The sequence below is a fragment of the Strix aluco genome, chromosome Z (assembly GCF_031877795.1).
Source record: "Strix aluco isolate bStrAlu1 chromosome Z, bStrAlu1.hap1, whole genome shotgun sequence".
Classification (NCBI taxonomy): Eukaryota; Metazoa; Chordata; class Aves; order Strigiformes; family Strigidae; genus Strix; species Strix aluco.
In genome coordinates, this window is record NC_133971.1 from 43098417 (window position 1) to 43170505 (window position 72089).

General features: G+C 45.5%; 1 pseudogene; it reads right to left on the reverse strand.

The window, feature by feature from the left end:
- Positions 1-12210: 12210 nt before the first annotated feature.
- LOC141918792 (kinesin-like protein KIF20B) lies at positions 12211-51472 on the reverse strand (annotated as a pseudogene).
- Between the last annotated feature and the right edge of the window lie 20617 nt (positions 51473-72089).

The window sequence follows — 72089 nt, forward strand, 5'->3', positions numbered from 1 at the left end:
GCTAAATGCAGTTTAACTCAGTTGCCTGCTTAATCCGGAGCACTTTTAAATCCCCATACACTGATCCAAGTTGCCAGAGGTATTTTAACCCTTGAGACCCCAAGATGCTAAACATTGGTTAAGAAAGCAATTTTTAAATTACAAATAGAATTTCCTTCAGTGTTTAAGCAACTGCGAATGAACTGCTCATCCATCCTGGCTACCAGCTCTTGCTACGAGGAGGATTCATTCGGCTCCATCTTGCTTAAAATACTGAGCTGAATCAGCAGATCCTGTCCTGGAGGAACAGGTAACCCTGCCCTGAAGCTCTGTGCATCACGCAGCCCCAATCTGCTGCTGCAGATTAAGGGCCAGAAGCAAAACACAAACAGGACAAAGAATAAACTGACAAACTGCTGGATTTGGAGGCCTGGTAGCCCCCTCCCAAAAGACATGTCCAAAGACACCCGGGCTAAAGGATTGTTCCTTCAAGTACAAGAGGTAATACAGTAAACCCTCTTGTTTTCTCCTGGATTTGGTCACCAGAGAGCTGCCCACCAGCCCCTGGACAGAAGAGCACACATCCTAATTAAAGGCAACATGTAAAAGCCCAAAGCAACAAAAGTAGAGATTCATTGGTGGCATCTGGCGAGTGACAAAGATACAGAAGCTTTTGGTAACAATTCTTTGAAGGGAAAGCCAGAGTTGATAGGCATCACCGCTGGAAGGCTCTTACAGAGGAGAGCATTAAATAGCATCAACTGGCAGGTTTAAGCATTGTCTGGGAAATATCAAACACTGTCAAGATACCACAAAGCTCTCTGCAGCCAAGACCCAGCGAGGGACTCCTGTGGGCTCATCTCTGAGAACACAGACTGATGGGCCACCAGACCTGCCGACAGAAAACACCTTATTAGCAGCTGGTGCAGAGAGTACAGCGCCCTCAAAACAACCAAACCAGCCAGGTCAGCCCACCCAGACACCCAGCATCTCCCCGCAGTACCTGCAGCCACAGCTGCAGCCCAGCCCTGCTGTCAGGAGTCCTCTCGGACTGGTCGGGTCAGCGCTCCCAGCCTTCCAAACCCCGCCCTTCTGGGAGCTGCACTCAGCCCAGTCCAGGGAAAAAAGATGAAGACACCCCTTAACTCGATTTGGAGACTTCCAGGAATTCTCCCACCTCAGGGAAAAGGAAATGGAACGAAAATTTTTGTTCAGTTTTTCCAAAGCAAAATAAAACCCAGCCACTGCAGCAGCGAGACAGCTGTCACAGGAGTACAGATCTTCAAAGCTCTGAAATAAATAGTCTTGCCTCTGGCTTCCAGCTGCATGGGATTGCTTTATAGCACCTTACACAAAACCCACAATAAAATACCTCCTACAGGTTATCAAAGCAACAGCATTAAGGTTGTCCACGGGATTAGGCACTGGCTTCTAAACCCCCCATTCTTTGGTACCTTCAGCAAACGCCAGCTCTGATTCAGCCCTCGGTTGGTTTTCTGAAAGGGTGACAAAAGCAGCTTCAGCAAGATCAGAGTCAGACCACAAAATCTGCTTCCTTTAGAGATCAGGCCCTGCTGTCTCTGAGCAGCTCAGATCCCCCTACAGCCGCTGGGCCTGCAGGAACTGAACAACTCGGGTCTGACCAGGGGACGAGGCAAAGCCTGGGGAAGAAGGCCAGCTGTGAAACAGTTTGACAGAGAAGAGGGGAGAGAAAATATATGGGGCAATAGAGCTCCTAAAGGAGATTACAAGAATCAGGGGTACATGAACCCAATCCATGAACTAGAGGTTTTGTATCTGTACAGATGTTACTGTACTAGGAATGGCAGAACACTAAAATCCATTGCCCAGGGAGAGCAGAGAAGCTTTGGAGATGAGCACAGAGCACAGCGCTGCCAATTCTTTAACAGCCAGCAGAGCACACCTCCTCCCAGGGGTGGCCAGCTCTAACTGCCACACTGCTGCTCAGGGAGGACAGGGGAGCAGAGTCAGGACAGCTGCAAAAAGTTCATGAGACTTCTCAAAGGGGAAAAAAAGGAAAGAGAAAATAACCAAGATCTTTTTACCAGGCTGTCTGTGACAAGAGCCATCAAAGCATGAGAGTCGGTGATAGACAGCTGGGGAGAACAGTCAAGATTTGACAAAACAGTTCAGGCTGCATGAAATCAGAAAGAAAATGAACATTCATAAAAAAAATCTCTTAGTATTTGGCTTTGCCCGAGAGGTACCTCTGTGTCACAAGGTAAATATCCCATTCCGCTGCCCAGATGCAGATTTATTCCAACAGAGAATTATTCCACTAACCAAGGGCTTTTCTACACAATAACCTCTGCAGCCTGGGGCAATGCAGCCATGCATTCGAGTACATGCACACCCAGTGTGTGCAGGCTTGCAGCTGAAACCTTCCCATACTTCTCTCTTCATTGCTGCTGAAACATTTTGACTCTCCAACCCTACGCTCTGCTTCTGCAATAATTCCCCACACAGTCAAACTATAGTTTCAGGCACATCCCATTGCCTGCCCAGGATGGAATCCCCAGAGTGCGACTGTTCCCAATTCCATTTTTCCCGTAGGAAACAATGGGATAGAGAGGAATGTGTGCAGGCGCCTCAGCAATGCACACAGCTGAACCACACAGGAACAGCTGGTGTGATGTGGAAGATGGTGAGACAGAAGCGAGACCTCTGGGGTTGTCAGCTGCCAGTTCAACATCTGGTAATGACAGAAGTCTGAACAGCCTGAACTGTGACAACAAAACTTTTTTTTAAAAAAATCAGAACCATGAAAAAGTTTGGGTTTTTAGACCAAAGCTTCCCCTTCCCCGGCGATCCCACCACCCCCTCCAGGGAAATCGGCCCCAGCCCCTGCACTCACCCACTGCTAGGCCGGAGCCACCACCACTGGTGCTGCTGCTGGTGCTGGTGCTGGTGCTGCTGGTGCTGGTGCTGGTGCCACCTTTGCAGGAGAAAAATTCATTCAGCCATCCAGAACAAAGCGAGTGTTTTAAAAGGAGGAATTCCCACTTGCTGGGTGAACCAAACTCTCTTCCTGGAACATCCCTCAGTGCAGACCACAGAGAGCTGGAGGACCTCCTGCCTAGGCCGCCTCACTGCAGACCATAGGCCCTCGCAGACTGTCAGCAGGAAGTAGGCCCTGTGGGGGCCAGGGGACCCCCGGGGGGGCTCCAGCACTTTGACCCCCCCCAGCACCTGCCCACACTCCTGCCTGTGCCGTGAGTGGGGGATTTGGGAGCTGGGGGGATTCTTGGGGGGGTGTTATTGGGGTTCTGTGGGAGTTGTGGGAGTTATTGGTGTCCTGAGGGGGTTATTTGGGTCCTAGAGGGAGTGTAATGGAGTCGGGAGTGGGGGGTGTCCTGGAGGGGTTTGGGAGGGTTATTGGGGTCCTCGGGGGGGGTCTTGAGGGAGATATTGGTGTCTGAGGTGGGGGGATTGGGGACATCCTGGAGGGGGTTCTGGGGGAGGTACTGGGGTCCTGGGGGTGTTTTGAGGGAGGTATTGGTGGAGTGTCTTGGTGCTTGGGGGGTGTTATTGGGGTCATGGGGGAGTTCAGGGGGTTAATAGTGTCTGGGGGTGGGGAGGGGGGGGGAGTGTCTAATGACCCTCTCCTGGGGGTGGTTTCTGGGGGAGATATTGGGGTCCTGGGGGACAGTAATGGGGTGCAAGAAGGGTCCAGTGGGGGCTGCTGGGGTACTGGGAGGGATCTTGTGGGGGATAACCCCCCCCCATAACATTTCAAAACACCTCTTATATCCCCCATATCCCCCCAAACCACCCCATATCCCACCAAATCACCCCCAAACTCCCCATATTTCCCCAAATCACCCCAAAACACCCCATATCCCCTAAATCAACCCCAAAACCTCCCCATAAGCCCCCAAACCCCCATATCTCTCCAAATCCACCCAGATCACCTCAAAAGTTTCCCATAGCACCCCAAAACCCCACATACCCTTCCAAAATAACCCTTATATCACCCATATCCCCCAAACACCCCCATATCCCCCAGGTCTCCCCCACATATTCCATCCAAACCCCCCATATACCACCAAATCACCCCCAAAATCCCCCATATCCCCCAAATCACCCCCATATACCCCCAACCCCACCATATACCCCCATATCACCACAACCCCTCCATATATCCCCAAATCACCCCTAAAATTCCCCATACACCCCCATATCCCCCATATCCCCCAAAACCCCCATAAACCCCAAATCACCCCCATATCCCCTCAACCACCCCCATAACACCCACAAACTTACTATACCCGCTAAACCTCCTCTATATCCCCAAATCAACCCACAACCCACCCATATCCCCTAAATCATCCCCCAAACCTACCCATATGCCCCCAAACCCCCCCATATCTCACCAAATCCCCCCTAAATGCCCCATATCTCCCCAAATACACCCAAATCACCTCAAAACCTTCCCATATCACCCCAAACCGTCCCATATCCTTCCAAAATACCACTTCTATCCCCCATATACCCCCAAACACCCCCATATCACCCCCAAATCACCACTCAATATCCCCCCAAACCTCCCCATATGCCACCAAATCACCTCCAAAACCACCCATATCCCCCCAAATCACCACCCATATCCCGCCAACCCCTCCCATATCCCCCATATCCCCCCAAACTCCCCATATATCCCAAATCAACCCCAAAACCTCCCCATATGACCCCAAACCCACCCATATCCCCCAAATCACCCCAAAAACTACCCATATCTCCCCAAATCACACCACAATATCCCCCCAACATCCCATATCCCCCCAAATCACCCCAAAACCCCCCATATCCCCCCAACCCCCCCCAAAACTTCCCCATATCCCCCATTTTACCCCCAAACATCCTGTATATCCCCAGATCACGGCAATACCTCCCCACATCCCCTAAATCACCACCAAAACCTCCCCATAAGCCCCCAAACCCCCCATATCCACCCAACCCCCCCAAAACCCCCCATATCTCCCCTATATCCCCACAAATCATCTCAAAACCTGCCATTACACCCCAAAACCCCCATATCCTTCTAATGTCCCCCTTATATCCCCCATATCCCCCCAAATCCCCCCAAATCTCCAAATATCCCAGCAAATCACCCCCAAAATCCCCATATCCCCCCAAACCACCCCCACATCCCCCAAAACCCCCATAACCCCCCAAATAAACCTAAACCACCCCCATATTCCCCCATATCCCCCATATGACCCCAAAACCACCCATATCTCAACAAATCACCCCAAAATTCCCCATATCCCCTAAATCACCCCCAAAACCTCCCCATATCCCCCAACCCCCCCCAAATCCCCCCTAAATCCCCCATATCTCACCATATCCCCACAAATCACCTCAAAACCTGCCCATATCCCCCCAAACCCCCATATATACCCCAAATCACCCCCCATCCCCTCAAACCACCATACCCCCCAAATCACTCCCCATACCCTCATATCCCCTCAAAACACCATATCCCCCCAAACCACCCCAAAAACCCCCATATACCCTAAATCACCCCCAAAACCTCCCCATATGCCCCCAAGCCCCCCATATCATCCCAAATCAGCCCATGTACCCCAAATCACCCCAAAACTTCCCCAAACACCCCCGTGGCCAACCTCCACTCCAGTGACCCCCCACACACACCAGGGTACCCCCCGGACACCTGGGTTCCCTCAGAGTGGGGCTGGGGACTCCCCAGGTGCCTGGTTCCTTCCAAGACACCCCTCTCTGTCACTCTGTGTGCGTGTGTGTGTGTGTGTGTGTGTGTGTGTGTGTGTGTGTACCAGGCACCATTATATTATTATTATAATTATTATAATATTATTGTATTATTATATTGGATGAGAAAAGGGGCTTCTGTGTTCATGGAGGTGCTGGGAATGCCGCAGCACGTCCTGGAAACATGAAGGAACGAAGGTCATTGGAACTAGGCGTCAGCATGGAGTCAGCAGGAGAAACCCTGCTGGCCCAACCTAATAACCTTCTGTGGTGAAATGACTGGCTGGGGAGACGAGAGGAGTGCGGTGGCCACTGTCCACCCAGACGTGAGGAAGGCTTTCCGCAGCGTCTGCCAGAATAGCCCCGTGGAGACGCTGAAGCAGCGTGGGCTGGCTGAGGAGAGGGGGAGGTGGGTAGAAAGTGGCTGACCAGCCAAGGCCAGAGGGTGGTGAGCAGCGGCACCAAGTGCAGCTGGAGCCCGGGAGCCAGCGGGGAAGCCCAAGGCAAGAGGCATTGCCAGCAGGTGGAGGGAGGAGGGGTCCTTCCCTCTGCTCCGTCCTGCGCTGGGCTCCCCAGGGCAAGAGAGGCGGGGCCATGCTAGAGAGGCGGGGCCATGCTGGAGAGAACGCCCAGCCTGTGGCCCCGCCCACTGTCCGTTGGGGTTGGGCTGTCAATCAGTTGGAGCCAACAGCCCCCAGCGCCGGCAGCACGGAGCTGTGCTGGCACAGAGCGGCACTGGGAGGAGGCAGGGTCTGGCCGAGCAGCGCTGACCAGGCTCCGGCAACCCGCTTCCCATCCTCGCTGTCACCGGCTGGGCCGCATCCTTGGTGCACAGCGAGGGTCCTCCTGTCCCGGGCAGGATGGGCCAGGCCAACGGCTGCTGCGGCTCCAGGTGGGCTCCCCCTGTGGCTCGGGGACAGGGGGGCACGGCCAGGCCCCGCAGCAGCGGCCTTTCTGATGCCTGCCGTGCTCTGCTCCGCAGGGACGCTCTCGCCGATGCAGAGCCGGTGCTGAGCGCAGATGTGCAGCTGACCCGGGGCTGCAAGAGGAGCGAGAGGCGCCTTCTCCTCCTCCAGGAGGAACTGGTGGTCACCAAGCTGCGGTAAGACCCTCCGACCGAGCTGCCCTTGCCCCATCCCTGGCCCCGGCTCAAGGGCTGGGACACCCTGGCCCCCGGCCCCAGGACCTGTGTGCTGGATGCACCAATGCCCATCCCAAGGGCAGGAGGGGAGCAGGGCTCTGCCCGGGGGGGCACCCCAAGGAGGCCACCTCCAGCTCACTGCCTGCCTCTGCTCTCTGCAGAGGTGGCACCACCCTGCGCCCACAGCTCCGCCTGGCCCTGGACCAGCTGTGGGTGCTGAGTGACGGGAAGGAGGCGGCGTGGGAGGAAGAGGTGGAGGGTGTCGGCAGCCGCGAGGAGAGGAGCTCCCTCATCTTCCTCTGGCCCAGGGGCTCCTGCACTGCCACTTTCGGGTGAGTCGTGGTGCCACGTCCCACGGCCGGGCAGGAGAGGTTCCTGTGAAGGGCCTCTGCCCTCCGTGCAGAGCCTGGGCAGGGAGCGGGCAGCACGCCGGCAGGGAGGGATGGGGGGCATTTCTGTGTCCTGCATCCCCTGGTCACCTTTTGATCCCCAGAAGGGAAGGGCCAAAGCAGGTGCTGTGGCAGGACAGAGGGAGCCAGGGCTTGGGCAGCAGCTCTGTCCCGCCCCATGGCGCTTCGTCCTGCCCCTGTGTCCTTCCCCAGGGGGCAGGGCTGTGCAGGCATCCACCTCTGCCCACGGGCTGGGGGGCAGCGGGGCCTGACGCTGTTTCTCCTCTTGCTGCAGCTCCCAGGCGCTGAAGGAGCTGTGGGTGCATACATTGCTGGGGTAAGCTGGGGGGTGCTGCAGGCACAGCCAGATGGGGGAACACAGCTCCCCAGCTGGGGAGAGGTGCCCCCGCGGCTGTGGGCAGCTCTCGGGGAGAGCTGCCTGATGAGAGAGAAGAGGTGGCTTGGGGCTCACCCAGCTCTGTCCCTTCCTGGTGCACAGGATACCTGACGCAGCCAAGAAGCCCCAAGTGACCCTTGTCCCGTCACTCAAGCTCCTGGAGAAGCTGAGCCGCCGCCATGCCGTGAGTGTCTGTCTGGCCTGGGCGCTGTCCCCAGCACTGCTCCTCCAGCTGAGCAGCACAGGCATCACTGCTCACCTTCTGCCGCTGCTTTTCTCTTGCCAGTGGAGGCTGTTCAGCACCAGGAGCCTGGAGAGGCTGGTGGAGCACCAGTCAGAGGTGAGAACGGCTGCCTTTCCCCTCTGGCTGTGCTGGGGTGCAGGGATGGGCATGCAGTGGGGTGAGCTTGCGAGGGAGGGAGGGAGGGAGGGAGGGAGGGTCCCCTGGTGCAATTCAGGGAGTGGGGAGGGTTGAGGAGCCACCAGGAATGCTGGCATATCCTTCCTGGTGGCACTGGGAGGAAACCTGCCACACGGGTCAGAGAGCCCAGGAGGGCAGAGGGTCCCCACTCCGCGGTGCTCAGGCTGCTGGTGCCGGGTTCTTGCAGGCTGATCTCAAGCAAGGGCCTCCAACGGTCCCGTCGAGCAGTGAAGGGGGACTTTGCCGCTCACCAGGTGAGTTTGGGAAAGAAAGGACCCTCCTGAAAGCGGCTGGGCTGTGCTCACTTGTCCCTTGAGTGTCCCCATCCAGGTTGGGCAGCCCAAGGGAGGACGTCAGCCAGAGAAGGAAGGACAGCGCTGGGCAGCGGCCGATGGACGTGGCTCTGCAGGGACACGCAGCCTCTGGTGCTGCCCACAGCCTGGAGGAGGACAGGGCCAGGACTGGGCCAGGCTGTCCCAGACTCTCAGGAACCCCCGAGCCGGAGCTGTTGAGCTGGAGCCGTGGTTCCAGCTGCCGGCTCCCTGCCTGTCCTGCCTCACTGCTCAGCACTGTGCTGCAGGCAGGGCAGGGCAGGCTCCGGGAGCGCTGGCCTGGCGGCATCCACTGATGGGCTCTTGCTCTCTTTTCCTTTGCAGCAGGAGGGATCAGCAACAGAAGCAGCAGCAGCAGCAGGAGGTGGAGGGGGCTGCCCTGGCCCTTCGCTCTGCGGCGGAGCCCGGCCTCTGTCCTGGCGCCAGGGCAGGCGGGCTCCGGCTGCAGCAGGGCGCTCTTTGGACAGCCCCTGACAGCCCTCTGCGAGGATGGCACACTGCCCTGGCCCATCCAGGTCAGCCAGCCTGTCCAGGGGGTCCCCAGCCCTCCCTCCACAGGCTCCGGAGGGGCAGCAGGTGTTCCCAGGAGCTCTGAGGATGGGGCACTGGGCTCTTCACCCCCAGCACGGAGCCAGCTCTGGGGCAGTGCTCTGGCCACCGCCGCTGGAAGGCGGCTCCTCAGCCACGCAACTGTCCTCCTGCCTCTCCTGCAGGAGCTGCTGGCTGTGCTGAAGCAGGAAGGACCAGCGACCGAGGGGATATTCCGCAGAGCCACCGGTGGGACAGAGCTTCGGGAGCTGCGGGAGGCCTTGGACTGCGGCGCAGACGTCGACCTGGGAAGCCAGCCCGCGCTGCTGCTGGCCGCCATCCTGAAGGTGAGCGCTTCTGCCCTGTGGCTGGAGGAGCTCCTGGCTGGCCCCGAGTGCTCAAATGCTCACCTGGAGCCCTGGGCCTTGCAGGACTTCCTCCGGAGCATCCCCTGCAAGCTCCTTGTGACTGACCTCTACGAGGACTGGATGGCGGCGATGCAGAAAGCCAGCAGGGAGGAGAAGATCAGGGAGCTGAGAGCGTAAGTGTGGGCAGCAGCCTGCCTGTTGAGCAGGAGCCCTGACCGCTGGCCCAGAGTACCTGGAAAGCTGCGCTGGCTCCCACCAGCCTCGGGTGGGTCTGGGGAACGCTGTGGGCAACATCTGCTTTATTAGCGCCGTGTTCCTGTTCCCCCAGGGTGGCCGAGAAGTTGCCTGCAGCCAACCTCCTCCTCCTGAAGCGGCTGCTGTCCCTCCTCCAGCACATCGGCCACCACGCAGCCACCAGCAGGATGGGCTGCAGCAACCTGGCTGTCTGCGTTGGGCCAAACCTGCTGAGCCCAGCCCACGCAGACCTGCTCCCACTGGAGGCCATGCTGGAGGTGACCCACAAGGTACACGTCCCCACCTGCCGGGGCAGCCTTCCCGGCCCACCAGCGCTTGGCTGCGCAGAGGGCTCTGCAGGCCTCCTCCCACCAGCAAATGCTGTCGGGGTGGCTGCCTGGAGGAGCAGCGCCACAGCCACAGCCTCTGGGCAGGAGCAGGGGGCAGGGGTGGGAAAGGCTGCTTGGTCCCTTGTCAGGCAGGGGGATTGAGACCCACGGTTTGATGTGTGCAGGTGAACGTGCTGGTGGAGTTTCTGGTGGAGAACTGCAGGGATCTCTTTGAGGAGGAAGCGGGCAGCCTTTCCAGCCCAGCAGACAAGGAGCTGCCAGTCCCCCTGGAGAGATTCAGAGGTGAGAGGGGGGACTGAGGGTTGGCACCGGCTGGGCCTTGGGACACCAGAAACCTCCGTGTTGCTTCTGACAGGGCTGGGCATCGAGTGTTGTCCTCTCAGCCCCGCTTGTCCTGGGGCCTCTCTTGCCACTGCTCTCCAAACATGAACGTCTTCCTCTGCAGGATGAGCTGAAGCATGCAGACAGGGCATCGGAGGGCTGACCACAGAAGTGTAGGGCTTCGGGTGGGGGTTGCTTTAGCTCTGTTTGCTTCCAAGAAGTCACCATGTTGCACATGCTTTTGCTTTCTAGACCTGAGTTTGGAAGAGAAAAGTGTCCCTGCAGGCAAAGTGGACACCGAGCACCGAGCAGAAGCTTTGCCGCATGCACCCCCCTCTCTGCTCGGTGTCCTCACGGAAGATGGGGGAGATACGGCGGTGGAGTCTGAAGTGGGAGAGGTACGTCAGCTCCCCAAACACGGTGACAGCGTGTCTGGGGTAGGAGGGGAGTCACTGCTGTGCCTCTGCCTGGCAGTAGAGCTGGTGTGGGTTTGGGTTATTCCTCCACCCCTTGGGATGATACATAGCAAGGGAAATTGGCAAGGTTGTGTCTCAAATGCACTCGGCAGGTGCTTAATCAAACCAAAGGCCCACAAAATGCCTACAAAGAGGCAGAGGGGAGCAGCTGTCAACTTCAGGGGGGTTTTGCTCAGGCCCTACTTCATCAGAGCTTCCTCAGGTCTATTTGGGGGTCAGCAGGGGAACTGTGTGAACTGTGGCTGATGCAAACCAGCCCAAGGCATCTCCTCTGGAGATCTCAGGTACCAATTTAGCAAAGAGTCGCTTACCACTCCAGGTCACCCCTTGCCACATGCCAACCGTGACATTTCTGGTTTAGGCACCGCCAGCTTTGCCTCGAGCCACCCCTGAGAGCATGGCAGACTCCCTGGGGCGCCCAGAACAACTGGCCAGGTTTCCAGAGGAAAGAAGGTAAAATGAGCTCGCTTTGGTTAAAATCAGAACTGACTCCAGTGGGTCGTGGCTTTCCCTATCTAATCCCGCTGTGGGATGGAAAGATTTGCAGGCTCTGCCCACGACGAGGAGAAGAAGAGGAGCCGGAAGAGAAGAGAAGCCTGGGGAGAAGAGAGCGAAAGCTGCGTGGAAAAGAAGAGGAGGAAGAGAGAAGGTGCTTCTGGCGACGGACCAGCGAAAAGACGCAGGAAGGCGCAGCAGGTCGGGCAGCCCAGGTGCGTGCCGGGCTCTCTGCCCAACTTTCACACCTCTCCACACTCCTCTGCGTCAGCCCAATGCACTGGCGAGGGACAGCGAGGGACGGTGCTGCGCGGGGTCTGGAAATAACTCCCTGGCAGGGCCCAGGGGCTCCCGGCCAAGCCCTGCGGCGTGGCACAGGGGCACTGCGCGTCTCTGCGCGCGCTCGGGGCTCGAAGGGCATTGCCCGGGGGACGAGGCGCCAGAGCCACCCCGTAGCCAGCGCCAGCAACAGCTCTCTGCTCTGGGCCGTCAGCAATTCCTCACACACGGTGTTCCCCAGAGAGGGCAGCACAACCCTGCCTCTTCCTGCCGCCAGGGACTCACCAGAGCTTTCTGACTCTCTCCTTGCAGGTGCCGATTCATTGTCACCGCCTGATCCGCTGACTTTGGGGCCCCCAGCGTTGCTGTTTGCAATAAAAAGTTGTTTTCTCTCTTGTGACCGAGTCTGCCACAAGACATTCTGGAGTGGGGTCTGTTGTTCTGTGATGGATCCTGGGGGAGGAGTTTGGGCTGGTCCCTTGTCCCAGCACCCTTCCCAGTGGGCGTCAGGGCTGAGTCGAGGTGCTGTAGGAGGGAAACCCAAGCCCAGAGTCACGCGGGAGGGTGGAGGTTGGACGGAGCCTGTCCAGGTCGTCTGGTCCAAGCTGGGCTCAAGCAGGCTCAGCTCGAGCAGGCTGCCCAGCACCATGTCCTGGGGAGTTTGGGGTTTCTCCCAGGAGCAGCGCCGTGAGCTCAGGGTGAGGGCGAGACGTAGGCAGGGCACAGTGGCCAGGAAGGGCTGAAGGTCCTCATGGGGCCACCGTCCCCGGCAGCTCGCTGTCCCCTGGGGCCCTCATCCCTGCACACGGATTGTCGGGCGGTTTCCTCAGAGCCCCCGAACTCATGGCAATGGTACAAACCAAACGTCCCCTCTGGGCGGTAGAAACCCTCCCCTCAAACGCTGCACCCACTCCTGGGTTGGAATCCTGCAGCAGCGCCAGGCGCAGCTTTGCCAGGGGGTTTCCTCCAACACAATTTTCCTCTGCACAGGTAAATACTAAACGCTCCCAAAGTAAGGAGCCGGTCGGGGGTTTCTGGTGGGTGAAGGGGGCAGCCGTAGCGCTGGGTCTCCCCGCCAGCCCCAGGGGGTACAAATACCTTTTAGATGGCCCGCAGGCACGGTACTGAGCAAGACCTCAGCTTGCCTTTGATTTTTTAAATCAATAAACAAGTAAATAAACAAATAAAAAATGCTGTAAATAGCCTAAAACAAAGCTTCAGATGGAGAAGACAGCCGTGCTGGGGCACGCCGGGGCAGCCTGGTTTGCTGACAAGGCAGCTGGAGGCTCACAGTCCCCCCAGCCCCACTCCCCGATCCCCTGAAGGCTCACAGCCCCCCCCAAATATTTCTGTAGGACCTGCACCCCCCCCCCATTGACACTGACTCCACCCCACACCTTCACTGCAAGGTTCTTTATTCCCTTAGGACACCCCCGCCCCCCCCCCGACAGAAAACCCCCCAAAATACACCAAAAATAAAAGGCAGGTGGGACTTCCACAAGCCACGCCCCCCCACACTCCTCCCCCCCGCCCGGCAGGTTTAAGGCACTTGTGGGGTGGGGGGAGAGCAACCCACCGGGCTTGGGGGGGGACGGGGAAGTGAGGGGCTGGTGGGGGTGACCGGCAGAGATGGGGGGGTCACTGGGGGGGGGGGGTGGTCACTTTGGGGGCCAGGGCGGGAGCGGTAAACCACCACGCACAGATGCTGCCCAAAGTGCGTCAGGGCGGCTGCGGGAGAAGAAGAGGCAGAAAGGGGGGGGGCTGTGACCCCAAAGTGCACTACAGCTTCCCCCAAACCGTGCCCCCACAGTGCTCCCCACAGACCTTAGCACCCCCAAATCACCCCAGACAACCCCCATATCACCACAACCCCCCCATATCCCCTCAAATCACTCCAAAATTTCCCTATAGCCCCCCATATCCCCATATTACCCCAAAACCTCCCATATCCCACCATATCACCCCAAAACATCCCATAACCTCCCAAATCACCCCAAAACACCCCCATATCCCCTCAAACCCCCCATATCACCCCCAAACCAACTATACCCCCAAACCTCCTCTATATCCTCCAAATCATCCCTAAACCCCCCATATCCCCTAAATCACTCCCCAAACCTCCCCATATCCCCCCAAACACCCCATATGCCCCCAAACCCTCCCAAACCCTTACATATCTCCCCAAATCCCCACAAATCACCTCAAAACCTCCCCATATCACCCCCAAAACCCCATATCCTTCCAAAATACCCCTTATATCCTCCATATCCCCCAAACACCCATATCCCACCAAATTACCCCAAACCCGTCATATTCCCCCAAATCTCCCCAAAACTTCCTCATATACGCCCATATCCCCCCAAATCCTCCCAACCCCCCATATCTCCCCAAATCCCCACAAATCACCTCAAAACCTCCCCATATCACCCCCAAACCCCCATATCCTTCCAAAATACCCTTATACCCCCCATATCCCCCCAAAACCCCCCTGATCCCCCCAAATCACCCCCACATTTCCCCCCCAAACACCCCCATATTCCAGCAAATCACATTAAACCCCCCCATAGACCCTCAAATCACACCCCCATATCCCACAAAACCCCCCCATATCAGAGAGACCACAGAGAGCTGGAGCAATACCCAGATAACATGGAATAAGCCTTATTTATCCTGTACAAACCTTTAGAGCGAATAATAACAGGAGAACTTTGGAAAAAATCTCCAGTTTTTCGTAGTGTTCCATCTTTCTTTTTAGCTGACTTCTTACTTGAAGTAGATTCTTCCTTTCTTAAGGGGTATACGTTTCTAAACAACTTTGTAGAAGACATCTGTACAGAAATACAAGATCATTGTTTAAGTTGAAAAACTGACTTATCTTCAAGTTTAATTCCATTTTATTTGTCTTCAATGTTATTTTCAAGCTGACATTTTGAGCTTTGCTACTGATACCTCTGTTCATTATACTAATGATACTGCCACAGCAAGCAATGTAGACAACCTTATTTTATACCCAAAAGAAAAAAAATTATCAGAGTTTCACAGAATACATTTAAGGGCATGAGTAAGATAGGAAACAAATAGTTTCTTTCACAAAAAAGTAGATTCAAAGTTTTAGAGTATTTCATTAGACCAGCTGTTCTAGTTATAAAACAGAAGGAAACTGATGGTGAAAATAAGTCTTCTGTCCACCCTTTGAGCCTGCCCAGGTTACTACTAAGGCCTAAAATCATATTTTTATAATTGTCATGCATATAGATGACACAAACCTTAGTTTTACCTCAAAAGGAATTGCCTATAACATGACATATGCTAAGAGTATGTTCAGACTAGTCTTCGTAACTACTCAGCATGCAACATCCTTCCCTGTGAATCCCTGTACGCTGCAGCTAGTACACGTTCTTGGCAAATACAGACTGACTCTCTTTGGTTAGCTTAGAAAGTTTAGTAGGAAGACAACGTAAGTGTTTAAGAATCCTATCAAAATACATAGATAAGGATAAGATACTGCTGCATAAGAATGTTTGCTCCTTTCACGAGTCCACCTATACAGAAAAGGTGGACTCGTGAAAGGAGAACTAACTTCAAAATTGAACATAACCAAACTATTGTCTTGTTGCTTGTAGAAGGTGAATTAGTCATAGCAGGTTTTGCATTTTTCTTGTTCTCACTTTTCACAAAATCCTAAGAAAATAAATATGACAAATTTTAACTAGGATTCTTCTGGAAAGAACAATTATCTGTATTAGAGAAGCAGCCACTGTTTAAATGCTATGACTAACAGTAGGGAGGCATTGACTAATACTGGATAGAGGTAACTATTCAAATGTGAATGAAACGCTAAACAAACTTGTGGAAGGGAACTAGAAATGCCTGCAGTCAAACCATTCTGACATTTACTATTTTCTTCTCTCCATTATTTCCTATACTTTTGTCTTTAAGAGATTTGACAAGCCAACACACAAATTGAAATTAATAACTCTAAGTGTCAATTCAGATTTATGGTGACAAGTATGAAAGCCAGGTTGGTAGCACAGTGCCTGGTTAAGCTGTCTTGTAATGACATCTTCTATCTCGTGAAGTGGTGCCAAGAGAGTTCAGATAACCGACAGCCATACCAGCTGGTAACAGCATCAGAAAATGGAAAGAGGGTTTTGTTCTTTAATTAGAAGGGAGTCTCTGCAAAAGATTTGGTTTTGTTTGTTTCTAAAAAACCAAGGGGGTTTTGTTTTATTTTTTTTAAAAATTTGACATGAGCAGTATGTGGTTATTTTAGCACTACAGGTTTCCCCTCAGTCCTTAGTTTTAGTTTTAACAGTGTTTTTCAGTTTTAGGAAATTTAAAAACCAAATTGTGTCTTCAGTAGACTTGTAACAGTTAAAGTTACTGAATCACTTTATAATCTATCTCTGTTTGGCATATGTAACATGAAGATAAATATTTAAGAGTAACATTCAGGTGAATAAAACAGCAATAAGATACTTTTAAAATTAGTTCCATGTTATTGAAAAATTACTTAGCTAAATGTTATCCCATCGGGGTATGAACATCTACACTATGAGAGGATTTATAAACGGATCAGTAAAACAGTCTTCTCAAAACATGGGTGACTACGTTAGATGAAATATATCCATCTGTAGATAAGTGCAGTACTTTTTCAGTGCCTTCAGAAGGATGATTATTTTTACACTTACTTTTCCAGCAGCCTAAGAGAATACTACTCTCAAAGAAAATTGGTTCAAGACATAGGAAGTTTAAATCAACTCTGCACATTATTCCAGAATGAAGTGTTCAATTCCAGATGAATTAACTTACACAGCTTTTAACAGTTACTTTTGCAATCCAAATTTAACAAAGTGAGTTTATCGAAGTACTGTTGAACACTAATCACTGAAGTGGCCATTTCCCTTAACTATTTTACTAAGAGATTAAAAAAACATCACTTGAGAACGCTTGAAGGAGAATGCTAGAAAAGCATCAGACACTTCACTCCCCAGCTGAGACAAACTCACTCAAAGCGTCACTTACCACTTATGCAAATGATCCACAGGTCACCTCCCTTATACCCCCCTGTCAGCTGCAGAAGTCCTTACAAGTGCAGAGATTCATAAGCCCCACAAGTAAGATTACAGGTATGTAAGTACCACCACAATGAGGTGTCAGGGTTTCAGAGCCTCTGTAAGTGTTGTAGAGATAGCTGTGTTTGTGCTAGTGCTGATAAAAGGCAGAGGAAAGAAATGTGCAGTTCGAGTAGGAGCGGAGAAGATTTTTACCAGCCTGAACTGCTGTGAAGCCTTAGTCTCGCATGTAGACACCTCAGCACTCTAGGAAGGTTGGTGCATATAACCTAGCACAGCTGAAGGAATTAAAGAGGAATTAAGTTCTACAGAAAACAGGGAGGTTCAGGTGCTCATGCAATTAGTTCTGTATATTCCCTCTAAGTACAAAAAGATCAAAGAAAACCCAGACTGGACAAAAAGTCAAAGGAAGTGGTCTTGAAACTCTGAAATGCATTGATTAAGCCCAGGGGCTTAACTTGTAACTGCCTATTAGAAGAGATTATAATTGATACCAGTGGTTGCTTAAACCAAAAGAAGCAGTTCTATTGAACTGGTCTGTAATCCTGCAGATCACAGCTAGAGACAGAAGCAAACAGTAAGAGCAAGGAGAGAGAAATTAAAAGGTAAAGAGGAAGTACCGATCAGGGACAAGTGTCCAGAGTCTGGATAAATTGAAATCTATGACTTTATTCAACATAGGCCAGAGATCCACCACTTGGCAGGGGGCGGGGCATGGGGGGGAAGAGGTTTAAATATTCTCTCTATGTATCCTTAGGATCTCAGTGAGAATCAAAAGGATAGGATTTTAACAAATGATCGGAGTAATAAATTGAAAAACTGCACAACATATTTTGTCAGTTGGTCTAAGTCATACCTCATCCATCTCTTCACTCTTCCTTTTCTTTCTTGGCTTGAGCATTTTAACTGTAAGTGGTAAGGTGCTGCCCTGGTACTTCACCTCCATCTTACTGGGTTGCAGAGCTGTGAACTGGATTTCCACCTCTGGTTTTGGGAACTGACTAGTATTTCCATTTTCTGTGGACACTTCTGAAGAGTGAAGGACAATTTCTGAATGGTCCTGCAAATACATGGAAATTTTAAGAACACAAGTTTTGAAATAACTGAGTTAAAAAACCCATAATACATATCTTTCCCCAATGGATTGCAAAGTAAGCATTCCATTTTCCAGCTGTTCACTTTCACAACACTTCTAATTGAAGGAATCTACTTCAAGCATAGCAGAGTTTAACCCTTACTTTCTAAATCTTTGTTACATTTAAAAAAGTTAATGTTTCTATCCACAACCACAGAACTTGAACTCAGCCTGATACTTTGTTTCCAAGTCATTTTGCTCAAGGGCAGAGACAGTCACAGTTTTCACAAGTAGCAGGAGTAGAATTGATATGACTTTCATCTTAACTCTGCCGCTCCTTAGGAGCTAGGCAGTAATGGGAGCTTTTGAGAGAAAAGTATAACCTTTCTCTAGCCTATCTTTAAGGAACTCTCCCTTCCCCTTCTACACCAGAGAAGTTGTGCAAGTAACGAGGTCCAACCAGCAAGCTACAAGCCAAATTCAACCTATGAGAGACTTCTACATCACCACCTGTTCTCTGGAGGAAGAGCAGGCATTAAGGCAGCCTGCTGCCCACAAGCTGAAAACCTTGTCTTGTACCTGCTCACAGCCAAACCTCACGGACTGCACAGGGAGGGTGGGACAGAAAAGTCAGTTTGCACAATTTTTCTTCCTCATCAGCACTTACCTTCCACCATCCACCCAACCTGTTTTTCTTAGCAAAACCAGCAAGTTAGAGCTGTGGTTTTCCCAGCTCCTGCATCTCTGTGGCAGCAGTTTAGCTGGGACTCTGAGTGGGAATACGAGCACCACTGCATTCCCAAAAATGCAGTTGGCTAATAAAAACATTTTTCTTTGTAACTGCTACTTCATGAGAGTTAGCAATCAAAAAGTTACGTAGGAATGGCTAGCGTCGTTAGCTAACAAAGTTACACACAAGAATCCTGCAGTGGAAGAAAGCAAATCCAATTTGCCCTGCTATTTCTCATCCATTTAAAAGGGTTTATTTATCTTTTTTTCAAGTGACTTATCTAATAATCAGCCACTTCATAAGCATTGGTGAGAGGCAGGATTTCAAGAGCATGCAGTTGAAGTCAGATATAGCTATTCACATGATTATGTTACACATCTTTCGTTTCTACCAAAAGCCACTAAATCAGGTGATCTGATCACCAAGAAAGGTATTTGCAGAAGAAAACTTTAGAATTGTTCAGACAGCAGGATACATTTTCTTCCCTATTCTGCATTTAGCAAAACCCATACAACTGCATAAAATTTTTAAATCTCAGTTTTGTACCTACCTCACTTAATGAAGAGGCACTGCTAAGACATCGAGATAATGAATAATTCCTTTTAACTTCATCATATCTAACTGGAATACTTTGTCCAAGTAAAGGATTAGTTCTGCTTTGTTTTTCCATGAAGTGTAAATATTTAGAATGAGAAAAGATTATGCTAAACTGTAAACCTCAAAATATTTTGATTTTTCTAAAGCTACAATACAAAAGCTCAAGTGCAGACAGCTAATGAACACCTGGGCTGAAAGACAACACAAGTCGAAGGCAGTAACCTCGACTCACGATGCCATCATAAGACGTGCCCTGGTGGGTCTCACCAACAGTCTGTCTAGTTCAATATTCTGCCCCAAGAGTGGCAAAGGGAGATGCTATTTAAGGATAACGTGTGTGATCCTGGTCACCTTGTCATCTGTTCTCTCCATACTCTCCCAGCATTCTCAGCTGTTGCATTAGAATTGTCAGAGTCTACACCACTGCCTAACCCTCAGAGTATCCATTTAAAAATATATTTATGGATTTCTACTACAAAATTTTTCTAATCCCTGCTGACAGTACCTGTTGCCACCACCTCCAGAAGATTACTAGCTGCTTCATACAGGAATATGTTATCTTAACTGTCTTAAAATTATCTCCTATTAGTTTCATGAAGTGCTGCCCAGTTCTTGCAGGATTTTACCAAGGACAGTTGTGCCTTCTGTCTACCCATCGCAGCCATGATTTTGTAAACCTCAGCCCCACAACCCTCTGGTGGCCTTAACCTCTCCTAATCGGAGTGCCAGCTTCTTAGCCTCTCCTCACAAGGCAGGAGACACACATCGTCCTGATCACCTTAGATTTTCTTCTTTATCTCCACTATATCTTTCCTGAGAATTATTTGACTTCCCCCCAAAACTCTACCCCATTCACTTCACCACCATAACAGTTTCTCACATGATAATCCTGTTAGTAGCCTCTCCTTATTCATAACATCAAGTACTGCTGCTACTGGCTTGAGGTAAATACTTCAGCACCAACTGTTCACAACAATTCTTCTCTAGAACTAATTTTATAGCAAAAATAACTAATTTTATGGTGCTCTCTTAGCTGCCATTACAAAGCTATATAAAGCAATAACCATTCTGACAGCTACTCTCTACTCCCTCATACATCACAAGCTTTATCTATTCGGCACTAGCTGAACTGATGAAGTAGCAAGAAACTGGCCAGTCTTATTTGGCAGTAGACAGGAAAGAGATGAAGAGATGCATTTTATCATTCAGTCCAGTTCTGCCACAAGAGGAGAATCGCATCTTCTAGCAGCCAGGGGAGGGTCTGCTAGGAAATCCATGTTCAGCTCTCTTCATTACTAGTTAGCAATGAAGTCACATAGCATTAATTCAGTTTAACAGGAAAACTACCTCACTGAATACTGCTCATGTAGCACACAGGGATTTGGTCAGAATCAGAAGGCTCAGTACAGGTGCAAGCCTTTTAATTTTTGTTCAGGAAATATGCAAAGTCGATCTTTTCTTTGTGTAAACTTCAAATATTGTTTTGTTTTTAAGTAAGATGAAAGATACTGTTCTGTTCTTGTGAACCCCATATGGACTGGCAGCTCTAATTACAGAACCATCTCTATTACCACACTATAGGTGATACCGGGAAAGTTGTTTGAGCTGAAATCCCCTTACCACTGACATAACCAAACAGAGGTGACATCACAAATATTATGTCTTCAGATCTCTAGAACCTGGATTAGTTAACTAGTTTTTCCCTCAGGTACAGAAGTTTTATAGTGTATAGAGAGGTGATGTTCTATTAACTAAAGTACTTCTTATTTCTGAGAGGGGACTTGAAAGAGGGAGAGGGAAGAATGAACAAGAACTCAGAACTAATGATACAGCTAAAGTACGAAGAACTACAGGAAGTAACTTTTGGGAGATTCCCCACATTGCTGAAATATATAGTGAGCAAACAACAAAACAACGAAGTTATTAACAACATATTATTAGTACATACTTTCTACAAATATAACAAACATACCTCTTTGTTTACAGACTGATCTATTTTATCTTGTCCTTCAGGTAAAGGTACTTCTGCCAAAGACTGAAGACTTTTATGGTTAACGCGTTGTTTCAATTCCTTTATAAAGTCATCTTTCTCAGCCACCTGTTTTCTTAGTTCTTCTGTATCAGTTTCCTTATCCTAATAAACATAGCGAAAATTGCCACAAATTGCAGGATTGGCAAAAGAAATTAACATGTGCATGAGCATCATTACAATTACTCAGCAGCATCAGTTTTAGAATTGCAGGCTCAAACAGCCAGCTGTCCAACAAAAAGCCAACAACTTCATGTATGAGTGGCCTCTATTTAAAGTCAAGAAAGGTCATATAACAGCCTGGGAAGATGTAACGCAAAATTTTTATTTTACTCTACTTATGTAGGGTTATAAAAGTTCACCTCCCATTTGCTCATGAAGTTCTTGGTTCTGTGAAAAAGGCAGCAGATGTGATAGTTGTTTCAGATTTCCAGTCCAATCAAATCGCAATCAAATGATCAAATGGACTTGAGTGTTTATTTGAACTAATAAGTTTTTTGAAACTTCAGTTACTGTTACAAATTCAGTTTCAGAAAAGCATGAAGCTTTTTTTATATTAGCTGCAAACAATTTCAATATGTTTGAAATAGAGCCAAAACTTCTACAAACCATCTGAACTGTTCTGACAGTTTAGTTTGGCATAGTTAGTACTATCTTACGGCCTTAGTAGACTTGAGATGTAGATCTTAAAAAGCTCACACAGAACTAGTTTCACTACAAATATACAAAAGCAAACCATGCTTCAAATTAGAAAAAAATGTGTCTATACTTATACTCTTTGTGAAGAGAATTTTTGTCAAGAACCACCACTCCTGCTTGCCCACTTTTTGATTTTATTACTGGAAAGTCTCAGGCAAGCAAAGTCACAGACAAAGTGAAAGTAGTCCTAAGCTCCTAACATCCTCCTGTACTGATTGCAGGTCCAGAAGGTCATTGCTAACTACTTCTAGATGCAAGTATAGCTTTAGATTGTACAGATTCGTATAATAATTTCATATGCTCAGGAAATTACAACCTTGATACAGTCCAGTGACCAGGCAAGGTATCCGCCTTGTTATTAACTATCAGTCACTCTACTTTGAAAGCGATATGGGAGCAAAACCACTAGCATTTTGACCAAGTATTTTTACTGGAAAGAAGCTTTTTTTGTCAACTACTGCCTGCTTCTTCTCTTCCTGCTAAAGCCTCATAGGTTTTTTCCTCCCCCCCCTCCCCCCCCGCCTCTTTTTTTCAGAAAAGCCAAGCAAGAAATCTTGTTTTTCAAGGTATGTTTTCTCAGCTTCATTAAGTAGCAATTCATTTAAGCATAGGTTACTTATTGGTGTTTTACACACAAGATGAAGTTTGAAGAATTCACAGCAAGGTGGTGGTGGTGATAGGACAGAAAGGAACAGGCACTTGCACTTCCATTAGGTATTATGCTTTTTCATTTTGTGACACTCCTGTTCTTCCCTTTTCACACGGAGAAGATCTCATGTAGGCTTTGCCATGTGATAAAGTGAGGGGACTTTGACAAAGGCCAGCTCCCCTCAAGCGCCCACACTGTTAACACTTGACACGAGATCTGCTCTGTACTAAAGACTTACGCTAGAGGACTCTGCTGAGACCTCCAGTCACTTACAATTTCTGCTTGTTGCTCTACCAACGTTTTCCACAAATTTTCTCATTTCTCTGTTGCAATGGCTCTCAGCTTCTTTCACTTGACTTATGAGTCTCATTTTCTCCTCTGGCCAGTTCTTTCTATCAGTTTGATACTTCGCCTCATTCTCCTATTTTAGTGGAACCAGAAATAAAGCCATAGGCAGAGATTAAGCGACACAAAAAGAAGTCTTAAAATCCAAATTACCGTTAAACACATTAGTTTCAAAAAGATATCAGAAATACTAGCACAGTTTTACTCCAGCATATTCCCAAGTGCAAGTATTACATTCTCGTTTGTTTTTTTCCATTTAAAAGAATTGTTTAGCAGTTTTCAGAATTCATTATTCAGACTGGCATGTCTTCAGGGAACAGACTATTTTTCCTCTAAAAATGCTCTGGGTAAGTCACAAACACTATTAAAGTTACACCAAAGGTAATGGCAAAAAGACCCTTTTTACTTACAAATTCCCAATCTTTTATACTGCCCTGCAGGTCATGTTAGGAAACCTACTTCAAGACTGAAAAGCAAAAAATGCAGCACAATTTGAATGGGAAACAGAGATAGTGTGTAACCAGGAATGTCACTTCAATCCACAGCAACTTTGCCTCCTTCTCCACCACAATCAAACCTCTTGTCAGACATTCTCCCACACAAGAGAGAAGGCACCTGAAAAGCCGCCTGGGAAAAAAGGCTACTTTCTAATCTAAGGAGAATTAAGAGGTAAACCCTCAGCCTAACGGGAAGGGCTTACAGATCACACAGCAAGCACAAGATCTTTAAAGTGTCCAATTTATTTGCCCAAGCAACTGATGGGAAAAAGGTTTGAAACAATCCAGCTCCTGACATCTGTTCAGGACAGCTGTAAGAGGAGCCCAGCTAGAGAAGCACCGTCCATGGCAGCACACCACAGTGAAGGGTGCACTCCACTGTGGGGCATCAGTGATGCTGTGTATTACAAAGACACTGCATCCAGACTTTGCTGCACTGACGCACTGCAGTTTTTAGAGGAGGTTTCCTTCACCACTGTAAGAACTTGCCACATCATGCCCTAGCTCTTGAAGATAGTGACACAAAAAAAATTTAGACTCCTAAATGAAAGTTATGGTTTTAAACCTAAGTATGAATTACATCACCATGTTTTACCTTCAGTTCTTTTTGCAGCTTTATTAATTCCTCATTTTCATCTATGCTTTTTTCCACGGTGTTGCTCATCTTTTGCCGCCAGTCACTATTGCTCTGGTTATTCAGCTCTCTATAATTCTGCTTCCATGCTTCCAGTTCTAGTCAGTACACAAAATGAGGTTATATAACACACAGTTTTAAATGCATATTTGACCACATTCACATCCTTCTACTGAAGTTACTTGGATTTATCAGCTATGACCACAAAGGGACAACAGAAGCCTTTAACTGTTAGAAGTTTGTTATGTACTATATAAAATTAATGCCTAAATAACACTCAACAAATCAAAACAGAGATTTAAAGCAGCTATCACAATACATCCAAAACAATTTTGCCTCCTTGCTGCCGTTTTCAGGTTTTGGGTGAGGTTGGGTGCTGCTGGGGGTGGGGGGCGGTCGCTGCGCTCGGTAAGACACTGCTGCATTTTACCCGCTTTTTGGACTCACTACTGTTACTGTTGTTTTCTTGTTATGTTTAGTAAATTCTTTCTTTTTATTCAACCTACGAATTTTCTTCTTTTTGTCCCTCCCCTATTTCACTGGGGAGGGGAGGGGGGAGGTGAACGGCTGCCACGTGGCGACTGGCTGCCGGCTGAGCTCAAACCTTAACACACACAGATCTGAAAATAAATTTACAGATGAGCCCCCACCCTAGTTCCCACCATTCTCTCCCAAAGTGCCTTCATCACAAGTAATTTCCCCCATTTCCTGAGATCTAAAGCTCTATTAGAAAGAAATAGAGTATCTCTACAGAACTTTCCAAATCCAGAATTCTGAAGTGATTCTCATCCACTTGATTTAGGTGAGCATTCATTTCAGTGTTAACGTCAGGCTAAGGGTTGTATTATATGAAAAACTAACTATTGTTCAACTGCTGAGTGTTTATCAAACCTGCAGAAACTGTTGTTGTGCTAGTTCATGTTTCAGTGTTTGATGTTGTTAACATGGCCAACTAAAGTGGCAAATAAATACCAATATCGAGTAAGTTAACACTGATAGCAAATCCAGTCTTTCTTTGGGGCTTATGTTTCTTATTCTGAGGCTGTTTCTTTGCTTTCAAATATTCCTGCTAATAATGATTCAATAAAAATTAGTTCCTGACTGTAACATTTTAATGCCCAGGTTGGATTTTCTCAGTATTTTGAAATATAAATATGCAAGACTCTCCAAATTAGATAACATCACAACTCATTATGTTGCCATTCCACACCCAAAAAATGGCGCAGTAAGGGCTTTTTCTGACCTTTACACACTTTCTCATACTGTTTGGAGATTTCTTCCAGCTTTTCATTATTCGGCTGCTTCTAAATATCACATTGAAAGCGAATTAAAGAAAACATGTCAAAAACATATTGAAAGAAACAAATATACATGCTACATATTAGTAGCTTTTCATTCTGAGCCTCAGTAAGTATTAAATGAAGTATTTGAAGACAAACAGTCAAGAATAAGTAAGTTTTTCATGTAGTGAAAGGAGCATTCAAGCTGACTAAAAAAGTGTTTAGAAGACATTACTACTAACATATCTAAGCGTCACTAATCAGAATCAGGGTATCTGCAGGTATTAAGTATGTATTTACTAGGCAGATTACTCAATTTAAAACAATTTGCCAAGGTCCTGCAGTGAGAAGTTCTTTAAACATCTTTCATTCATCCATTAAGACTAATTTCATCTGGATACTCTTGTTTTTACCCCTATTTCTGTAAGCTTTCTCCTGTTGGTTGGAAAATTTGCCTCATTACTGGATTACTTAAAAAAATTAAAAGCAAGTAAAATTTAAAAAAATAGAATACCTTTTTAAATTGCAGGATTGTGCGCTGTTTGATCTCTAATTCTTTACTAAACTGGTTTTTAATTTTCTGAAGTTCATTAACTTTGTTCCTCAGGGATTTCTCCTCAGATTGCATTCTACACACCTGTAACAATGCATAAAGACAGCAAGCAAAGCTAACATTTAGCTATAAGCCTTTTACAACCTCTGCAGGTTATCTAAGTAAAAAAATACTTTCATCAAGAATCAAATTTTCGCAAGCATCTTTGCTAAATTTCAGGGGCTAGAAGTGCACTATGCTGTACATCCTGCCTAGGGAACAATTTTCACCATAAAATAGAGTATTAAGTTTGGCAGGAAAAAAACGAAAAACAACAAACCACACCACCAAAACCAAACCACCAGGAAATAGCCTAATCGAACTACAAATTCAGTTGTCCTTTAAAAAAAAAGTGTTTCCTGACATGCGATCCCATCCACTCCTTGCTACTTCCCAAAGGATTATACACTGCATGTTGAGTAGGGAAAAAGTCCTGAAATGTTAAGCTGCTGGGGAAGACATTAATACTCTTTTAAGGCTCCACTTTCAAGCCCAAACTCTTGCAATAGTCTTCTGGATTCTAAGTTCTTGTGATATCCCATGAGGTTCTAAGAAATTCTACTGCTTAATAACTAAATACTAACAATCAACATTAGTAAAAGTTATTCCATTTTTTCATTTATTTTCCCCAAAATAACAGAAAACATCTCAGATTTTAAAAAGTCTCTAGAATTTTGTGCTTTCCTTTTCCAATTAATCCATCTTTTCCTCCCAGAGATGAGCATTTTCCAAAAGTCTGAATTCTGAGGCTTTGAAGTCAGCACAAATAACAACAGAAGGCTACTGTTGTTATGATGATTACAAAGTCCTCCTCCATAACCAGGTTAACCTACTTTTGACAAGCCTTTTTCAAGTGTATTAATAAAATTTACTTCCCCCCTTCAATATCAGTACTAATCCATGTTTTGACACCTTATCTTTAGCTCACAGCTCAATGGCAATGTAACTTTAGATTCACTCTTACTCTAAATGGATGGCTGAACACAGCCTTGTTATGAATCACTTTTAACAGCTGTAGCTTGAGACTTGTGAAAACAGGTTTTACTAACAGAACCCCAAACAAACTTGCAGAAGAAACATTTGCCCTAGGGTTACAAACCTGGTTTTGTACTTGCTGAATTTGTTTCTTGGCATCAGAAAGTTTCTCTTTCAAATCTGCATATTCTTCCTCTTTCCTCTGCAAATCCTTTTTCAAGCTCTGTACAAGGGCAGAGCTCTCAGAAAGATCTTTACGTAGCCTTGTGTTAGAAATTAAGAGACATAAATAACATTAGTGTTACACATCTCAAAGAAACAGCTTTTACACATTAACTCAGGCTCTTCGATGGCTGGTTTTATTCATGGATAGAATCCCAGATCTATCAGCTAAATGACAAGCATTACAATTTTGGATTTCAGCTACATATTATATGATCCTGAAGTAACAAACCGCTCAGATTCACTCTTGAACAGTGCAATTTTTTAAAATTCTTTTTTCTAAGCACAGTAGACTAACCATTTCTACCACTAGGTGTCCTTACACAGTAACAAAAGGGACAAGGTTAATATCAATTAAGTATAAACTTGATATTTACATCCCAGACCTTGTAAGGATCAAAATAAATAAAAATCAAAAGAAAGTAGAAAAAACAACAATATTGTAACAAGTCCTGTTGTTATTAAGTGCTATAAAGTCATTAAGAAGTTTAATGGGTTTATTTTTAAATGGTCATATTTATTTTAAAAAGCTTACAGTAAGTTACCTTGGATTTTTACTTCGCAATTACCTAATAGAAGATTTCTTAAATTCTATAATTAACAATGCAAAATAAGGTCTCACAAAAGGAAAACCTTTCAAAGTTCCCCAGACCTTCATGCTAAATTGTATTTCAGAGTACATGCACGTGCCCACAGATATCAGAACTAAAGAAACCCTAGTCAGAAGGGCTACACAGCATCTTAAAGCTATTTTTACATGATTGCAATTTCCTTGCCACATAGCAAATATAATCTCTCAGATACATTTAATCTCTTATTTCTTAAAGATTTAAAAACTAGAGGGGGCTGGGGAAGTTCTAATCTCCTACACCCATTATTCCTTCAAGTTCTTATAGTATACTGTGTTCACCTAAAATAGCTATTACCAAAACCGGCTGTTTACTGTTTAATTACTAGGCTTTTTTTTCCTTTCTTCTTTTCCTTTTTACCATTCAGTCCTTTCTAAAGAAAACATTGCCTGCTTTTATACGAGTTACAGCATATAACATTAAACTACGTCATTTCCTCCAAAAAGGGTATGTAACATAATACTGTTAGAAATCCCCAAATAATTCATCATTTCCTGTTTCCCCCTACAATAGTTCTGCATGATTTAGAGCTATATTTCTGAAAGAATACAGAAACAGGTGAGGAAAACATAGCTAGCAAAATATGCAAATATAGAAATCAAGTAGTGCATTAAAAGTTCTTAAGCAGTTTGGTTAATAAAGTTGACAAACATGAAGATGTGTTATGTCAAAATAAATTGATGTTCACAGAGAGTAGTTTTAACTTGAGTCCATTCTCAAAGGGCTAGGAATTATCTCATTATTTACTTACAATTCTATAGATTGTATTTGCTCATCCTCGTTTTTCTCTTTTTCTTAAAGAGTGTGTTTCATGTTCTGCAAGCTGTTCATCAACTGCACAACTTCCTCCTTTAGATTTGCTTCCTCATCATTTAATTCTTTCAGTTTTTTGTCTGAATTGGCACATTCCTCTTGCAGAGCTACTGTATTACTTTCCAGATTTAAAATAATAGATTCTTTTTCTTTAAGTACTTCTTCTAACTTTGCTATGCTGTCATCTTTAGCTCTAAAAGCCTCCAAGAAGCATTCAAGCTCTCTTATTTTTCCCTTGGAGCTGGTAACTTCCTCTTCAAACTCTGCAATTACTCTGTGATCTTCTGCAGCCTGTTTTTCAAAATCCTGGGTTTTCTTCTGGATGTGCTCTTGTAACTGATTCATAAGATCTTTTTCCTTTGTGGACTGATGATCTTGATTTGCAGTCTCATTTAACTTTATTTTTAGTTGTTTATTGCAATTCTCAGCATCATCAAGTCCCTTCTTTAAGTCTTCACCTTGTCGAAGTAGTTCTTGAATCTGCTGACTTTTTTGTGAAGAAGCCTTAATAATGTTTTTGCATTCTTCCCAAATGCTTTCAACACTGCAATGAAAGGAGCTCTCCTGTCCCAGAGCTGCTGTAGAAGCAGTTTGGGACTCCATGCACACAGGACTCATTTGAGCTCTCTCCAGTTCATCTTTCTGAGAGTCTAAGGAATCCTTTAGATCAACTGAATCAATATCCCTAGTGTAAGACTCTAAGTGACATTTATACAACTCATCTACTTTGGACTGCATTGTTTTAATTAGTGGCACTTATAATTTATATTTTGTTTAGCACCTTCTACTTCGTTATTTAGCTGAATAATCTTTTCTTCTTGTTCCCTATTGATAGTTTTCTGTTTGTCCAATTCAGAAACAATCTCCTGATGGTCAGCTCGACACTGCTGAAGTTCTTCACCTAAGCCAGAAGCCCTTTCTTCAGAAGCAGAGAGCTTGAGATTCAAGTTTTTTATTTGCCCACTGAACTCTTCTTTTTTGTTTTTTTCTAATCTGCATTGTTCTTCAAGTGCAGCTAGCTGACCTTCCAAGGTTTCAGTTCTTTCCTTCAGTGCTAGTATTTCTGCATAGTTCTCAGTATTATTTGCTTTCACATATTCAGTTCTCTTTTGATCCAGAGAGTCATCTTCCCAACTCTCCTTCATACCTCCTAAAAAAAAAAAAAACAAAAAAAGAAAAACAAAAACAAACCCAAAACAACAGTTCAGGATGATTAAAATCAGTAGTACAAGTCACTAGCACTGCCAAATAGCAATTACTATGTGGAAAATGGTCACCATCTGAAAGCCACACCCTTATATCACATGGCTTTTTGAAGTCTTGAAGTAAAGCCCCTCTGAACAGTTTAAAATGCAGTAGGTGCCTCTTAGGCTTATAGACGTGGTTTGCAGCAAGAGGTGTTCAGGAGCCTTAAAGAACATTTTGCCATGGCTCTGTTCCAGCCTTCTACTCTGCACCACTATAGAAAAATCTAGCTAGTTTTACTAATATGTAGTAATATCTATGAGCCAGATAATGGTCACAGTTATGTCTAGTTTCCACTTCCACTGGTTCAACAATCCTTTTAATACAGCCAATCACCCATTTTACACTTAGAAAAGCAATGGTATTGTATACTTTCCTGAGAATTTTCATTCATACTCAATATGCCCTTACTTTAAAAATTAAGCTAAAAATCCAGCACAAGTTTTTTGCTTAGTGTTTGGGACTTTCTTCTCTTTTTTCAGTTTTTTCAGGAGAACTTATGCCCACACCTAATGTGTTGCATGTAAGGTTCTCCCAGAAAGATCTACAACATTCCATCACGATCCCAAATTTCCATAAACATTTTATTAGCTTAAGACTGTTTTTTCCCTGAAGTAAAATCATATGCATTTCACCACCTTCAAAATTGACTCCAGCTGTATTTTCCACTGTTTTAGAATCCAACTGTGTCCATTTAGTAACATGCATGTATGTTTTAGTATTAAAATCAAGCCTGACTATCACTAAAGGTTTAGGTCATCACAGCTATGTACTCCAAAGTGATACTATAGATTTCTGTGAGTACTGCAACTACAGTAAGGTGGAGTTTGGCAGTCATCTCGCTTTGGGAGCATTAAGCACACGGGTACATGTGTACTGCATGGAAACATCCTCTGAACAGATCCAACAAGTTTTATAGAGTCACTAACAAAAAGTCATACCGAAGCATTAGCAATAGTGGTTTCCACCTCAATTCAGGTTTTGGTTTTTGATTATTTTTAGAGGGATCAAATTCTACAGGACACTTTTTTCCTCCTGCTTTTCTGTACCCTTTCTTTTCTGTTCTAATTAGATGTATCAAGTGTTCCTGCTAGGTCAGAGGAAACAGCAGCTTTACTTTGGCTTGTAAAGCCATGCTTCTAAATACTACAAGATGAAAAAATTGGAATTGGGAGATGGTTTTCTCTGAAAGCCTAGTTGTGTGGTCTCAAGAAAACATATCAGACAAAATACTACAAACTCCTCACACTGGACATGAATTTAACATACTTCACTAAAAGGAGAGGTGCTGAGATGTCTTAAGACATATTTTGCGATCTAAGGTGCCAAGATACAAAAAGTAGCAGAGTTTTGCCCAACAGCTATAGTGAGAAGAGTATGATCATTCATAAGATGATTTAGAGGTGATCGAGATGCTTTGTACTGACAACCACAATCACGTAGCAAAGCAGGATAAATACTAGTGCAAGAAGATGCATGATATTCAGTGCAGAAACTTCTTATGTAGGAAGTACTAAGAAAGGAAGAAATCCCATCCCAAAACATGGGAGGCAAGTCCTAGAGAAGACTACAAAAACCTGAACCTCAAGACAAGATAACCTATCTTCTCACAAAATAAGCTTTGGTCATAGGCCACTAGCATGTCTAAATTCTACAACAAAGCCATCACAATGTACCTGTGCTCATTTTTCTATTGTACCAAGTATGTTTAACAAGAACGGTTAAATGTAAGTATATATAAGTTTCATCATTACAGAGCATCTAGTAACTCAGTTTTTAAATTAGATGCCTTATATTCTCAACAGCCACATATCAAACATATTTAACATGACTGAAGAGCCTGCTCTTCCCAATAAAAAGAAAATCTCAGTGCTGTCATTAATTGGCACTGTTAACTAACTTCTTGTTTGAGAAGAGCTATCACTTCTCTGTTTTTTGCTTGTTTAAACAAGTTTCAGTCATGAGATAAGAAACCTACTACTATATAATATATCAAAGAGTCTACATCAGCTTCAGTTCTCACCCCCTTCCTGTAACATTTATATAGCTGGCACTATCAAATGGTCATGCTAGGATCCAGTATTCATCCCAGCCAAAAAAGGTAGAGACAAATCAGAAATGCATCTGGTACAGACAGAAGCTTTTCTTAAGACAGACTTCAAATGACACGTATTTGAACAAGCTGCACAGACATCAGAAGTGCCCTACTGGATGACACACCATCAGTTGACCTAGCCTAATATTTTGCCTCCTTTTGCTGCTGTTGGCAGGCCCAGCCACTTTCCACAAACCTTTTCTGACATAGGACACCTGGGAATGTTGGAGGAACATGAGACAGTAATTTCCTGCTTAACCCTGTCAGTATCTATGTATGAACCTGTTGGCCGTTAGCTTGTCTAACCACTCCTGGAATCTGAGAATGATCTGTCTCTCTCACCTCCTAGGGCAACAAATACTAGAAGTTCACTACCCATGGCATGAAGTGCTGTGTTCCATAAACTTAAACTGATCTTCTAGATTGAGCATTCCCTTGTTCTTTCACTGCAGTGATGAATGACAGTCCAGCATTCAGTTTATTCACCATCTGTATCCTCAGTTTTCTGTGATCATGTGAACTTGACAAGTCTCCTTGTAACATATTTTATCCCTCTTTATGGAGATAGATATTTTCTGATCCCCATTTTTAACCTTATTCTCTTTTTCTATCCTGTCCTCACCCAAACAATTGCCTGGAAGATCTTCTTACTTGCACCTATTCTGCAGGAAGAAGGCAAGAAAGTGAGGGATACAAAGGGAAGATCTTTCATTCTCCTTTGGCATATGCTTTCCATAGTTCTATGAGAAACTGGAGCCCAGCTCTGTCCTGAAGTCAAGTAAGAGACAGGCAGATCTTACAAATACCATTTTGCACAAGTCAGTCCCATAAAGCTCAATCTCACCAATTAATAGACTTTAATGAAATGGATAACGTAAGTAGTGGTGTCCTTTTAAGTTTCACCTTCATGCTTGAAGGTCTTCAACTGTAGCTGGTTTATTCACCTCATTCTAAAAAGACTGGTAAGCTCACAGATAAAGCAAGGAAAGCAAAACAGATTGGAAGTGCAAACATGAGAGCTGCAAAAAATATATATCTGTGGACTTAAAATAATTTTACTTCCATTCAAGTGAAAAGCTTTTCTCCTTTGCCAGCACTGTCACCTTCAGCAAAGCTGGTGTGTTCACAGCACGCATACAGCATGAAACATCAAGTTTCACAGTCCGTGCTGTATGACTGAACAATCAGTAACTCGCTGACACCGTTGACGCTTGCGTAGGCAATTTTAATAAAACTTGAGCAGGGGATGCTACTCTCCCAGAAGTCCAGCAACAGCAAGTTTAGTCCAAAAACAATTGTTAAGAAATTAAGAACTACAGCTGAGTCTGCAAGTACATTAACAGATGAGAAAAAGCAGCAGAAAGGAGAGTCTAAAAACTAACGTTTATTTTAAGCATTTAGGAGTGAGCAGTATAGGACCTTCTGCAAAAGTGATATTTACATAACAGTTACTTTGATTTACAGTTTAACATAGTAGATTTTCTCCTCACAACATAACGTTTACACTTCACAATTTTTCGCTTCTGTTCTGGAATAGTAATCAAGTTTTTTTGGAAGGCCCCCTGTGAGTGATGGTAGAAATTTTACCTTTCTCTGCAGGTGGCTCTTTTTCCACAATAGGCTTACTTTCAGAGCAACGTTTTCTTCCCACTTCCAATACAGTCTCCTCACAATCCTTGAATTGGCTGCTTTCAATCACTTCCTTAGAGTTTTTTTCTGCGAGTTTTCTTTTTATGGTAGTTACAGTGTTGTCCTGTGTTAAAATAAGATCAATTACTTTGAAGTTTTACCAAGTGAGCACTTAAAAGCCTTAGTAATCCTTTAGATGCAAATATTTTTACAAATCTATCTGGGTAACCTGTATAGGGGTTGTCAGAAGAACAAGTCAGTTACAGATCAGTTACTCAAGCAAAAAGCAGGTACACCTTCAGACAGTAATAAGCACAATGTTTTGCACTGTACAGAAAGTAGAGCAAGAGACTAGGAAACTACAAAATGCAAAACGAGTTTACCACCTGAAGTATCCAGTGTCGAAAGAGCTGAGGAAATTCATGATTTGCTCAAAGGGCCAATGGTCAGCTCTACAAGTTCACCACTTTCTTGTCATGGTTGGTAGAGCTGGGAGTTTTAACCTCCTTCAGCAAAGCCACAGATCATTTTTATCATGACAGATCTGATGCAATTTGAAAGCCTAGTCAGTTCTGTCATATATACTTTAGACTATATATTTGACTAAGAATGAAGTTTCTTTACTCACAAGATGACACAAGTGGCAAGCCATGCTGGTTGCCAAGGACCAATCACTCATCTAAGTAATTCATTAAAAACAAATAATCTGTAGAACAGACTTGAGGTTTGTGGTCACGTTTTAAGTTTCATGCCACAGAATCTCATAGAAACGCTGGACAGAGCTGGAGCCTTTCTCTTGGAAGGAGCAGTGATAGGAAGCAGTCATCACAACTGCCATCACCCTGAGCATTCCTGCTACTGAAAAGCTAAGGTGCTCGGAGGCAGAGAGGGAACAGAAGATTAAGTATGGTCAAAGCCTTAAGTTCACAGTGGAAGAGAAAAAGGGATCAGAGTGCTGCCTAAGTTTAATTTAAAATGTTCTCAGAACTACGTTTCAGGTTACTGGGCATCAGGCTCAAAAAACCACCTAACTGCATGTTTTGATTTTTTTCTAACCTGTATACATGTAGCCAAGCCAGTCTTTTGGCATTCAGCAGCTAGCAGCAGACTAGCCAGCTGCAAGTTTTATTGATCGCATCAAAAGCAGAGATACCCTGGCCATCCACTCTTAGTTCGAACTCTACTCAACACGTTCATATTATTGCTCTGCCTTAAAAAGTTCGTGTGCATGGTGGTAGTAGGTGGAACACACTGATTTTTGTTGGCAATTTACACAATCACTGTCCTTCTCACATTAACTTCTAACTTCAATTAAATCTGACCTTTTGCTGCAGCAAAACCTCCTTTCCTTCCTCTTCCATTCAGGCAAAAATAAAAAGACAGTGACATAATCCCTCTCCTCCCACTGCTAAAGTCCTCCCAGTTTGAGTGTTGGGGTTTTTTTTCTCTTTAGAGTGGCTCTTCATAGTCTCATCGACAGTCCTCCAATAATAACTCCAGATCACTGCTTCCAAAAGTCCTATTTTCCACACACACCTCCACACACATTCTGCTGTAACTTCAGTTTCATTGTCAACTTCACCTGCTGCCATTTCAAGAAAGAAGCCATTACTTACAGAAAATTTCAATTTTCCAAAATAGTCAAGTCCATTATAAGCACAGATTTAGATTTTTTTTGTAAACAGAAAATTAAGATGTCTCAGACTTACATAGTCTTTCACGTTTTTTTCTAAACGGGATATCAAATCTTGCAGTCTCATGGGAACATCATCTTTTTGCTCCACAATACCTATTAGTTCTTGAATCCTTTTATTCTGCGTATTCATTTTCTTAGAAAAGAAAGTAGTTCAGTCAATGTTAAATTCTTGAACTATACGATGCATTTAGAAGCAAGATCAGTTAAGCTAAACTTGATATAAAAAAAGCTAGAAACGTACTACAACAGCATGCTAAGCTACCGAAATTTTGTATTAAAGCAAGTAATTCTGCACAAGTTTTTTTTGAGAAAGTTACCTCAGTTGGTTCTTTAAGCTGCTCAGCAGACTCATCCGATTTAATCATCTGCATTTCAGAGTCTGTAACAGGAAAAGAACCCTGCATCAAATAACCAGCCATTACATATTTTACTCAGTAATCCATTTTTCCAGATCTCCTGGTCCTTTAGTAGCTTTTGAATAGACTCATTTATTTTTGTGTTGGCTTCAACTTGCAGGACACATTTCAAAAGTTTAGGGTTTTTTGAATAGAATTGGGCCCTGCAACCCATATAAAATATAGATCACGTCAAGAGACTTCTGCTGAAATCATACTATGAGGTATTGCTACTTTTATCTATCAGTGTTCCACAGAATACCTGAAAACACTGCATCAGCAAAATGTAAAGTGCTGGGATCATAATATAACCATGAAATCACGAATAAATAATGTTGACGTGTTACCCCACAATTCAGAAGTCTTCAACTGACAGTTTTAAGTTTTGTCTTAAAAATTAAATAATCAAGGCCTGTGCAATTGTTCAACCTGAACATACACAAAACAATTATTATCACCTCTATACATATGATTTGGTTCCAAAATCCTGCTCAACTGGATTTTACAATGCTCAACTACTATTTTACAGTAGTCATTTCTTTTTTCTTTCACATCACACACACACAGAGCTCACCTTTGGTTTTCTGTGTCAACTCCTCTTCAATTTTGATTAGTTCATTGGTTTTCTTTGTCAGCTTTCCTTTGGTCTGAGTTAGTTCAGTGGTAGTTTTGCCCAGCTGTTTTGCAAGCCAACCTATAGCTTCCTGTGGGTCCTCTAGAGACACCACGTGTCTGTGTTTCTTCTGCCTGCTTTTTGATATCAATGACATCATTCTGCAGAGAATCAGTAATGCCCTCAAGATCAATGTAGGTGCCTGGCCCGATGCCATATTCTTCATTCTGAAAGATAATTTATATCCTTTTAGAAATAGAAATAATTACACAATATCCACTACTTCTACTGAAAATTTGGAAGACCATTATGTCCTCAAACATCTAAGTACAGTTAATTCTGACTTCAAAGCCATCTTGTGGGTTCATAGGCAATTGGATTGCCAGTTTCTGTCTACCTTCACACAGAAGTCTCCAGCATCAAGGAACAGATACTTTATTTTTAAAGCATTTAATGGCCCATCATCACATTCCCTTTTATAGCACCACAAAAGCATCCCCTCCAAATTTAATATAAAAGCTAGCATTTTTACCCAATGAGAACACTGAATGAACACAGCAAGCAAACAGTTTTAAAATGAATACATCCGAAATTTTCAAATATCAGTAAAAGTTTGTGAGGTCAAATAAGTTTGTGGTAACTTATCAAATTAAGTTGTACTTAAAACATTGACTTTATATCTTTCCTCCTTGTTTTTTAAAAACAAAGGGTTCCAAACTCACAAGAACCAGCCTCAACTTAAGGGTTTAGTTATGCTTAAGTGTCTATACAATTGTCATTGCTTCAGTTGTAGCTACAATAACCTAAAGAGGAAAAAAGTCTCTGGGACCACTCCAGTACAGTCCATATATGGGGCCTAAGAATTCAGCTTCAAATACCTTAAATATGCACTTAATGCAACAGTTTATAGCACAATTGCAGCTTTTCCCCCAGCTTCTTTGTACACAGTAATTTTCACTTTGTGTTGCAGAAATGCAGAAAACCCCAAAGATTCCTAAATGCATATCCGAGGCACAGCAACTACTCCTATTTAACATGATAAATATATCTTGCTGAGGATACAGTTACACAGCATGCAATTCCTTGAAACCATTCTTCTAATTCTTGAGACGTACCATCACCATAACAGGTAGTTAGTGAAAGGGATGTTATCAGGGGGATAAAAACACCAGAGGTCCAGCTTGTTCACTGCAAGGCTGATCCTTTAGTTTATTTTCTTCATCCATGTCTTCAAGATAACCATCTACAAGTTCCTTGAAGATTTCCAGGCGTGTGTCAGCATCTTCTTCAAGCCGTTCTCATTTGTAAGAAAGGCACTCACTATAGTAGGAAAAATAAGTCAGATAAAAGCTAGCTAGCATGAGCTGCTAAGAAGTTATTAGTACAGCTGCTTATAAACAAAGATGTTTTTTTCTTTATTTTGGCACAATAGAACAATACACAAAATGGTGTTCCTACACCAAAACAGAAGTCTATTTCCTGCACACACACTCCCGAAGAATGAGGGGGAGACATATATACACAGATTATGGCTGACACCTAACTACAAGCATTGTTTCTAAGCTTCTTGAGCCAGAATACCCATTTGAAGTAGCACTAAGACTGCAGTAACCAAAGAATGTGCAAGTGTCACTCTTTCTACAGACATCCTATCAAAGCTCTTCTGTTAGGGAAAGCTCTGCAGGAACACTGCTGACAGATTACACACACCCCCCCTCCATCCCCCCCAGAATCAAAGCCTTTCCTACACAGTATTTTTCCTGAACTCATAGTCCAAACAGAAACTGATCTATTAACAGAGGCAGTAAGTCTAGCAGAAGAGTGTGGTCTCTTATAGCCAAGAGACAGATTTAAGAAATAAGTGAATTTAATTTCATTTTTTTTTAATCATTAACTTTAAAAACCACTTAAAGCTAACTTACTTGAAATATATTTCCTGCTCAGCAAAATATCGGGCAAATTTCTGTGTCACCTCTTCACGAATTTGTAATTACAGCAGTAACTTATTCTTCTTTTCAGCAAAAAGTTTGTTCAACTCTTCTATGAGACTCAGCAGCATCTAGAATTACCATTGTTATTAAGTTTTTCATAAAGAAATGGTTTCCCAGAAGTGAGGTTTTTCTCATTCCTCAAACACTACAACACCACTTTACTCTTGCACCTGAAAAAAGCTCTTCCAGTTCTTTTATTAGCTTATTCATAAACAGGAAGATTTATGAGTAGATCAAAATATCTCTTTGGTACTAACACAGCAATTTTTAAGTTTGCACAGAGCAGACATTTGTAAAGAACATCCATTTTATTACAAGAATTGTTGAAGTTGTCTTAAACAGGCTTAAGCTCCACAGAAACTGGATCTTGTTTTCCAGATGCTCATTTTTGGGGCAATATTAATGAAACCTCCATAAAATAGTTTCTAGTCCTCTGTTCCCTCCTCATCTTCCCTAGAAGTGACTAGATTTGCTTAAGGAACAGTTTTCAGCGTTTTCTTGTGCATAGAATACAGAGGAACAGTCTTGTATTGCTAAAAGCAGGTAATATTTGCTGTGCATTGACAGGAGGAGGAGAGAAAGCCAAATCTGCAATTCTTACTGCTTAGTCTATATTCAGACATATTATACAGTTTTCCCACAACAGGCACCACAGGATGAGTAATCCCACTTTTAGTTCTTAATGCTGGATTTAGATAGAATAAGGGTGATCAGAAAAAAAAAAAAAAAAAAAAAAAAAGTGAGAGATTGGGAAAACCAGAATAATACCTTGCTTCAAGACTCCATGTTACGCTAATTCTTAACATAGCCCTGGCACATACCATACCCTCTGTTTTTCCCAATAAGAACTGTATTTTCTACAGATTTCTGCACTGCTTCTTCTCTTGACATATGCTGTTCCTCCCTGTCATTGTCATCTTTGATCACATCTTCTAAGCTCCTGTCCCATGGGGCAGTAACTCTTTTCCTTGAGATTGGCATTTTAGTGTGACTGAGTAGTGATGATGTCGCTGATTTCTGGCCAAACGACTGATCTTGGACAAGAACAGATGTGTCCACTAAAACCTACTCAGAAAACAAAGAATAAAGTCTTCAGTATTTTTTAATCCTCTACTGGCACTTCCAAAATACACCTGTTGCACTTCCCTATAGGTCTCCTGAGCACAGTACTCCCCCAGCCTATCCTCTGCTCAGAGTCACTGCTCAGACCAGTTTCCAGCTAGAGTACAAAGGAGGCACTTTAGAGTCTAACCCTTCTTTGGATTGCAGGAACACCAAGTTTCACTAGCTTGACAACCTACAAGAGGGCTGCCACCTCACGCACCAACAGATTTCTGTATTTCCTATACTTTGAGTTTCTAGCTGCATTACACGAATGCCATCCCACAAATTCTGTTTCTTGAGCAGTTCTATCACCCTTACAGTCTGCTCCTTTCAGTGTTGTACTTAACCTGCTTAGATGAGCCCACATTCTAAAGGCCTGGATCTCTTGTCCTTTGAACATATCTAACTGTCAACAGAAGTTTTCCATGGCTTCCATTAAGGCTGCAGCACTGATCCCCAATACTTTTGTCTTCCAACTCTGCCAGGGTTATATCACTGCACTTACTCCTACTCATTCTGCTTAACCTCCACCTTTCCACTGAAGCTCCTAAGGACATAAAGATGACTTTCAAATTCTCTTTGGTGCTCAACCTATATACTTCAGGTGAGCAATATTCCAAATTAAGATAGCAGTAGTATATGGGGCAGCTAGACTTGCTCCTAGGTGAGAGCATGTTATGACTACAGAAGAAAAATTCACCCAGATCTCAGGGAATTTCTTACAAATATAACAAGTGTCTTGTCAGGCTGGATATTTTATGGGAATTATGGATTTTTAATAGGACATGTTCCCACTCCCGCAAAAAAAGAAATGTATGTCCCAACAAAGCCTTTTTAAAAGCTTTACAAGGAAATAAAGCCTGACTAGGAGCAATCAGAAAATATGATTGCAACATGAGACAGAAAAGTCCAGTAACTAAATTCATATTCTTAGAAGTGAGGGAACCTGCTCTTTAAAGGCGAATCAGAGGTATCAGAAATCAGATCAAGATAAACTGCAACACACTTACTTTTTGTGCAGTGGCCAAGACCTTTAACACATTGAGTGTGATATCATATGCTGAAGCACACTGGCTTATGTTTACCATCATGTATACCTTCCTCTTTCCACTGAAGAATCCTTGAAGGAAAAGAGTTAACTTCCTTCCCCAAAAGGGTATGTGCTGCTGCAACCTTTAAAGACAAAAGAACAGATGACCAGATGCTTAATAATGTCCAGCCAGTGTAAGAGCTATCCAGCATGAAGACTTAAAAATATTTATTAAAGCAGTAGTCGTTAAATCAATTAAAATTGTTTTGGACTAGATGCAGCTGCTTGTAGAGAGACTGTGTGCTGTTGGGACTGTGGCTTTAGCCATCATCTCAGGCAGGCTACAGCAATACAATCAGGGGGAGCACCTAAACTAAGGGAGTGTTCGACCTTTAGCCTTGGGCAGGTCACACAGCCTCCTGCTACACCAAACCATACCCCAACCTCTCTCTTCCTTTCACCATTAACGAAGAGAACATGTCTAGTTCTAGGCATGCAGTATCCAACATCATCAGAGATCTCTCTCACTCAGTATCCAGCCTCTGAGAACAGACAATAGCAAGTGCCTAGGCAAGAAAATGAGCATACACCAAACACATGGAGATACTTTTCAGAACTTTCTTCCTAATCTCCCAGCAGTTTGGCACTTGAATTTAACAGCTGGGGATGTAGTTTTTGATGCTTATAGGAAATTTTATGAGAATTCCTAAAACATGACTGAACGCACACTTGCCACCGAATAAGTTGGCTGCATTTTGGACACATAACAGCTATTCAGTTATATGAACAGTGCTACAGAACTCAGGAAGACAGTGACACTCCTACCAGAGTACATAGACAGCTCATAAGTAGCTTTGCTGCAGGACTGACAGTCCAAAATAATTTTAAGAAACGTACTGCTTCCTATTCAACTTGCAAGGGGTAGGTATTAACACTTTAAGAGATCATGCTTCAGAACATTTCTTCTACATTGTTAAAATCCCAAGTTATTAGGATCAGAAAAAGACATTCTGAATACATTAACAGCCCTCTAGGCAGCTGCTAGTTTTAATGCATCCTTCCTATCTGGAAAGAACAGGAAAATAAGACAGACTGTAACATCACAAAACATAATCAGGAACACACACTAGCAAAGCTCTTTCAGCTTAAGGTGTTACAGACTTTGAACAGGCTGTCAGGAACAGTGTGACAGGGTAAGTGAATTTGGCAAAGCACATCAATCAGTAGACTGAGTTTATTTAACTTCTGGGACAGAAATAGATCTGCAAATGAGAACATGTGGAGAAAGCAGTTCCTAGACAGTTATATCCAGCTGTGACTAGATATCGTACTGGTTTTTAGACAACTAACTTCTTGTATTATTGCACTCTTATTTAGATCCCCAAGCTAGGGCATAAATAGTAGGAAGGCTTTCTTTTGTCTGCATATGGTTAGCTGGATCAGGAGGAGAGTGTTAAAAGTTACGTCAGTATTTATTAAAGCCAGACAATTTTTGTCAAATGGTGCACAGTTATGATAGCACAGCAATGTTCTGCTGATGAAAAAATGTTACACTAGAAGTACGTAGACAGCTGAGTTAGTTCATAAGGAGTAATAAAAGGCTAAAAATTTGACTCTTACTATGACACTAGTGAAAAGGGGATTTTAAACTTATTCCAAAGTTTGTTTCTTTGATAAACCAAGCTCAGAGGAGTAAAGTTAAATTGCTAAAATATATGATAGCATGCTTAAAGGAGATTAGACCTGATGATTTAAAGAGCAAAACAAGGCAAGTTTAAGATAACTTTGGTAGATTGACAATTCTATACATTGTTTCTGCCAAAATCTTAGTGTTAGCATTGCATATTTTAAACAATAGCTTTTAAACATTGGAGGCAGTACCTAAAAGCCACAACCAGTTTGCAATTCGTAAAAGAACTTACTTTGACTGTTGACAATTCTTGAGTGTGTTAACACACTTGCCCAGCATCAGAAGAGAGGTGTTTATATTTCCACTCTCTTTCAATCTATGACCTTCATTGTGGGTCTTAGCATATCCTTCTGAACCAGCAAGATCACACAGTGACAGTCTGAAAGCAGATAAGGAAAATTCCCTTTATTTACCTTAGAACATGCACAAATTATTCACTTTTAAAAACAATCACTTTTTTTAGAGGAAGAATTTCTTGATCTTCATCTGCACAAACACTTCCATCCTCTTCAATGTTGTTTTCTCAATCAAATTTTACATTACTTCCTGACAAACCTTTTCCCAACACACCTCCTATTTCCCCTCCCCCCCGCCATCTCTTCCTTCTGAGGACTCAGAGGAGTTCAGGTGTACAGCAGGCTAACAGAACCTTGTGCTGCACAGAGGGGACAAGGCACAGAACAGCCCTGCAGCCTGATGGCTGGAGGTAGAGGGCCAAGAACTGTGTGATGGTAGGAAGTGGGGAAACCACCACACACGCATGAGTTTCTATCAGGAAGCACTGGGTGTATAGTGCAGTACCAGTACACCAACACAGACCATAACTGACAGTTCCCAGTACCAGCACACCAACACAGACCATAACTGACAATTTCATCACAAAGAAGAGAGGGTCTCTGCTCTGAACTTACTCATTGACTCAGGTCACTCGCGGTGCTCCCGAATCTTCAGTTTTCAGTATCTTAACTGTGAATATGCTGTGACTAAAAGGAAAAGTTTAAATCAGCAGAGAAGTGATAGACAAATACATTCAAAATATTTTTAACCTCCACAACATCTGTTCAAAACTGTTGAATCTGTCAACTTCTCTAAGCATATACTCTATCAGATACAAACTTTTAAAGAGATGCTTCTGTAGCCTTTATTTTGCTTTTTCCTCAGACATTTAGATGGAATAAAGCTAAGTGCTTTTGCTTGAAGGAGAGTATTTGATAAAACTGTTAGCTTTTGAACATGTTCATCTTACTGAAGGATTGAATCCTTTTGACTAAAAGCACTGGGTCACATAGTGCTAAAAGATGTCAAACCTAGATATCTAGACCCTGTTAAAGCCTCTTCCCCTCCTAAAAGCCACAATCCATATTTTAGCTCCCCCCTCCTCCCAGACACCATCCTATGCCAAATATTACTCAAAAAGTTTCTCACCTTCTGCTGGAGCAAGTATTTAGTTTCTTGCTCGCGATACTCTGGTGTTTCAACCCCAGTTTTAGAAGTCTAAAAGCTTCTTTAGAATCAGAAATCTGAACCCACTGCAGATCTTTAGGAAGAACAAACATGGTAATCTTGTAAATATTATCAAAAAGAAAGAAGGGATTAAGGGATAACATACGCACACCAAGAACGTTTACTTGAGACATAAAAACATTTTACTAAGCATGCTTCAGACAGAAATTATATGACGACAAAATCAAGATTCTTCCTTCCATGGGAAAGGAAGGGCACATATATCTCATCATTTCATCCTATTAGCACACAGAAATATGCTCCATCCAAATTAAGTGAGCAACCTTAGCCCGCGCTCTGAAAAGCCAAAGCACAGGGTCTAATATGAGCATGAACGCCCTATGTTCATACTCATCAAGGCAGAATTCTACCTGGACAGCTTCTCTGGTTTAGCCTATGATCTTGAGGGCAGGGGGGGAAATCACCTAGACATCTTTCAGGGCCATCAAGTTAAAAAAAAAAATCAGTGAAGAATTCTGTCTGCAGTATGATGACTGTATGTCATCTTGGTATGGGCTCGAGTAAATACCTACCACTCTACTAATGGAACTTATAATATGAACATTATGGCCTCTGTTAAACTAGAAGTCACCAAAATTGTACTAGCAAAAATACCAGCTGTGACCAAGAAAAATAAGAAAATCAGTAGCTGGTTTTCCTCAGTAACATCAGGAACAGCCTTATACTTCCAAATGTTATAAAAAGAGATTATGCTGAAGCATAGCTCAAAGCAGACTATTTCCTACTTCACACATCTTCTAGTCTTTGAAGAAATGAAGGAGTTGGGTTTATCATCTGATTCAGCTTTCTGAATCTATAGTTTGGCATATGAAAGATAAAAGTAGCAGGCCAAATACCTACAAAAAAGCCTTTAATCTAGAATTGGGGTCTTGATTGTTCAAAGAACCTATAACAAATGAAACAGGATTTGAAAGCTGTTTTTCCCAGGGCCAGAAACAAACACTGAACTGTTAGAGTTCTGCTAACTCCTCGCCTCGCCCAACGCACAACAAATTACATCACACGCTTGATTAGAGTACTGTAAAATGTAATTTGCAGTCAGACTGAACTTTCTCACATATTCTCTGAAGTGTATCTCTACAGAAAATACTAAAAAATAGAACTGTTGAGCCAATTATAACTATAGGTAAGAATTTGGAGTCTTTTAAGAAAATGGAAAAAACCAAAACACTAAAAAATTTGTCAATTGTTCTCAATATTTCTCCCATTTCAGAGAAATATCAAGGCAGTGGAGTGCATGCAGGCTTTTAAGAGTTACAGTTAAGAATAGAGAGAAAACACTATTAAAGGCACAGATACTTCTGTGTATGCAGGTTGTTGCCTTTCATGCTCAAGGCAGACATTTCTAGTGCCACAGTGAATACAGTTAGGAGTTTTCTAACCTAGAAAGAAACATTATTACAGGAAGACTGACTTTTCAAATTACACGTTTGGCAGTTTGCAATGTATTCTAATCACCTTTTACATAAGAACATCCCTTGATGTCTTGAGCAAGGCGTAGTGTTTTTCTTTTCTTGTCATTTGATACAGGAATCAATAGATCATAAAAACATTCATTGTAAATCTCACAAAATGAAACCCAAAGAGAAAACATCATGTGATTTTTCGCAGTTGTGCTAGATTGTTCTGAGCCTTTTAAGAGTTCTTCCAAATCTGCCAAGTACAAAATATTACAAGTCATTATAGACCTTGTAAAATGAACTTCATTCAAAAAATTAATAAGAAAAAACTGGTATTACAGCAGCCTTCTAAAAAGCACTTACCCCAGACAAAAATCCCTTGGAATTTTTCTCCCCTTTCTTAAATATCTGGAAGTCACATGCGTACCCTATATATTTGCCAGACATCTAATCTACCACTTCCTTTCCCACTTACAAATTCTATCAAAAACATGCAGCTTTGTTAGAATTATTCAAGTCTCTTCAATGTCTTCAGAAGGTAGAGAATCAAACCGACAAGTACATGACATTCCAACATTTTAAAGCAAACCTAGTATTTAGGTAGTTTTTAAATGCCAGAATTAGGTTTATCTGATTACATAGAGGGTCAGGATACCACTAGAGACCATAGCATAAGTAGTACTACTTTTCCTTGCCATAGCCTCGTCTCATTTAACCCCTGTTCAGGTATACTTCTAACCATTTCATCCTTGTGTTTTCTGGCCAGATAACTTACTCACTATCCAATTCACTGGCATATAAAAATGTCAAGTAGCCATTTTATTATTAACATAGGCCAGAAGTCAGTTGTTGAACTTAAGAAAGCTTCTTTGCCTGCTTTAATTGCAATTCTTTAATATAAAACATACCCTTATAACCAACTGGTGCTCTGCTGTTAGTGCTCTCTCGATGGTCTACCTGCAAAAGAGAACAGAGACTTTAAGACACATCTCTGGCAGGACATCACCAGTTACTTGTGTAACAGCTCCACTGGACAGTAACACAGTGTCGTTGCAATATGCCAGTACAAAGATCCTGACTACACATCATGTCTAGTTCAATGCACCTGCACATTCCTATTGAAAGGATTGTTCTTACCTTAACACTTGTTCCTGACACCCCCCTCACCTCAGGCCCTATCACAGTAGAGAGCATTTCAGCTCGCTGAGCCAGAGGAAAACTCACCACGGAAAAATAGAGGGGTGGGACCCCGCAGAGAAGCAGGGTGATTTAACAGGATGATTTGCAGAAGTCCGGTTGTAGTTTACACATTATTCTTAACCTGGTGAATCTAGACAGTCTGGAAATTTTTATTATTGGTATTTTGCTAATTCAGAATTCCATATCTTACAGCTTCCTAGGTCAACTCTCAGAAACAGAGGTAAACATAGAACACTTGTTCACTTAAGAAATTAAGTGAGCAACTTACAGCCTGTACCATGTAGTAGTATCACAGTTGAAATAAAGCCTAGGTTTTAGAAAGAGAAGGAAAGCTTCCTTCTGCTGAATCTTTAAAAAAAAAAAAAAAAAAAAAGAAAGGTAAAACAAATCCCTACAGATAGAGGTTAATACACATACACTCCATTCCCACTCTTAGTTTTGGTTGTTTGGTTTTTTTAGGCAGAGAACTGCAAAGAAGTGCGACTTGTCTACCAAAACCAGTATGCTTAAGAGAAGAAACATGGATTAAAAAAACAGGTGTGATTTGGGTTGGGTTTTTTTAATGTTTTGTCAAGAGCATACGGCATATAAAGCTGGGATTCCATAAAGCGGTTCCTGAAATAGTTAAATACATATGTAATCTAAACTTTCAGGTTTAAGCTTTACACACATAAAACACCCACCCAAACCTCTCTCTGTTGAAGTAGGTGTAAACTTTGAAAACTGTTGTTACAAGAACAATACTTCAGCTTATAAATTTAGTGGCAAAACTACAGGGGACACATACATGATCGTTTTTTTCTGAAGCCCTTAAAGACTGCTAGACCTGGATAGAACATATGCCTGTGCTTTTGAAGTGAACTCTTGAAGAATTCTGCTGCCTCCTGCCTTCCACACTGGAGAATTCTAGTTAACTAACTCGGATAAAAATCAAGGTAACAGATATATTCCATCCCACAACAGTCACAACACTGTATTATAACCTAGCATACCACTAGGGAGATGCTTAATTCTTTTCACTAAATAAATGCACTGCAATCCCTTTCTAGTTCCAATTCCCAGCATATGCTCAGTTTTCTTACATTCTTGCATTCATTTCAGAATTAAAGACACCAGGAAGAAGGTACGCTTATACAAAATACAATCCCCGTAACTCTAATTGGACTAAACAGCTTTAGAATTCCAGGCACTGAAGTGTATTTCTGGACTACTCAACAGTGATCTGTTTAAGAATAAAGTCCAGCAGAAACCTGTTTGAATTCAAATCTTTAGAAGTCCAACAGCTTTATAGCTCTGCTGTTCCAAAAAAACTCTTCCTTCCTTTGAGGTTATTTGCACAGACTGGAAGAGGGGAACAACCCCAAAATCATTCATTTCTGTCAAGTATCCTGAAAGAGAGTAAATTGTTTAAAGGAGCAGACCTACTAGCATCCCCACAGATGGCGAGACTATTTGCATTCCGTCTTTATTAAGCACCAGTAACCCCAGAGGATAAATTATCAGATGCCCAAGCTATAGAAAAAAGCTCAGTGTTTACATTCTATCAAGTATTCAGCCACAAGGCAGAAATCCACAGAACAGGGTTCATCAGCAATATTGCTCACTTTGCTGCTAATCTGAAGAGCTACCTGACAGCAAAGACACATCCATACTTAAATAGAGAGTTGCTTCCCACTGAAAAATGAAGAGCACTGAGCTCTCTAAAGATGCATGTACTCATCAGTACAGAAAGAAGAGCTCCTCTACCTCTTTTGTTCGGCAAAGTATTGAATTTTTAATAGCGGTTTCTTCTCTCACTTGGTCTCTAGTCAGCCTTATATAATCTCTACACCGATGGAGTTTGAAGTCCATTGCTGTGTATAGCTTCCCTTGAATACTTTTAAACAACAGATCCAGAGTCCTTGGCAGAATATCGACGTCATCCTCTGTCCCTGAAAGCAACATACCAAAGAAAGACCTTAATTATTACTGTGAACAAGGTATACAAATAAACAAAGACAGAAAGATAAAAAATTCTAATCTCAAGGCATACATGAGGAATTTGGAGGCCACTTACAGCACGAAGCAGTGGGTTTCTGTATTCTCCAGGTAACAGAAATGTCATTAGAGTGTTTCGAAAGGTATTTGGCTTTCAGCAACAGCTCATGCTCTACCCCTTAGACAGTGAGGAGCAGAAACAGGTGGAGTGTTCTGCATAAACATAGCCTTAATGAAAAAAACAAATCCAAACCAACCACAACCAACACACATTCAACAGAGATTTGCAGTTTTCCAGTTGCATTTCTTAGGCTGCCTTCACTCTCTCTCTCAAGGAAGTAATTTGGAAATACAACTGATGACTCCCCTCTCAGCTGCAGTCCTGGACTAATTCCACAGACCCTACCAAAAAAGTTCTAGAAGCCTTGTGAAGACTCACTCCTTTCCCTGTCCCAGACCCTTTCCTACCAAAGCATCCTACTTTTGCACCTGAAAGGCAAAAAGGAGTCAAATAAAAGCCTCAGTGCACACTTGATCTTTCTGAATCCAAATGCAAGTTTAAAAAGGGTTCACTTAACTTTGATTTCTAAACCAGAGAGGAGAGGGAATAGGGCAGAATGGAAGAGAAACAACGATCCTGTCTCAGACTGACAGCATTATCTTCCAGCCTCTGATAACTCCTACTGCTCCTGAGACAGACGGGCTTTCAGCAGTTACAGCGCTAGCTGCGCTGCCCAAGTCAGAACCTCTGTAAAACGTAGTTGCACTCAAACACTGAGCTAGGAACCGAATAACATATTAAGTTAAAGTACTGCTGGATTACATTTGTTTCTCCTCATCTACTCATAATTTTTTGTTTATTGTAATGCCACTTGTAATTCAACCTCACATGAACAAAGTAACAGTCACTGGCAAACAATGAACAGCCCTAAAAAACTGTTGCATCCTCCACTGAAGTCCCTTGCCATTGACTGAACACAGACTGCCATGTAATGCCAGAAAGGAAAGGCTGTATTGGCAATACTGGGAATAACAGAAGAGGAGATCACGGCACCCCGTAGGCAACAGTCTGCCCTGACAGTTCTTATCACAAGTCAATAGTTAAGTCCTAGAAAAATAGAATACCATGAAAAAGTCTCCAGAGTCTGAAAAGACACGAATGAAAAATTCTTGAAAACCCACACAATATAGCCCAAACTAGTCAAGCGTGGGGGACTCTACTTTAGGAATTTTGGGTTTTGTTACTTACCTATTCTTTATTAGGCCAGAGCATCCCATTATTGCCCCAGATTAATGATAACTGAAAATACTGGCAGTAGTCTTCAGTTATAATCTACCTAACAGAAGATCACTTAGAAGACAATGTCACTTCAATAAAGATCAACTTCATATGGCACAAGACTCATTGCTCTTCTACTACTTCTGTGTATAAAATAAGCATTATAGCCTCTAGAACTGCCATTCCGTTATAGGAGAAATTGTTTCCACGTATATCAAATCACCTTATTTGTTAAAATGCTTTGAAAAATAATTAAAGAGTGACATCTTCTGACCAGAAAGGATATTGAGCTTTAACAGTACAGAACAGTACATCAGGAGACAAGGTCTCCTAGGATATTATTGATAAACTCAGAAACTTGAGACAAGGCAGAAGTACTTGAAAGTACTCAAATATGTTTCAAATTATTTATGCTCTGCCTGTAATAACTGAAACAGACACAAATACTATTCCTTATCTGAAGACAATGCATATAAGATGTGTATGACCTTTACAATAATGATAAAAAAATAACAAAATATTAGTCTGAACTTACACACTTTTCACATTCTGATATATAGAACACATTTTCTTAACTCCCCCCTCCTCCCTCTAGATACTTGGAGGAAAAAAAGAAGTCACACACACCTGGTTGAAATTATTACAGCCTTATAAAGCAATACACTGTATGTTTATGTAAACTCTGGCAGTGACTGTCAGTTGGCAGTTTAGTGATACTTGTTATGGAAGGAGACTTTCAAAGGTTATTTATTATTATTCAAGAGAAGCCAATGTATAGGGCCTACAATTTAAATAAAGGAAAGAGTTACAATATTTCTGCTAGAAGTAACCTTCTCAAAAAAAAAAAAAAAAAAACCAAACCAAAAAAAGGAACTTCATTCAAGGAGAACGCATTTGTACTTATACCTTGGGATGTGTAGGTTTTCCCAGCATTTCTAACGCCATACGTAAAAATAAGATGATTATATCCATCCAGCAAATCTTGCACTGGTTGCTTCATGGTACTTTCAAAGAATTCTTCTTGAGTTGTTTCAGGTCCAAACACCTGAGCATTACCAAGCAACATCTTTATTTTGTTTCAGCAATCACCAGAGACTTTTAAAGAATCCTTCAAATTCTGTATGTTTATAATCTTAAAGACTATCGACAGTTTAAAAATCTAGTTTGCTTGCTATTAAATAATGTAAGTTAAACAATTTTTCCAGGAAAAAATTAAAAACTTCTAAAGGCAATTCATTTACTCGTGAAAAAGTGAACTTACTCGTGAAAAAGTGAACTTCTGCATCATCTTTTCAGCAGTTTTTTCACTTAGCTGGCTCGAAGAATTTTTGGGAAGCTTCAGTACGATGCTTATTGAATCCTCAAGTGAAACACAGTTCTATTAAAAGGAAGCAGAAACAATGCAGGCATGAAAAGAGTATGAAAAGCTCAGTGGAAAAAAAACCCAAAACCCAACAAAAACCCCAAGCATACGTTTAAGGTATTTTTAAACTCTATAAATGTCACACCTGCAATTCATTTTCTCTTTCCGATGATGTAAATGGCCTAATACGCAGGCAAATTGTATGTGTTCCTTAGGCTCCAAACTGCTCCCCTTAAATTAAAAAAAAAAGAAAATAAGGAAGTTAGAAATTTGACTAGATTCTTTACTGGATAGCTAGCATGTTAAGGCAGTTTTATTTTCACCAGGCTATTCTGAACAGATTTATTTGATGACGAGGGAAGCAAAAGTAATTCACTACATCAGTTTTCACAAGTGCTTAGGCCCCTGCAGACGTTCGCTGTGATAACTTAAGAGTTCATAATATGTATATAATATGTATATAGCATGTAATATAGCATGTGTATATATATACACACACACACACATATATACAACATTAAGGCAATTAGAGATCAAGAATGAAACCCACAAAAACATTCTATGATTAAGCTGCTCCAAGCTGGCAATTAGCCTCATTCACAGAAGACTGATGCACCCAATGAAGTATCAATGCAGTGCCACACAACTTAGTCTAATCCTACGTATCTCCTCCAGATTAAAAACACACTAAAGACGCTTTTCATCTTCTCTGTAAAATTCTGATTATTCTTACTGATAAAAAGACTAAGCTTATTAAAAAATATCCAAACAATGCAAACATTAAAGCTTTCTTACCTGGCTTGTGTTTGAGTTTGAAGAAACCAAAGAGAGATCTGTTTTAAAATCTTCTACGCTTCCTGGTGCGGGTCTTTGAAACGGCTCAACACCAGCAATATAGGATGGTCTGAAAAAGTCCTCCTTATCCAAATTCTGTTCCATCCTGTGAGATAAAATAAAACCCTTTTTTTGCTTTCTGATCACATAACATAAAGCTTCTGAAGTCTCTTATATAAGACAAGTCAATCTGAAACTGATAGCTGCAGTTTCTTTAAGGAGAAAGCTTTCTTTATCCTGTTCAAAATTTACATAGCAAGTTTCTGATAGCTGGGGAGGGGGTCTGCAGTGGGGTTCAGATCATGATGAAACAAGACCAGCCATTCTTCTTCCAATGCAAAGCAACTGTTTACCAGGGAAAAGGCCTTATACATATACCACAACCTTGCTAAAACCCATGTCTGACAAGGAAGATATAATTAAAAAAAAAAACAAACAACCACAACCACCAAACAATCATATTGTTCAGCATCCATTTCTCCATCATCCCATTATAGTGGCCATTTAGAATAAAAGTTCATTGCAAGAGTAACCCAAACTTCATGGTTATCTCTGCAGGACCTGATAAATAATTGGTATTATAAATATAACACAATGTAGCTTAATACATGACAGAGTTCAGAAAGATGAGCAGATAGTTTTAGCTATTAAGGGGACACTAGAAAATTAGAAGACCTCATGTCAGACTGCAAGTTAAAGAACTGCTTTTTAGTAATTTTTTCAGTCGTTTTACAGACCAGCAATTCATTTATTAATCCAAAATTTAATGATTTTTGTGCATCTCAGAATCTGGGCAGTGAAAATTTGCTATAGAAAATGAAAGTAAATTGATCCAGTGTTGATAGTAGACAGGTAGATTTCAAAATAATCTTTAAAAAGTGCATTTTATTTCAAAATATTAGTATATTTTGTCTGCACTTCACTCTCCAACTGTTCTTTCCTGTGATGTTACAGATGTGGCTTGGCAGCTTTTGTTCTGTATTAAGTTTAACTCCGTGGGCTCACAGACTATGACAGCAACTCCCTGGGCTCGTAGACTCACAGACTGTGGCAGCAAGCATTCCAGCAATTAGACACCTACCACGTGGCTCCTACAGTTTTGAAGCTTTGGACATGATGAGTCAATGTCTTCTAACACTACATTCCCATGTCTGTGCTACATCCATGCATATACGTTTTGTCTCTAAATACTAATGGAGAACACACAGTGTTCATTAAAACAGCAGACAGACCAGGGCTGGTTCAAAGACCTTTTGCTCAGAAAAAGTGTTGCCTATTAAGCAGGCGTAATATTTTTGTTCCCCCCAGCAAAAAACCTGAAAGATGCCAGCACTTTGGTGTCAGAACAGTTAACAGCTCAGCCCTCCTATCTACCTTGTAAAAGGCGGATACAGGACTTCATGAAGCCAGACAAACTTCACCAAGATGCAAATGACGTAAAGCAATACATAAACTAAGCAGCAACGTTTAGTTTAATCTACAGTTCTTATTTTTGTCAGACAACTATATGAAAACCAGGAAAAACTTGGCCTGAAATACTGACAAAGCTTGAACCAACACTGAGCTGGGAATAAGCTACTACTGGAAAGAAACATACCTGTGCTGTCCCGATCCAGAAGTCTTATTCATCAGCTACACAAGTCACAGGGCAAAACTCTTACCAGACCTTGACAGGAAACATATTTGTTAGGTAGCTGACAGTTTACATTTTGTTTTAAATACAAGCTTATTTTAAAGTGTGATTTGTCAAGATTATGCTCTCACTCGGTGCTTTTTTACCCAAGGGGCCAAAGGCAAACATGAAGCTCTGCGAGCCAAGCTGGAATTCAAAGCATTCCTGTGAGCCCAGCACTCAGAGAAGTCAGGTCCCACCACTAACAGCAGGTCAAAGACAAGATCGACTGTCCATCTGTCTGCACACTGTGTCAGTCACACAGCACTGTCATTACCTGAGATGTGTGCGGGAAACGGGCACACTGCCTGGCTGGGGCCTCCAACGTACTTGTGTGCGGGGAGATGTCACTGTAGTTCTGCTTATGGTGTCAGCAGAGTTTGGAGCTGCAGACACCTCCCGAGGGGGATCCAGAATGGCACACAAAGCCAAACGTGCTCACAGCACACACACAGCCTGCAGCGCTGTCAGGCAGCACAAGGCCTGGAAAGGCTCCAAACCTCACAGCTGGCAGCTTATAAAACCATAACGCATCAGTACTTACACTTAAAGAGATTTAAACGAAGACTGTTCCCTCTGCAGATGCCCGTCTCTCAGCAAAAGGCTCCGCAGGTTTCCCGCTCTCACGGACACTGCCGCACGGCCTTGCCATGGCCCCGGCCGCTCCCCGCCACTTGCAGCCCCACAGTAGCCCCTAAAAGTTTTCACCCCCTCCGCCCCTCCACAGCCTTTCCCCCAACGTAACACCAGGAGTAACCGCGGCCGCAGTGGGGAGAGGCGGGGGGAAGAGGCCTGTCCTGGTTCTGGACCCCGGTGCCGCGCTACCCGCCCCAGCACCGGTCCCCGACGACCTGCCCGCACTGGCACGGAACCCCGGTGGCGCGCTCCCCGCCCCGGAACCGGCCCCCGGTGTCTCCCAGCCCGCCCCGGGACCGGCCTCCGGTACCGCGCTGCCCGCCCCGGAACCGGAAGCCGACGACGCTGCCCGTCCCGGGACCGAATCCCGGTGCCTCACTGCCCGCCCCGACACCAGCCCCCGGTGCCTCCCTGTCAGCCCCGGCACCGTCCCCGGTGCCGCTCTGCCTGCCCTGGTTCTGGACCCCGGTGGCGCGCTCCCTGCCCCGGAACCAGCCCCCGGTGCCTCACAGCCCGCCCCGGGACCGGCCTCCGGTACCGCGCTGCCCGCCCCAGGACCGACCCCCGTGCCTCCCAGCCCGCCGCGAGACCGGCCGCCGATACCTCGCTGCCCGCCCCGGGACCGGCCTCCGGTGCCGCGCTGCAGGGTCCGAACCCCGGCGGCGCTGCCCTCTCCGGGACCGCCCCCGGTGCCTCCCAGCCCGTCCCAGGACCGACCCCCGGTATCTCCCAGACCGCTTCGGGACCGGCCACCGGTACCTCGCTGCCCGCCCCGGGACCGACCCCCGGTATCTCCCACACCGCCGCGGGACCGGCCACCGGTACCTCGCTGCCCGCCCCGGGACCGACCCCCGGTATCTCCCAGACCGCCGCGGGACCGGCCACCCGTACCTCGCTGCCCGCCCCGGGACCGGACCCGGACGGCGCTGCCGGCCCCGGCACGGAATTCCCGGTGCCGCGCTGCCCGCCCCGGGACCGACCCCCGGTATCTCCCACACTGCCGCGGGACCGGCCACCGGTACCTCGCTGCCCGCTCCGGGACCGGATCCCGACGGCGCTGCCCGCCCCGGGACCGCCCCCGGTGCCTCCCAGCCCGCCCCAGGACTGATCCCCGGTATCTCCCAGACCGCCTCGGGACCGGCCGCCGGTACCTCGCTGCCCACCCCGGGACCGGCCGCCGGTGCCTCGCTGCCCTCTCCGGGACCGGACCCGGTGCCTCCCAGCCCGCCCCAGGACCGACCCCCGGTATCTCCCAGACCGCCGCGGGACCGGCCGCCGGTACCTCGCTGCCCTCTCCGGGACCGCCCCCGGTGCCTCCCAGCCCTCCCCGGGACCGCCCCCGGTGCCTCCCAGCCCTCCCCGGGACCGCCCCCGGTGCCTCCCAGCCCTCCCCGGGACCGCCCCCGGTGCCTCCCAGCCCTCCCCGGGACCGCCCCCGGTGCCTCCCAGCCCTCCCCGAGACCGCCCCCGGTGCCTCCCAGCCCTCCCCAGGACCGATCCCCGGTATCTCCCAGACCGCCGCGGGACCGGCCTCCGGTACCTCGCTGCCCGCCCCGGGACCGGACCCGGACGGCGCTGCCCGCCCCGGCACGGAAACCCGGTGCCGCGGTGCCCGCTCCGGGACCGGATCCCGACGGCGCTGCCCGCTCCGGGACCGCCCCTGGTGCCTCCCAGCCCTCCCCGGGACAGCCCCCGGTGCCTCCCAGCCCGTCCCAGGACCGACCCCCGTGCCTCCCAGCCCGCTGCGGGACCGGCCGCCGGTACCTCGCTGCCCGCCCCGGGACCGGACCCGGACGGCGCTGCCCGCCCCGGCACGGAAACCCGGTGCCGCGCTGACCGCCCCGGGACCGGCCTCCGGTCCCGCGCTGCAGGTCCGAACCTCGGCGGCGCTGCCAGCCCCGGGACCGCCCCTGGTGCCTCCCAGCCCTCCCCGGGACCACCCCCGGTGCCTCCCAGCCCTCCCCAGGACCGATCCCCGGTATCTCCCAGACCGCCGCGGGACCGGCCGCCGGTACCTCGCTGCCCGCCCCGGGACCGGATCCCGACGGCGCTGCCCGCTCCGGGACCGCCCCTGGTGCCTCCCAGCCCTCCCCGGGACCGCCCCCGGTGCCTCCCAGCCCGTCCCAGGACCGACCCCCGTGCCTCCCAGCCCGCTGCGGGACCGGCCGCCGGTACCTCGCTGCCCGTCCCGGGACCGGACCCGGACGGCGCTGCCCGCCCCGGCACGGAAACCCGGTGCCGCGCTGACCGCCCCGGGACCGGCCTCCGGTCCCGCGCTGCAGGTTCGAACCTCGGCGGCGCTGCCCGCTCCGGGACCGCCCCTGGTGCCTCCCAGCCCTCCCCGGGACCACCCCCGGTGCCTCCCAGCCCTCCCCAGGACCGACCCCCGGTATCTCCCAGACCGCCGCGGGACCGGCCGCCGGTACCTCGCTGCCCGTCCCGGGACGGCCCCAGTGTCCGGTACGACTTGAAGGACTCAGACAGAACGGCCTGTACTGCTCCGTTGTTAGAGGGTGATGTACTGGAACTTGTAGGCTGCAAACCTTGGGAGGCCTGATAAAGGGAAGAGAAAAGCACTGTGAAAAGTGCTGATATGGTGAAGAATTGCTAACCTGTGAGTCATGCTTGATAAACGGCCGAAGACGGTGCAGACAGCTGGGAATTTAGAGTTTTTTATAGGAGCGGCTTAGCTGCTATTAGTCCAATTGCTAAAGGTTAACTAGCTACCAATTAGCACGCGCTGGTAAGAATTCTGAAGCATAGCAACCAATCAGTTTAACCCACACATCTTCTGATTCTCTATAAAAATGAGTGTTACATGTAATAAAGTGGAGAACTTTGCTTGCATCAAGCCTGCCTCCCGTCTCTCAATCGCGGCAAATTGGTGACCCCGACATGATCCGATTCCGGGACGCGGTGGGTCCAGGGACCGCCTATCTGCACGGCAGGCTGCGAGTCCCACGGAACGTTGAATGAGCTGCTGAAAGGAAGCAGGAGCGGACCGGCCTGAAATCCCTCCGGAGTAGAGAGGTGAGCTGTGGGAAACATGGGGAATCAAGTGTCTTCCCCGGAGAGAGACATATATGAGCTTATGAAAGCTCTTCTTCAAAAGCATGGGAAAGTTATCTCTGGGCACGACCTTAAAGCCATGCTTAAATGGGTACAAATGAAGATACCTGCTGTAACTGCTTCTAGTATTTTTACGCGGGAACTTCGGGATGATGTGGGGGTGAAGTTGTGGGATTCTGCCACATCAGGGAGTGTAGAAGCACAGCATATGCTCCCGTGGTGGAGGATCATTTTTGAAGCTTTAAAAGCTCAAGAGGAGAGTAACAATGGCGACGTAAAGACTAAAGGGAATACCCCCGCCGCCCCGACCGTTACCCCCACGGTCCCTTCTCCGCCTTCGGAAAGTCAAAGTTGCCGAGGACCCCCAGAGGTCGGCGCTGCAAATTATCCTGCGGGGGAGGACTCCTTTGATTCAGGGCCGGTAGATCCCGAGAAGGAGCCGGACTTATGTCCCCCTGACCCACGCGACGCATGGGCTAATATAAAACGCCAAGCCTTAAAGGAAGGGGACCTCGAGATTGCAAAAATGATAGTTGCTCCTGTGATTTATCAGGGCCGGGGGGCACAATGGGAAGCCTTAACTTTCTCTGTAATTAAGGAGTTGCGCCGTACCGTCACTGAGCACGGGCTTTCCTCTCCTTATTTCGCAAGCCTGTTAGCTTCGGTTTTTGATACCTATGTCATGACTCCTCATGATTTAAAATCCTTAGCACAATTACTGTTAACTCCGACTCAGTTTTCGTTGTGGGAGTCGCAGTGGAGGGGAGGGCTCCAAGTTCTTCTCCGTGCATTTGCGGGTCATGCTAATCAAGCTGTGGCTGCTTTAACTATAGAGCATCTTACCGGCACGGGTCAGCACACTGATCCGGTAGCCCAGGCTCGGGATATCCCTCGGGAGGCTCTAGAAGCGATCTGTGAGGAAGCAAAAAAGGCCTTTTTTAAGGTCCCAGACACACAGAAGCCACAGAAAGCTTTTACAACTATTACTCAAGAACCTCGAGAGCCCTATATGCAATTTATTGATAGATTAAAGCAGGCTCTGGAGCCTCAGATAGATAATGTGGAAGCGCGGGACATTCTGTTGCTGAAACTGGCTGTTGAAAATGCTAATGTGGATTGTAAAAAGCTCCTGAAATCCCTTCCTAACCCGAATTAACTGGTTGAAATGGTGGAGGCTTGTAATAGAATTGGCACTGTGGATCATAAATTTGAGGCCATGACTGCTGCCCTTGCAGCCATGCGCGGTCCGTCAAGCTTGGGAAATTGCTATGGCTGTGGTAAATCGGGGCATTTTAAAAAGAATTGCCTGACTATGAATGTGGGGGCTAGGCACCAAGCCCCTGGGGTTTGCCCTAGATGCCGAAAAGGGCGTCATTATGCTAATCAATGTCGGTCTAAGTATGATTTTCAGGGCCAACTGATACAGGGAAACCGGTCATGGAGCGCGGGGCAGCGACGCACGCAGACACAAATGCCGCAGCCGACATTCCAGCCCTCACAGAGGGAAGCAGCAGCGCCTCAAGTCTTCGTCCAGCAACAGCCGGGAGCGCAGGATTGGACCTGGCAACCGCCCACACAGTAACATTACTTGATTGCTCAGTTCACTTGCTGTCGACAGATATCTCGGGACCCTTACCCCCTAAAACACAGGCGCTGTTGTTAGGAAGATCATCTACTACATTGTCAGGGCTTTTTGTATTACCAGGGGTCATTGACTCTGACAGTACTGACAAAATTAAGATTACGGCATGGACTCCGTTTCCTCCCTGCACGATACCTAAAGGTAGTCGTGTAGCGCAATTAATATTGATTCCTGCGGGGACGAACTCCCCCGCTCCTGGTCAATCTTATCAAAGGCGGGGAGGATTTGGGTCTACAGGGAACCCACAAATTCTATGGGTGCAATCTATTTCTCAGAAGCGACCTGTATGTCAGTGTACCCTTATTCGTGGAGAGCAGCAAGTAGTACTAAATGGAATTATTGATACTGGAGCTGATGTCACGATAATATCTCTGGCTAAGTGGCCTCCACAATGGCCTCTGGCTAATGTTTCCCACACGTTAGCTGGAATTGGAGGAACTGGTAACAGCCGTCAAAGTGTGGAATTAATTCAGATTCAAGGTCCAGAGGGGCATATAGCCTCTGTTAAACCTTTTGTGTTACCTGTCCCTCTGATCCTGTGGGGGCGTGATGTGCTGTCCCAGTGGGGAATGTCCATTTGGACCCATTTTTAGAGGGGGCCATTGAAGCGCGCGACACCCTTAAATTGACATGGAAGACCGATACCGCTATTTGGGTAGATCAATGGCCCCTACCACTGGAAAAGCTTCGCGCCCTCCAAGAATTAGTTACAGAGCAATTAACAAAAGGGCATATTGTGCCTTCTACCAGTCCTTGGAACTCGCCTATTTTTGTCATTAAAAAACAAATCGGCAGGTGGCGCTTGCTCCACGACCTCAGAAAAATTAACGACGCTATGGAAGACATGGGGGCCCTCCAACCAGGACTCCTGTCCCCTACTATGATTCCTCGAAATTGGTATTTGACTGTCATTGATCTTAAAGATTGCTTTTTCAATATCCCACTGCACCTTGATGATGCTCCTAAATTTGCCTTTTCAGTTCCAAGTGTCAACATGCCAGCCCCGTTGCAAAGGTACCAGTGGGTTGTGCTGCCACAAGGAATGAAGAATAGTCCTACAATTTCTCAGTGGTATGTAGCTAAAGTACTTAGTCCTGTTAGGGCCATGATGCCTAATGTTTTGTTATATCATTATATGGATGACATCTTGGTGGCCACACAACATCACGAGGTCATGGAGGAAGCTATAGCCCTTGTCACGGCTGCTGTCAACTCGGCAGGCCTCTGTATTGCGTCGGAAAAAATTCAAAAAATATCACCATGGAAGTACTTAGGTTGGCGCATCAGGGCTCAGACTATAGTTCCTCAACCCTTACAGATACAGACAGACATTAGAAACTTGCATGAGGTACAGAAATTGTTGGGAACAATCAATTGGGTCCGACCGCTGTTGGGAATTTCTAATGCAGACTTAAGTCCTTTATTTGAACTGCTTAAAGGGGATACTGACTTGTGTTCCCCCCACAGTCTCGGCTCTGAGGCTGTTGCCTCTTTGCAAAAGGTTGCCACAGCGATCGCCAACAGGCAAGTTCACCGGTGGGCTCCTGAATTATCTTTTCATCTCATTATTTTAAATCCTGCTCGACAGCCTCATGCACTGATTTTTCAATGGGACTCTCAGAAGCCAGACCCATTGTTAATTATTGAATGGATTTTTTTGCCAAATCAATCTACAAAAACTATTTCGACACAGCATGAGATGTTTGCTTCTTTAATAATTAAAGCCAGACAACGCTTACTTACATTATCAGGGGTAGACTTTACTTGTATCTGCCTACCTGTGACAAGCATGTATCTACAATGGCTTTATCAGCAATCAGACGTTTTTAGTATGGCACTGGCAGACTATATGGGTCAACTCACATCCCACCCACCTTCGCACAAACTGCTTAATGCCAATATTCACTTGATATCCAGGCCGAAAAGAAGTGACCAGCCATTACAAGCCCTTACTGTATTTATGGATGGGTCTGGGAAATCGCACAAATCAGTCATCTTATGGTGGGACGACCAGCACGGACGATGGGACTCAGACATAGAGACCGTTCCTGGTTCTCCCCAGATCGTGGAACTGGCTGCAATTGTTCGAGTGTTTTGGAGGTGGTCTACACCACGTAACCTTATTACTGATTCAGCTTATGTTGCAGGGATTGCTGAGCGAGCTGAAGCATCTGTATTACGTGATATCTCACATTCTGAGCTGTTTGTTTTATTACAAGAGCTTATCTTTCTTTTGGATTCTCGCCCTCATCCCTATTTTGTTATGCATGTCAGATCGCATACTTCTTTACCTGGTTTTATTGCAGAAGGGAACTGACGAGCAGATATGCTGACATTACCAGTACAGGTATTGCCGGATCGCATAGCACAAGCTAAACTCAGCCATTCCTTTTTTCACCAGAATGCTGGAGGTCTCAAACGACAGTTTGGGCTTACCTCCCAACAAGCATCTAATATTATCGCTGTGTGTCCTGACTGCCAAAGGCATTCTTTCCCATCAATAGCAGGAGGGGTTAATCCTAGAGGTCTACAAAGTTTACAACTATGGCAAACAGACGTTACGCATTATCCAGAATTTGGTAAATTGAAATATGTTCATTCTTCCATTGACACCTTTTCAGGCGCTTTGTTTTCTTCTTGCCACACAGGAGAGAAGGCGCGTGACGTTCGTAAACATTTAATGCGTGCTTTTGCCACCTTGGGCATACCTTCTCAGATAAAAACGGACAATGGTCCTGCATATGTCTCAACTGCAACAAAAACCTTTCTTGACTCCTGGGGTGTAATTCACACTACTGGCATCCCTCATTCCCCTACAGGTCAATCTCTAATTGAACGCTCTCGCCAGTCTTTAAAGCGCTTACTACAACAACAAAAAGGGGGAGTAGGGGCTTCCACCCCTGAGGAACGACTACAGAAAGCTTTGTACGTTTTTAATTTTTTGAATTGTTCTTTGCTAGATAACAATCCTCCGATAGTTCGACATTTCAACGTGAATACTTCATTCGAGACACGAGTTAAAGCCCCAGTGTTGGTTCGCAACCTGGAAACAGGTAAAATAATGGGACCATATCCTCTTCACGTGGGGAAGCATCTCCCTTTGCCACTCTTGGGGCAGAATATTGAACTAGACAGACTGTTGGTGAGACCCACCAGGGCACGTCTTATGATGGCATCGTGAGTCGAGGTTACTGCCTTCGACTTGTGTTGTCTTTCAGCCCAGGTGTTCATTAGCTGTCTGCACTTGAGCTTTTGTATTGTAGCTTTAGAAAAATCAAAATATTTTGAGGTTTACAGTTTAGCATAATCTTTTCTCATTCTAAATATTTACACTTCATGGAAAAACAAAGCAGAACTAATCCTTTACTTGGACAAAGTATTCCAGTTAGATATGATGAAGTTAAAAGGAATTATTCATTATCTCGATGTCTTAGCAGTGCCTCTTCATTAAGTGAGGTAGGTACAAAACTGAGATTTAAAAATTTTATGCAGTTGTATGGGTTTTGCTAAATGCAGAATAGGGAAGAAAATGTATCCTGCTGTCTGAACAATTCTAAAGTTTTCTTCTGCAAATACCTTTCTTGGTGATCAGATCACCTGATTTAGTGGCTTTTGGTAGAAACGAAAGATGTGTAACATAATCACGTGAATAGCTATATCTGACTTCAACTGCATGCTCTTGAAATCCTGCCTCTCACCAATGCTTATGAAGTGGCTGATTATTAGATAAGTCACTTGAAAAAAAGATAAATAAACCCTTTTAAATGGATGAGAAATAGCAGGGCAAATTGGATTTGCTTTCTTCCACTGCAGGATTCTTGTGTGTAACTTTGTTAGCTAACGACGCTAGCCATTCCTACGTAACTTTTTGATTGCTAACTCTCATGAAGTAGCAGTTACAAAGAAAAATGTTTTTATTAGCCAACTGCATTTTTGGGAATGCAGTGGTGCTCGTATTCCCACTCAGAGTCCCAGCTAAACTGCTGCCACAGAGATGCAGGAGCTGGGAAAACCACAGCTCTAACTTGCTGGTTTTGCTAAGAAAAACAGGTTGGGTGGATGGTGGAAGGTAAGTGCTGATGAGGAAGAAAAATTGTGCAAACTGACTTTTCTGTCCCACCCTCCCTGTGCAGTCCGTGAGGTTTGGCTGTGAGCAGGTACAAGACAAGGTTTTCAGCTTGTGGGCAGCAGGCTGCCTTAATGCCTGCTCTTCCTCCAGAGAACAGGTGGTGATGTAGAAGTCTCTCATAGGTTGAATTTGGCTTGTAGCTTGCTGGTTGGACCTCGTTACTTGCACAACTTCTCTGGTGTAGAAGGGGAAGGGAGAGTTCCTTAAAGATAGGCTAGAGAAAGGTTATACTTTTCTCTCAAAAGCTCCCATTACTGCCTAGCTCCTAAGGAGCGGCAGAGTTAAGATGAAAGTCATATCAATTCTACTCCTGCTACTTGTGAAAACTGTGACTGTCTCTGCCCTTGAGCAAAATGACTTGGAAACAAAGTATCAGGCTGAGTTCAAGTTCTGTGGTTGTGGATAGAAACATTAACTTTTTAAAATGTAACAAAGATTTAGAAAGTAAGGGTTAAACTCTGCTATGCTTGAAGTAGATTCCTTCAATTAGAAGTGTTCTGAAAGTGAACAGCTGGAAAATGGAATGCTTACTTTGCAATCCATTGGGGAAAGATATGTATTATGGGTTTTTTAACTCAGTTATTTCAAAACTTGTGTTCTTAAAATTTCCATGTATTTGCAGGACCATTCAGAAATTGTCCTTCACTCTTCAGAAGTGTCCACAGAAAATGGAAATACTAGTCAGTTCCCAAAACCAGAGGTGGAAATCCAGTTCACAGCTCTGCAACCCAGTAAGATGGAGGTGAAGTACCAGGGCAGCACCTTACCACTTACAGTTAAAATGCTCAAGCCAAGAAAGAAAAGGAAGAGTGAAGAGATGGATGAGGTATGACTTAGACCAACTGACAAAATATGTTGTGCAGTTTTTCAATTTATTACTCCGATCATTTGTTAAAATCCTATCCTTTTGATTCTCACTGAGATCCTAAGGATACATAGAGAGAATATTTAAACCTCTTCCCCCCCATGCCCCGCCCCCTGCCAAGTGGTGGATCTCTGGCCTATGTTGAATAAAGTCATAGATTTCAATTTATCCAGACTCTGGACACTTGTCCCTGATCGGTACTTCCTCTTTACCTTTTAATTTCTCTCTCCTTGCTCTTACTGTTTGCTTCTGTCTCTAGCTGTGATCTGCAGGATTACAGACCAGTTCAATAGAACTGCTTCTTTTGGTTTAAGCAACCACTGGTATCAATTATAATCTCTTCTAATAGGCAGTTACAAGTTAAGCCCCTGGGCTTAATCAATGCATTTCAGAGTTTCAAGACCACTTCCTTTGACTTTTTGTCCAGTCTGGGTTTTCTTTGATCTTTTTGTACTTAGAGGGAATATACAGAACTAATTGCATGAGCACCTGAACCTCCCTGTTTTCTGTAGAACTTAATTCCTCTTTAATTCCTTCAGCTGTGCTAGGTTATATGCACCAACCTTCCTAGAGTGCTGTGGTGTCTACATGCGAGACTAAGGCTTCACAGCAGTTCAGGCTGGTAAAAATCTTCTCCGCTCCTACTCGAACTGCACATTTCTTTCCTCTGCCTTTTATCAGCACTAGCACAAACACAGCTATCTCTACAACACTTACAGAGGCTCTGAAACCCTGACACCTCATTGTGGTGGTACTTACATACCTGTAATCTTACTTGTGGGGCTTATGAATCTCTGCACTTGTAAGGACTTCTGCAGCTGACAGGGGGGTATAAGGGAGGTGACCTGTGGATCATTTGCATAAGTGGTAAGTGACGCTTTGAGTGAGTTTGTCTCAGCTGGGGAGTGAAGTGTCTGATGCTTTTCTAGCATTCTCCTTCAAGCGTTCTCAAGTGATGTTTTTTTAATCTCTTAGTAAAATAGTTAAGGGAAATGGCCACTTCAGTGATTAGTGTTCAACAGTACTTCGATAAACTCACTTTGTTAAATTTGGATTGCAAAAGTAACTGTTAAAAGCTGTGTAAGTTAATTCATCTGGAATTGAACACTTCATTCTGGAATAATGTGCAGAGTTGATTTAAACTTCCTATGTCTTGAACCAATTTTCTTTGAGAGTAGTATTCTCTTAGGCTGCTGGAAAAGTAAGTGTAAAAATAATCATCCTTCTGAAGGCACTGAAAAAGTACTGCACTTATCTACAGATGGATATATTTCATCTAACGTAGTCACCCATGTTTTGAGAAGACTGTTTTACTGATCCGTTTATAAATCCTCTCATAGTGTAGATGTTCATACCCCGATGGGATAACATTTAGCTAAGTAATTTTTCAATAACATGGAACTAATTTTAAAAGTATCTTATTGCTGTTTTATTCACCTGAATGTTACTCTTAAATATTTATCTTCATGTTACATATGCCAAACAGAGATAGATTATAAAGTGATTCAGTAACTTTAACTGTTACAAGTCTACTGAAGACACAATTTGGTTTTTAAATTTCCTAAAACTGAAAAACACTGTTAAAACTAAAACTAAGGACTGAGGGGAAACCTGTAGTGCTAAAATAACCACATACTGCTCATGTCAAATTTTTAAAAAAAATAAAACAAAACCCCCTTGGTTTTTTAGAAACAAACAAAACCAAATCTTTTGCAGAGACTCCCTTCTAATTAAAGAACAAAACCCTCTTTCCATTTTCTGATGCTGTTACCAGCTGGTATGGCTGTCGGTTATCTGAACTCTCTTGGCACCACTTCACGAGATAGAAGATGTCATTACAAGACAGCTTAACCAGGCACTGTGCTACCAACCTGGCTTTCATACTTGTCACCATAAATCTGAATTGACACTTAGAGTTATTAATTTCAATTTGTGTGTTGGCTTGTCAAATCTCTTAAAGACAAAAGTATAGGAAATAATGGAGAGAAGAAAATAGTAAATGTCAGAATGGTTTGACTGCAGGCATTTCTAGTTCCCTTCCACAAGTTTGTTTAGCGTTTCATTCACATTTGAATAGTTACCTCTATCCAGTATTAGTCAATGCCTCCCTACTGTTAGTCATAGCATTTAAACAGTGGCTGCTTCTCTAATACAGATAATTGTTCTTTCCAGAAGAATCCTAGTTAAAATTTGTCATATTTATTTTCTTAGGATTTTGTGAAAAGTGAGAACAAGAAAAATGCAAAACCTGCTATGACTAATTCACCTTCTACAAGCAACAAGACAATAGTTTGGTTATGTTCAATTTTGAAGTTAGTTCTCCTTTCACGAGTCCACCTTTTCTGTATAGGTGGACTCGTGAAAGGAGCAAACATTCTTATGCAGCAGTATCTTATCCTTATCTATGTATTTTGATAGGATTCTTAAACACTTACGTTGTCTTCCTGCTAAACTTTCTAAGCTAACCAAAGAGAGTCAGTCTGTATTTGCCAAGAACGTGTACTAGCTGCAGCGTACAGGGATTCACAGGGAAGGATGTTGCATGCTGAGTAGTTACGAAGACTAGTCTGAACATACTCTTAGCATATGTCATGTTATAGGCAATTCCTTTTGAGGTAAAACTAAGGTTTGTGTCATCTATATGCATGACAATTATAAAAATATGATTTTAGGCCTTAGTAGTAACCTGGGCAGGCTCAAAGGGTGGACAGAAGACTTATTTTCACCATCAGTTTCCTTCTGTTTTATAACTAGAACAGCTGGTCTAATGAAATACTCTAAAACTTTGAATCTACTTTTTTGTGAAAGAAACTATTTGTTTCCTATCTTACTCATGCCCTTAAATGTATTCTGTGAAACTCTGATAATTTTTTTTCTTTTGGGTATAAAATAAGGTTGTCTACATTGCTTGCTGTGGCAGTATCATTAGTATAATGAACAGAGGTATCAGTAGCAAAGCTCAAAATGTCAGCTTGAAAATAACATTGAAGACAAATAAAATGGAATTAAACTTGAAGATAAGTCAGTTTTTCAACTTAAACAATGATCTTGTGTTTCTGTACAGATGTCTTCTACAAAGTTGTTTAGAAACGTATACCCCTTAAGAAAGGAAGAATCTACTTCAAGTAAGAAGTCAGCTAAAAAGAAAGATGGAACACTATGAAAAACTGGAGATTTTTTCCAAAGTTCTCCTGTTATTATTCGCTCTAAAGGTTTGTACAGGATAAATAAGGCTTATTCCATGTTATCTGGGTATTGCTCCAGCTCTCTGTGGTCTCTCTGATATGGGGGGGTTTTGTGGGATATGGGGGTGTGATTTGAGGGTCTATGGGGGGGTTTAATGTGATTTGCTGGAATATGGGGGTGTTTGGGGGGGAAATGTGGGGGTGATTTGGGGGGATCAGGGGGGTTTTGGGGGGATATGGGGGGTATAAGGGTATTTTGGAAGGATATGGGGGTTTGGGGGTGATATGGGGAGGTTTTGAGGTGATTTGTGGGGATTTGGGGAGATATGGGGGGTTGGGAGGATTTGGGGGGATATGGGCGTATATGAGGAAGTTTTGGGGAGATTTGGGGGAATATGACGGGTTTGGGGTAATTTGGTGGGATATGGGTGTTTGGGGGATATGGAGGATATAAGGGGTATTTTGGAAGGATATGGGGTTTTGGGGGTGATATGGGGAGGTTTTGAGGTGATTTGTGGGGATTTGGGGAGATATGTAAGGGTTTGGGAGGGTTTGGGGGCATATGGGGTGTTTGGGGGGATATGGGGAGGTTTGGGGAGTGATTTAGGGGATATGGGGGGTTTAGGGATGATTTGGAGGATATAGAGGAGGTTTGGGGGTATAGTTGGTTTGGGGGTGATATGGGGGGTTTGAGGGGATATGGGGGTGTTTTGGGGTGATTTGGGAGGTTATGGGATGTTTTGGGGTGATATGGTGGGATATGGGAGGTTTTGGGGTAATATGGGGATATGGGGGGCTATAGGGAAATTTTGGAGTGATTTGAGGGGATATGGGGGGGTTGTGGTGATATGGGGGTTGTCTGGGGTGATTTGGGGGTGCTAAGGTCTGTGGGGAGCACTGTGGGGGCACGGTTTGGGGGAAGCTGTAGTGCACTTTGGGGTCACAGCCCCCCCCCTTTCTGCCTCTTCTTCTCCCGCAGCCGCCCTGACGCACTTTGGGCAGCATCTGTGCGTGGTGGTTTACCGCTCCCGCCCTGGCCCCCAAAGTGACCACCCCCCCCCCAGTGACCCCCCCATCTCTGCCGGTCACCCCCACCAGCCCCTCACTTCCCCGTCCCCCCCCAAGCCCGGTGGGTTGCTCTCCCCCCACCCCACAAGTGCCTTAAACCTGCTGGGCGGGGGGGAGGAGTGTGGGGGGGCGTGGCTTGTGGAAGTCCCACCTGCCTTTTATTTTTGGTGTATTTTGGGGGGTTTTCTGTCGGGGGGGGGGCGGGGGTGTCCTAAGGGAATAAAGAACCTTGCAGTGAAGGTGTGGGGTGGAGTCAGTGTCAATGGGGGGGGGGTGCAGGTCCTACAGAAATATTTGGGGGGGGGCTGTGAGCCTTCAGGGGATCGGGGAGTGGGGCTGGGGGGACTGTGAGCCTCCAGCTGCCTTGTCAGCAAACCAGGCTGCCCCGGCGTGCCCCAGCACGGCTGTCTTCTCCATCTGAAGCTTTGTTTTAGGCTATTTACAGCATTTTTTATTTGTTTATTTACTTGTTTATTGATTTAAAAAATCAAAGGCAAGCTGAGGTCTTGCTCAGTACCGTGCCTGCGGGCCATCTAAAAGGTATTTGTACCCCCTGGGGCTGGCGGGGAGACCCAGCGCTACGGCTGCCCCCTTCACCCACCAGAAACCCCCGACCGGCTCCTTACTTTGGGAGCGTTTAGTATTTACCTGTGCAGAGGAAAATTGTGTTGGAGGAAACCCCCTGGCAAAGCTGCGCCTGGCGCTGCTGCAGGATTCCAACCCAGGAGTGGGTGCAGCGTTTGAGGGGAGGGTTTCTACCGCCCAGAGGGGACGTTTGGTTTGTACCATTGCCATGAGTTCGGGGGCTCTGAGGAAACCGCCCGACAATCCGTGTGCAGGGATGAGGGCCCCAGGGGACAGCGAGCTGCCGGGGACGGTGGCCCCATGAGGACCTTCAGCCCTTCCTGGCCACTGTGCCCTGCCTACGTCTCGCCCTCACCCTGAGCTCACGGCGCTGCTCCTGGGAGAAACCCCAAACTCCCCAGGACATGGTGCTGGGCAGCCTGCTCGAGCTGAGCCTGCTTGAGCCCAGCTTGGACCAGACGACCTGGACAGGCTCCGTCCAACCTCCACCCTCCCGCGTGACTCTGGGCTTGGGTTTCCCTCCTACAGCACCTCGACTCAGCCCTGACGCCCACTGGGAAGGGTGCTGGGACAAGGGACCAGCCCAAACTCCTCCCCCAGGATCCATCACAGAACAACAGACCCCACTCCAGAATGTCTTGTGGCAGACTCGGTCACAAGAGAGAAAACAACTTTTTATTGCAAACAGCAACGCTGGGGGCCCCAAAGTCAGCGGATCAGGCGGTGACAATGAATCGGCACCTGCAAGGAGAGAGTCAGAAAGCTCTGGTGAGTCCCTGGCGGCAGGAAGAGGCAGGGTTGTGCTGCCCTCTCTGGGGAACACCGTGTGTGAGGAATTGCTGACGGCCCAGAGCAGAGAGCTGTTGCTGGCGCTGGCTACGGGGTGGCTCTGGCGCCTCGTCCCCCGGGCAATGCCCTTCGAGCCCCGAGCGCGCGCAGAGACGCGCAGTGCCCCTGTGCCACGCCGCAGGGCTTGGCCGGGAGCCCCTGGGCCCTGCCAGGGAGTTATTTCCAGACCCCGCGCAGCACCGTCCCTCGCTGTCCCTCGCCAGTGCGTTGGGCTGACGCAGAGGAGTGTGGAGAGGTGTGAAAGTTGGGCAGAGAGCCCGGCACGCACCTGGGCTGCCCGACCTGCTGCGCCTTCCTGCGTCTTTTCGCTGGTCCGTCGCCAGAAGCACCTTCTCTCTTCCTCCTCTTCTTTTCCACGCAGCTTTCGCTCTCTTCTCCCCAGGCTTCTCTTCTCTTCCGGCTCCTCTTCTTCTCCTCGTCGTGGGCAGAGCCTGCAAATCTTTCCATCCCACAGCGGGATTAGATAGGGAAAGCCACGACCCACTGGAGTCAGTTCTGATTTTAACCAAAGCGAGCTCATTTTACCTTCTTTCCTCTGGAAACCTGGCCAGTTGTTCTGGGCGCCCCAGGGAGTCTGCCATGCTCTCAGGGGTGGCTCGAGGCAAAGCTGGCGGTGCCTAAACCAGAAATGTCACGGTTGGCATGTGGCAAGGGGTGACCTGGAGTGGTAAGCGACTCTTTGCTAAATTGGTACCTGAGATCTCCAGAGGAGATGCCTTGGGCTGGTTTGCATCAGCCACAGTTCACACAGTTCCCCTGCTGACCCCCAAATAGACCTGAGGAAGCTCTGATGAAGTAGGGCCTGAGCAAAACCCCCCTGAAGTTGACAGCTGCTCCCCTCTGCCTCTTTGTAGGCATTTTGTGGGCCTTTGGTTTGATTAAGCACCTGCCGAGTGCATTTGAGACACAACCTTGCCAATTTCCCTTGCTATGTATCATCCCAAGGGGTGGAGGAATAACCCAAACCCACACCAGCTCTACTGCCAGGCAGAGGCACAGCAGTGACTCCCCTCCTACCCCAGACACGCTGTCACCGTGTTTGGGGAGCTGACGTACCTCTCCCACTTCAGACTCCACCGCCGTATCTCCCCCATCTTCCGTGAGGACACCGAGCAGAGAGGGGGGTGCATGCGGCAAAGCTTCTGCTCGGTGCTCGGTGTCCACTTTGCCTGCAGGGACACTTTTCTCTTCCAAACTCAGGTCTAGAAAGCAAAAGCATGTGCAACATGGTGACTTCTTGGAAGCAAACAGAGCTAAAGCAACCCCCACCCGAAGCCCTACACTTCTGTGGTCAGCCCTCCGATGCCCTGTCTGCATGCTTCAGCTCATCCTGCAGAGGAAGACGTTCATGTTTGGAGAGCAGTGGCAAGAGAGGCCCCAGGACAAGCGGGACTGAGAGGACAACACTCGATGCCCAGCCCTGTCAGAAGCAACACGGAGGTTTCTGGTGTCCCAAGCCCCAGCCGGTGCCAACCCTCAGTCCCCCCTCTCACCTCTGAATCTCTCCAGGGGGACTGGCAGCTCCTTGTCTGCTGGGCTGGAAAGGCTGCCCGCTTCCTCCTCAAAGAGATCCCTGCAGTTCTCCACCAGAAACTCCACCAGCACGTTCACCTGCACACATCAAACCGTGGGTCTCAATCCCCCTGCCTGACAAGGGACCAAGCAGCCTTTCCCACCCCTGCCCCCTGCTCCTGCCCAGAGGCTGTGGCTGTGGCGCTGCTCCTCCAGGCAGCCACCCCGACAGCATTTGCTGGTGGGAGGAGGCCTGCAGAGCCCTCTGCGCAGCCAAGCGCTGGTGGGCCGGGAAGGCTGCCCCGGCAGGTGGGGACGTGTACCTTGTGGGTCACCTCCAGCATGGCCTCCAGTGGGAGCAGGTCTGCGTGGGCTGGGCTCAGCAGGTTTGGCCCAACGCAGACAGCCAGGTTGCTGCAGCCCATCCTGCTGGTGGCTGCGTGGTGGCCGATGTGCTGGAGGAGGGACAGCAGCCGCTTCAGGAGGAGGAGGTTGGCTGCAGGCAACTTCTCGGCCACCCTGGGGGAACAGGAACACGGCGCTAATAAAGCAGATGTTGCCCACAGCGTTCCCCAGACCCACCCGAGGCTGGTGGGAGCCAGCGCAGCTTTCCAGGTACTCTGGGCCAGCGGTCAGGGCTCCTGCTCAACAGGCAGGCTGCTGCCCACACTTACGCTCTCAGCTCCCTGATCTTCTCCTCCCTGCTGGCTTTCTGCATCGCCGCCATCCAGTCCTCGTAGAGGTCAGTCACAAGGAGCTTGCAGGGGATGCTCCGGAGGAAGTCCTGCAAGGCCCAGGGCTCCAGGTGAGCATTTGAGCACTCGGGGCCAGCCAGGAGCTCCTCCAGCCACAGGGCAGAAGCGCTCACCTTCAGGATGGCGGCCAGCAGCAGCGCGGGCTGGCTTCCCAGGTCGACGTCTGCGCCGCAGTCCAAGGCCTCCCGCAGCTCCCGAAGCTCTGTCCCACCGGTGGCTCTGCGGAATATCCCCTCGGTCGCTGGTCCTTCCTGCTTCAGCACAGCCAGCAGCTCCTGCAGGAGAGGCAGGAGGACAGTTGCGTGGCTGAGGAGCCGCCTTCCAGCGGCGGTGGCCAGAGCACTGCCCCAGAGCTGGCTCCGTGCTGGGGGTGAAGAGCCCAGTGCCCCATCCTCAGAGCTCCTGGGAACACCTGCTGCCCCTCCGGAGCCTGTGGAGGGAGGGCTGGGGACCCCCTGGACAGGCTGGCTGACCTGGATGGGCCAGGGCAGTGTGCCATCCTCGCAGAGGGCTGTCAGGGGCTGTCCAAAGAGCGCCCTGCTGCAGCCGGAGCCCGCCTGCCCTGGCGCCAGGACAGAGGCCGGGCTCCGCCGCAGAGCGAAGGGCCAGGGCAGCCCCCTCCACCTCCTGCTGCTGCTGCTGCTTCTGTTGCTGATCCCTCCTGCTGCAAAGGAAAAGAGAGCAAGAGCCCATCAGTGGATGCCGCCAGGCCAGCGCTCCCGGAGCCTGCCCTGCCCTGCCTGCAGCACAGTGCT